Genomic DNA, 72,089 nt, shown 5'->3' on the forward strand with positions numbered 1-72,089 from the left:
GATTTTTACATTGGGCTCAAGGTACCAAACTTTATATTAGATGATCATAGTAGACTTAACAACAATACTAAGTATAAATGTACGTTGCATTGGACTTGAGCAAAATCCAAACTCAAAACTAAAATTTAACACCTAACAGTCCTAACTACTCATAGGGTACTATACCCAAGAACAAATTGATGCAAAATTTCATTATTCCTCGATCTGTTTGTTTCTCTTTGTTTTTCAGCTTGTAATATGTATCAAAATTTTATTCTAGAGAATCATCCAGACTCTATAATAAAAGCATGTAAATGCTATTTTTTACTCTTTATAATACATAAGAAAAGGTTAAGGATATATGATTTTGAACTTAATAGTCGATTATTACTCTTTCTAAAGGTTCATTGTATTAATTCTTACCAGTTTCAAGGTATTTAAAGATTGCATAAGACATTTTACGTGCAAAATGCTTACTAATCATAACTGTGTACAAGCTAAAATCTCAAGTACAAAGATAAGCCTTGATAACTTCTCCGCATTGGCTAGCCATGTTGCGCGCATCGCGCGCGTTGGCCACCCTAGTATAACAAAAGGTGGTAATGTTGAAACCAAATAATTGAGGTCGTATTATTTTGCACCCACCGTTAATAGTTGAGATTATTTTAGGCCAATTTTCCTTATGAAAATCACATTAATAAAATACTTGATATATTTTTTTAGTATAGATTATCGTATATTTAAGGTCAAAGTTTGGTCAAATATGAAATTCATAACAGACGAGATCTTATCAGATTAGATAAGCAAAAATAAGGTGAACCAAAGAAGCCCTTAGTGGTAGAGTGAGTGGTGGTCACCTATTTTAATTTGACCTTTTGTCAATTCACATGCAGTAAATTGGATGTGAAAATCTATGGGGGGGGGGGGTAAGAAAAAGCATAACATGTAGGATATCGTGACAATCGCACGTATACTTCCAATCTTTCATATGATATCAAATCATTTTCGTTAATCCTTCTAATACCTTATTTGTAACCTAATTGGTTCATTAGCAGTCATCTCATCCTATATTCATTTATTTACACACAATCATCAATATTATTGTAACACCCTCGATTTACTAACTGAAAATAAATAAGAATTAAAGGAAAAATAAACAACCTTTAAATAAAATTGCGGAAGCATACTCCTAAATTGGAGGTATTATCGCCACACTCAACAACCTGTCGAGCATTAAGGAAAAATCCCAATAAATACAACCCAATAATCTAGGTGAGCTATTTACAACTTTACAATATAGCATACTAATCGATCAGTTGAGCTCCCTTTAGCTACGATCACTTGATCAAACCTGCTTATACAAATTTGACTGCTCACCATTAAGGACAAATTCCAAAATAGATCGTCGCAGGGCACCATAAGAAAAAGACATGGCCGCAAACACAAGTAGCAAAACAAAATAACACACAAGTCAGCAAAAAGCTGAGTAATCACCACATATCATAATACAAAGAATAATATAATAACTAACATTACTAGATCAATTAAACAATGTAGTTTGAAACTACATTACACATTGTACTTTGAAAATAACCTTTATCAACTCAACCTCGAATAATAATACGAACTTTTACTAAATTAACTTATATGACCCATAAGTGTGCCATGCTCGTTGTTTAATACCTAGCCTTGGACATGGGTAATTCGAATAAAACCAACAAGTATAAAAACTTGAATACTCCCAATAACCAGAAAACACCTTGAACCAGACCACATACGGGCCAATTCCCACTGTAGGGGACCATAGAAAAACAAATAGTATACAACGTTGAGCCTCAGACCAAGAACAAAATAATAATCTCAACCTTTTGATCTCATACATCGATCAAGTAATCTTTCACATGATAATAAATTCTCAATATTGGCACATGTTCCCAAATAACATGACAATTCGATTCATAAACATCTCAACTCTTAGAGAAATAAAACTAATACCCAAATATAATCAACTTACTACCCAAAAATAATACTCTGCATTAATAACTCTAAAACCTCGATAAAACAATACTCCCTATAGAAAACAACATTAAAACCCTAGAAATAATTGTACAATCAATATATACAACAAAAATAATATGATATTCAAATCAAATCAAATCAAATCAAATCAAATCATACACTATCATAATAATTAATCATATATACAAAGAGTACCATTAATAAATCATATCACACATAATAATAATACGAAATATAATACAAACATCTCTAAAATTTAGTTTGATTACGAGACAAAAGTATATAAATTAAGCATACGACTCCAAAGAATTGATATAGTGATTACCTAGGGAGACGATAAACCAAATTTCATGATAGAATAATAGCAATGATTGACATGCTGCTCATCAACAAATAGAAAGCGAGACGATGGTATTACACTCGTAGCATATGCGTGAAAGGCTTTAATGAGATTGGTCTCTTGAACATTGGTTCACAATTGCATACATATAATATAGTCAATGAGTGAAAATATGATCAAAGCTACAAATTGATTGATAATGTAAGTATCAAGGGTAGGTGAAAATTGATCAAAAACATGATTAACAAAGAGCCACAAACAGGCGCACGAACGACCATTATAAAATATATAATTAGGGTTGAAATAAATATTACTAGTTTTGTAAATAAGAGTCCAACTAAATATAAAATAGGGCTTTATAATTGTTTAAAATAAAAGATAGATTTTGAAATATACGAAAACTTTATTTTTAAATTTTATAAAATCACAAAATATTCGGGTATTACAATTCTTTGTAACACCCCAATAATTCTCTCTTTAAACCTGTGAAGACCCTGAACAAAATCCAAGAGAATTACTGGAGTGCTACCGCCACGTGTTCAAACGTTAAGGTTTTATCATAAAATAGCAGTGAAAAAACTAACTCAGTTATAAATAAGTTTCAAAATTAATAACCAAAACCAAATTAAATGATACAAGCTGGAACCATTAAGGCCCTTATTCAAAACCCAACAAAAGTAGTAAATAAATAAATCCAGAGTTTAAACAAATTCAAACTTATGAAAAGAAATAAACTGCGAATACTAACCAACTCTCCACTCAAAATCCAACAACCCTGATGCGAATGCTGCATGTGTAAGAACATGTGGTTAATCTGCTCCCAAATATTACAAGTGTAAAAATTGGATCGTCACAGGGTCATTGAAAGGCGAAGGCCATGACCAAAGCAAAGAAAAACACACACAAAAGCACGCAGTCAGCAAAGCTGAGTACATACAAGCTGCGAAATAAATTAAGAAAATACCTAACATGCTACTAATAATCGAGCATAAGCATCATTAAATACATACTCAACTCATGACTCAATTATCAAATTTATTAAGACCTCACTAATTGATATTAACTGACTCATTTATTTATTTCATTGGATTTAGCAATAGACAAGGTTGTCCAACCCATGTCCCATTTGGAACATCAATAAAAGAAAAAACCCCTGCCTCTTTTCGAAAACATCAATAAACATCCAACGACCACGGGCGCGACTCCGTGACCGTAGTTAGTATGAGATCTCACCTAACTCCTAGTTTAAAAAATAATAATTGAAATAGGAGACTCGTAGATCAGACGACCTCGATAAAAGTACACGGCTAATACCCCATGTACCCCAATCCCTGAGTGTCATTACTCTAGATGTGCACCAATCCAGAGTTTTATTGCTCATCCATCTTGCACTGTATGTGATTGACAAGTTTAGACTTGGTGATGACTCATATACATTACAATACAAACATTCCAAACACAATTCAACCAAACATGACAAATTCCCAATTTAAATTCTTGATTTATTAGTGACAAACAACATTTATTAATTATTCCTTTAATACCTCGGTGTATAAACACCTTGAGTGCATAAGGCACTGCACCCCAAAACCTTAACCTCGTCTTACAAGACTTGAATTTCTCCTTTACTCATCCTGTTTGCATAATCATGAATGAGTAATAATTTAATCCTTACACCAATCACATACCTTTGGCTTTAAGCGCACCTTACATAATTAGAGCACAAATAATACTTGCATTAAAACTAGTGCACATCATTTGAAATTCACAATGTATAACCAAACAATTTAACCCAGTCAATCCTATACATGATACTAAGTTCTCAATCCGTCCTTAAACATGCACCTACAAGGCTACAAGCAAGGTTTCGTAACTTGTACGTACCTTGAGCAAACGAATTGATATGCCACTTTACTAACTAGAAATCACCTTCAACAAACTCCTCTCCTAAACCAAACAATAACATCTCAATCAATACCCAATCAATCAAATTTACAGCAATACTAACTTACTTTTAAAACCTTCAAAATCCAAGTCAAACAACACTTTAAAACCTTCCCTTTAGTTAAAATTAAAGGTTTATATATAGTTCTTTAAATTTTCATCATAAAAACCTTAAAATACACTCTTATACGTGAAATTACAGCAAGTTTAAAGTTTAATAAAAATCTTAAAATTATTTTAAAACCCCTAATAATCTCCCTTTTTAATGGGTGATTAAACCCTCTTTATAAAACATCAAAAGTAATACTTAGAAACTATTTCCAGTACATAAAACTTCAGTAAAACATATATATTTATACTTAATTAACTTTGAACATAATTAATTTTATTAATCAAACTAAAGGATAATATTTTAAGTATAAAAAAACTTCGTTAAAATAAAAAACTGTCTGAAAATCATATTTAGAGGCTGAATTTGGCCACGAGAGGGTGGTGCTGTAGACACCCATTTGTGTCTCCCCAAAACCAAACCCATTGATGAGTACCTTTCACCTCGAATCATAATCGAATGAAACGAAAGTGTGGAAAGGTCTAGTGTTGCGGATAGTTTTTATTTCTTTTCTCTTCTCTCTGTTTTTGAAAACTTATTTTAAGAAAACAGCCACTCCAGTTTGGTTGGTCCATGATATGGGTCCAATAGTAGTGTAGTTGGATGGGGCTTGCAAAGACCTTTCCAACGATATATTATAAGCCCAATTTCGATGAATATTGAGGAAATTATGGCCAATTTACTAAACTAGGCCCGGTTTGAGCTTTATGTACGACCTAATGATCGAGGGGAGGGCCTAATATGATTTATCATTCCTAATGCAATTAGGAATGGTTTTAGTCTTCTAGATTCTTCTAGAATGTTCTTTTCATTCCTAATTCAATTAGCATTGATAAATTGACTTTTGTTGACTTTTCAGAGTTTTAATCAAAATCAAATAGTATTTTCGAAGAAATTATATTATTTTATCCTCCAGTACGGTAAACTTATCGGATTTTCGAAAACGCGTTAAATTTGAGCTTGGCGTCTGACCCCAGGCCTTGGCGCCTGGAATTAGGACTGGCGCCTGGCGCTAGCCATTGGCGCCTAGTGCTAGTGCTGGTGCATGGCGCTAGCTAGCCAGGGTTGGCGCCAGCTCTGTTTTCTGAGCGTCAGACTCTGTTTTGTCTAATTTATCTTTTTGGCTGATTTTCTCTATAAATATCGTATTAAAAACTCCGTTTTCATTACCAATTATCATCATCTACATTCAATAATCTTCTACATCCATCATTCACCAATTCTCCTCATTCGCAAGTTTTCATCAACAATCATTAATTCTTTAGCATTCTCTAAATCATTCATCTCTTTCTTTCAATTCTTTCTTACTTTGCTTTTTACATACAAAATTCCGCATTCGCAAGATCTAGAAACACCTAGCCATATTCGAAGTTGCCTTCGCCCTAGACGTGAAAGGTTTAAATTTATGAGGGTTTGGTCCCAAATCTCTCTTTCAATTATTTAATTTGATTATTGTTTATTATTTTCCTTGAAGTTACTAACGTGTGTATTTTGTTATTAGAAAGATGTACGAGGCATCAAAGTAAGTACTTTAATGGTTTTAATTGATATTATGATGTAGAAATCATGTTTAAATTGTCATTATGATATTCCTAGTATCATGTCTAGGGTAATTTTAATATGATTGTTATGATGCTTTCTATGTTCTTCCTAATATTTATGATTGTTAGTATCATGTTAGGGTTAAAGATTTGATTTTTATGGCTTAGTGACATGCTAGGGTTTGTTATTAATCTTGTTAGTATCATGCCTAGGATATTGCTATTTTTATTATGCTTTAACATGATTATGAATATTATTATTGTTATTATGATTATTATTATTTTAATTATGATTTATGATTGTCATGATTATTGTGATTATGATTATTATTTTTATGATTATTATTATTATAATTTTATTGTCATGATTATAATTATTATTTTTTTATTGATTATCATGTTGCTTGATTATATATTGTTATTGCTTGATCACATCTTTTATGCATGTTTAAAGGGAATTGGTACTTGTAGTCACGCTTGATAAGATATTTAATAATCTTGTTAGGGTTAATATGATTATGATTTCAAGTGATCGTCAATAATAGTTTTATTTGTGCATTAATATTCAACCAACATAGATTAAACAGGTTTAGGGTAAACCTAATGATTGCATGTTAATCAGAAAGCGCACATGAATACGATTAGAATAAAGTAGAGGCCTATTATTAGGGCAGGTTCAATCTCTTTTAGGTTGGATTTGTACCTTCATCCCCGAACCCTTATTTGGTCCATGACCTTATGGAGTTGACGATCTCTTGGATCGTTAAGGGGTGTAACCTTCACCTCGTGAACGGTTTACAAGTTCCTAAAACTTGTTGGTGACTCTTTTGCTCTATCTTCTTCCCTTTTGGACGCCACCATACTTTAGTGTATGATCACAGTGGGGTTCAAGCTAGTGGGATTTTAAAGGCTTGAAATTATTCCCTACAGGTGCACACTACCAAAGGTAGTGATTCTATCTTAAAACGTTGTTTCCACATGGAAAACACTATTTTTTTTTATCAAAATCGGATGAGTTCATAACCTGATCGGGATTAAAACGGGATTAATTAACGAACGAAAATCTAAAAATTAAAACACGAATTTACGTGTTCAAAATAATATGGAATTAAGTTAAAATAATCAGTAGTTATAATCACCAAAATTTAAAACACATCATTACTATAAAATCCCTAAATCAATTGTTCATAAAAACCCTAAAATCATGATTTTCAATAATTAAAAACCCTAGGTTATAAAATTTACAAAATCTGAAAATTATGACATTTATAAAATCTGAAATTATAAAGTTTAATCATCAAAATACAACTTGATACTAATTAAATTACTCTAACATTTTTGTGTGGGAAATTTTTGGGGATTCATGGGGTATTTATAGGAGAGAACGTTGTAGGGTAAATAGAAAGATTGGGCCTCATAAAATTAATGGGCCAAATGAATGAAATGGACTAAGCATTAGTTGTATTAAAATAAATTATAGAATGAAGGTTCATAAAATAATTTGTACCAAAATAATTTTTGACCCAAATTAATAATTTGAATATTTTGAAATTAAATTACGGAAAAATACAAAACAATATTATAAATAAAATTAAATTTCATTTATAACATATTTAAAAATACGAGGGATTACAATTATTCTCATCTATCAATATATACCTAATACATATCTATGAGTGAGGAATTAGGAGATGGAGTGATGGGGTTCAATTCCCCCCATTCCGTGATAGGGTAGGGCCCCTCCCCCGTAGTTTACCGTTAAAAAAAAATTCTATGAGTAACAAGCTTAGCATAATTGCTTATTAGATCAAAATACCCACGCACCATTTAGCTAGTGCAACATATCCATATCCTCGCCCTTGTGGCTCTCTAAACACAAAAAAAAAAACATATCTGATTAGGGGATTTTGCTCCTACCAATCAGAATGCGCCACGTGGGCCAATCAGGACCTGCCAAGTGTCCCCTAGTTGGAACTGTCAGGGCTTGCCACGTGGCACGCGCTTATTCGTCCACCTTGGACCTGTTATGTCACGACATGTGGCATACTCCATGCTTAATGGAGAAACCGGCCACCCAGGCCCAACTTCCGAGGGAAGCCCAATCGGCCCTAGGTTTACCTAAACCTAGGATGGGCACGTTTCCCAAGGTTATAAATACCTCCCTTAATCCTCATTAAGGGGAGGGTCAGGACAGAAACATTACGGAACACACTAATAACCGGCTGATCTCGCTAACTAAGCAGATTACCTACCTTAAACACTCTCACCTAGAGAGACCTTATTACTTTAATTTCCGCATTAATTACTCCTTAATCAGGTACTAACTTGACCGTTGGAGGCGGAGCTCACAGGAGTCTCTGTTATTTTGCAGGTACAGGCGTCCGGTTCCAGTCTCGGAATTGTAACTCTCCCGCAGGACATCAGAAAACCCCGAAACATTTGGCGCCGTCTGTGGGGAGAGTACTTCAGAGATGGCATCCAAGTCTGTACCGACTTATGAAGAGAGGCGTCCCCTAAACGACCCTCAAGTTCAGTCGGACCATGACACCGAAAGTGAATTTGAAGTTGAAACTCATAGAGCTCCAGACGGGACCCTAAGGGCCCGACGTACCCGTCATACCGAAAGGAGGGAACGGGAGCATCTTCAAACAGGAAGCGAGCCAGCAGGCGCACCGCCTGTTCGGCAACAGCAAACTGATGGGTCTGCTCCCATCACAAGGAACGAACTCATGACCTTCATGAGGAACTTCAAGGGAGAGATTCAAGAGCTGATCAACAAGAAGCCGCCTGCTTCAGTCAAGGAGCAGTCGGCCAAGAAACCCTCCACTTCACTGAAGAGGAAGCCAGTTCAAGGGCGAGAGGCGACTCCTCATCCTAAATCTAGGAAGCGGGAGCCACCTGCCCTTGATTTCACAAAATTCCGTTATCCTACAGGAAATAGGAAACCGGTTCGTCATATTCAGGCGGACGGGTCAAAGCAAACATTCACAGATGCTCGGCTACTGCTAGAGCAGAAGAAGAGTGACCGATTGTCAGAGTCGGCTTTTACTTCAAACTTTCAAGACAGTTTGCGAAATGCCTCGATGAGGCATACTCAGTCGTACCATGAGAGTCAGTCAGGCGGCACCTCCCGTCAGTCCGGCTTTCATAGTGCCCAGGCGGTACCAAACTTACCATTTGTGCCGCAACAACAGTATTTTATGCAGCCACCTCCATTTGGTGGACCTACAGCAAAAAACGTCCAACCTATGGACTGGCAGCTACGGTTGCTTAGACTTGGTGAACAGCCGTCGGCCTTCTCCAAGGAAATTACTGACGCCGCTCAGCCGGCCAAAGTAAAAAATGTACTAGTAGGCGCCTATGACGACACTACTAACCCAGAAGACCATCTGATGGCATTCACCAACCTGATGTACCTTCAAGGGTTGGATGATCCCACTTGGTGCAAGTGTTTCCCAGCGACTCTCAAAGGAATCGCACAGCAATGGTTTGGCAACCTGCCGACTGGTTGTGTAAATAGCTTCATGACGCTTGCTTACTTATTTGCCTCCAACTTCGCCATGAACATCCCTGCAAAGAAAACGACCCTTGATTTGGGAACAATTCAGCAGGGCGAGAAGGAGGGGCTTCGTTCTTACATCAGGCGGTTCAACCTGATGAGAATACAGATTCAAGGGTTACCGGATGAGGTAGCTTATACCGACTTTTTTAGAGGTCTCAAAGACGGGTCTACCTTCAAATTTGATTTGGTTCGAAAAAGGGTGGCGACTCTTCAGGAGGCCTTGATTGAAGCAGAAGCCTATATACAGGCGACTGATCTGTGTACGATAAAACAGTCGGACGGGAAAAGGTTCGACAAAAGAGAAGGACGACAGAAACAGTCGTCAAACAAAGATGAGAAAAGAAAAGAGGTCTGGGCGGCTGATTCCTCTAAACAGCCGGCCCAGAAAAAGAAAAAAGAATTCAAACCATACTCCCCAAAGTATGCGTTTAACAAGGATAACCAGTTTATCCTAAAAGAAATCAAGGGACGAATCTCAATTGAGAAGCCGGTCCCCATGAAAGGTTCTGCAAACAACCGGAACCAAGATAAAATCTGTGCTTATCATGATGACGTTGGTCATCACACCAATGACTGCATCAGTCTTATGCGGTACCTAGACCGCCTGGCTGAGCAAGGTGATCTTGACACTTATGTCAAGAAATCTACGGGGAACACTTCCTCAAAAAAGCTGTCGGCCAAAAAGAATCAACAGGCCGACAGCTCCGATACAGATGATGCAGTCGTCTACACCATTGCAGGCGGCTTCTCAGGAGGCGGCCCCACTATTAGGGGCAACAAAGATAATATAAGGCGGTTAGATGTAAATTCCGTTCACCAAGAACGGCCGTCCAAATATACATTTCCTGAGATTGTCATCACTGAAGAGGATCTAGGAGGGGTAAGGGGGCCGCATGATGACCCTCTCGTTATTGAATGTAAAGTGGCCAACCAGAGAGTTGGCCGAATCCTCATAGATACCGGGAGCTCCTCAGATCTCATCAGCAGCAAATGTCTGTCGAAACTGAAATATCAGACTGACTGCATACATCCGGCCTCCCACCCTTTAATAGGGTTTGGAGGAGGAGTCGTCCACCCACTGGGACGAGTAGATTTACCCATTCGCCTGGGCGAAAAAGGGGAAGGACGACACATGGTAGTCCGGTTCCTAGTAGTAGAGGAACTCTCGGCCTACAACATGATTCTGGGTCGACCAACCCTGAATAATTCCAAGGCTGTTATAATCCCGTCGGCTCCCTAAGGGGAGATCAGAGGATGGCCCGAGAGTGCTATCTCTCGGATGTCAAGCCCACTGTTATGGCCACTGGGTCAAGTGGTAAAAAAACAGAACTTGACAATGTCAAGGAGAGTGCGCCTGTTCAAGAAGCAGGCGGCAATAAGAGAAAGACGTCCCTGACAGAGTCCGCAAGAAAAGCAAGAAAATAGCAATCATTGGCAGAGGAGCGGCCGGATGAGTTCCGCCCTCAGCCGGCTGGTGAGCATGCGGACCTGATCTTAGACGACTCACGTCCTGACCGAACAGTCAAAGTTGGGACGACTGCTCTAAGAAACCTTGGTGACGACTTTCACAACCTATTGAAAGAATACAAGGACATCTTTGCATTTGAAGTCCAAGAAATGCCAGGCATTAGTCCTGATCTGGCGGTACATAAACTCGCCGTGGATCCGAAAAAGAAGTCGGTACGGCAAAAGAAGCGGAACCATGGCGAAGAAAGAAGTCAGGCGGCAGCCGCCGAAGTTAAAAAATTACTTGATGCAGGGTTCATTCGGCAATGTTACTTCCCAGACTGGGTTGCAAATGTGGTGCTTGTTAAAAAGCCGAATGGCACCTGGCGAATGTGTGTAGACTACACAGACTTAAACAAGGCGTGCCCCAAAGACAGTTACCCTCTGCCTAAAATTGATAACCTGGTCGACTCAACAGCCGGCCATGCCTTGATGAGTTTCATGGACGCCTATTCTGGTTTCCATCAAATTCCCTTATGGAAGAAAGATCAGGAGAAGACGGCCTTCGTCACTGATCAGGGGTTATACTGTTACACGGTCATGCCGTTTGGTCTTAAGAATGCCCCGGCTACCTTCCAACGAATGATAAACACTGTGTTCTTTGATCAGATTGGGAGAAACGTCGAGGCATATATTGATGATATGATTGTCAAGACTAAACTTCAGAAAGATCATCTGTCGAACCTCCGAGAAACTTTCGCCACACTCAGGCGGCACCATGTCATGCTCAATCCCAAGAAATGTGTATTTGGAGTTGAGTCTGGGAAATTTCTCGGATTCCTTATCAATCCAAGAGGAATAGAAGCGAACCCTGAGAAGGTGCAGGCGGTCATTGACATGCAGTCGCCTCGTACCATCCGAGAGGTTCAGAAGTTAACAGGTTGTCTGGCGGCCTTGGGAAGATTTTTAAGCCGATCAGGCGACAAATGCCTATACTTTTTCCAGGCAATTAAGAAAAAGGCAAGGTTTGAATGGGGGCCGGATGCTGAGGCCGCCTTCCAGAAATTAAAAGTTCACTTGCATTCCTTGCCGAGGCTGGTCAGCCCTTTGCCCAAAGAGGTTCTCTACATGTACCTGGCCGTCTCTGATCATGCGTTAAGCGCTGTTCTCCTTGCTGAAAGGGACGGTTGTCAGCTCCCGGTCTACTTTGTCAGTCACGTACTGAAAAATGCCGAGTTGAGGTATCCCCTAGTGGAGAAATTTGGTCTTGCACTCTTCATGGCTGTTAAAAAATTGAAGCCCTACTTTTTGGCACATACAGTCGTCGTGTATACAGACCAACCTATCAAGCGGCCGCTGACCATCATGGAGTCGTCAGGCCGAATGATCAAATGGGCCATAGAAATACAGAGCCTCGAAGTTACTTTCGAGCCTAGAAAAGCAGTGAAGGGGCAAGCCTTTGCTGACTTTATTGTAGAGATGACTCGTCCTCCTGACTCTCAAGTTCCAGACCAAGTATGGAAGGTATATGTGGACGGAAGCTCTACTTCAAATGGTTGTGGAGCAGGCGTCATATGTCAGTCGCCAGAGGGCGACAGGTTCGAGTATGCTCTACGCTTCAGTTTTCAGGCTTCAAACAATGAGGCAGAATATGAAGCTTTACTAGCCGGGATCCGCATGTCCAAGGCGGCAGGGGCAAGAAAAATAGACGCCTGTTCCGATTCACAATTGATAGTGAGTCAGTACAATGGCGAATACGAAGCAACCCATCCGTCCTTGATCAAGTATTTACAGGCGGTCCGACAAGCAGTCGACTCCCTTGAGGATTTCCATCTGATCCAAGTGCCGAGATCAGAAAACAACCAGGCGGATGCACTGTCAAAATTAGCATCATCCGCCTCCTCTGATACTCCTCGAACTGTTTTTTGGGATGTAATGGAGAAGAGAAGCATCGAGGAAGACCCTATTGGAATCCTAGACAGAAGCTCAACCTGGATGGATTCAATCAGGGCATATCTGACAAACGGTACACTGCCGGATGATCCTAAACAGGCGGCAGCACTGAAAAAACGAGCCACCTGTTTTGAAATGATTAAGGGAGAACTTCACAAGAGGGGGTACCTTCAACCCTTCTTAAAGTGTGTTACTCCAGAAAAGGGACGAGAGATACTAGATGATCTTCACTCTGGTTACTGTGCTTCTCATATAGGCGGTAGGACGCTTGCTCAAAGGGCAAGGCGACAGGGCTACTTTTGGCCTACTTTGGAAGCAGATGCAATGGAGATGGTGAAAAAATGTGACAAGTGCCAAAGGTTTGGCAAACTAATTCACCGTCCGGCTACTGACCTCACTACCATTCACAGCCCACTACCGTTTGCTAAGTGGGGCATGGACATTCTGGGTCCATATACGCCTGCTACAGGCGGAAGGAGGTACATACTTGTTGCCGTCGACTACTTCACTAAATGGGTAGAGGCGGAGGCTGTAAAGGGAATCAAGACGAAAGATGTAATTTCATTCATTTGGAAAAATGTCATCACTCGGTTCGGGGTTCCCATGTCTATGGTTTTTGATAATGGTCCCCAATTTGAGACGCCTGTTCTCAAAAGCTGGTTGGGTGACCAAGGAATTGCAAACTACTTTGCATCTGTCGGCTGTCCACAAGCAAACGACCAGGTAGAAGCCTTTAATAAAATCATCTCAGACGGTCTCAAGAAAAAGATTGAACGAGCAGGCGGCCTATGGGCGGATGAACTACCACATGTTCTCTGGGCCATTAGGACGACTGAAAAAAGGGCGACTGGAGAAACTCCATTCCTCCTAACTTACGGTGCGGAAGCTGTTCTTCCAATAGAACACTACGAGCCGACTCTTCGTGTAATGCTATATGACGAAGAGGCAAACTGGGAAGCCATGCGCCTGGCATTAGACTCACTTCCTGAAAAGAGGGGCAATGCTGTCTTGCGCCATGAGATCTATCGCCTGAGAATGACTAGATCATACAACAAAAAAGTACACAGGCGTCCACTCAAAGTAGGGGACTTTGTACTTAGAAAAATGGAAGCAGTTGGTAGGGCTAATGAGTCTGGCAAACTAACTCCCAACTGGGAAGGACCCTACCGAATCTATGAGGAAGTCAGGGACGGTACCTACCGTCTGGAAACACCAGACGGACAACCGTTGCCTCGAACTTGGAATGTAGATAATCTTAAAAAATATTTCTTTTGAATAATGTAAAGTAAAGAGCTACTTAATAAAAGTTTGCACTTACTATTCAATTTTGTATTACGAGGGGCATGCCGTCTGTACCTTTACAGTCGGCTACTCTCCATTGAGTTTTACACTCTATCTTCAGAGGGGCATGCCGTCTGTACCTTTACAGTCGGCTACTCTCCATTGAGTATTTCACTCACAATAGGGGCATGTCGCCTGGGCATATAGTCGGCTACTCCATAAGAAGATGGCCGACTGGTTCCAAACACATAGCCACCCCCCTAATACTTAGCTAAAAAGATTAGGGCCTGGCCGACCCTGTGCCTAACAGGCGGCTACCCTCCTTTTATTTAGCACCAACGTTCACCAAGAACTTACCAAGGCCATAGGCCGGATGATCAGACTAGGCGCCAAGCCAACTGATCAAATCTACAAAACTAATACGACCTGTCCCAACATCATAGCAGGCGTCCGACGGCATCCCTCCGGATGAAATTCGTCGCAGAGAGCAGCTCCCTTTTGGGTGGAACATTGTTCTATAAACTAATTACACGGCACCTATACGACTGTCCCCAAGGGCAACCACGTAGCCGTTTTTGAGACAAGGATAACTCTATCACTAACCAAACCAGTGGTAGCAGTTGACATCTGAGTCAGATGACCGCCTGTATTACTTGGGATAAATGCAGGGGGTACCTATTGAGTTAATAGCCAACAAACATTGGCGAATCAAGGGGTCTAGCCGGCCTACGCCGCCTGGTACCTCTACTTCTCAAACAAAAGTGACGGGGACTGAGTAACTCCAACGTTAACTCATAGTCACTCCCTCAAATTTGGTATGGAACCTAAAAGGTTTGAGTCGTCCGCCTGTTTTTAACAAACAGGGGCACTCAAACCCCTATTTCCTACTAGGTAACCTATTGAGTTAATAGCCAACAAACGTTGGCGAATCAAGGGGATCAGCCGGCCTCCGCCGCCTGGTACCTCTACTACTCAATCTAGATTGTGACGAAGACTAAGTAACTCCTATGTTAACTTAATAGTCACTCAAACTTAGTATGGAGCCTTAAAGGTATGAGTCGTCCGCCTGTTTTTAACAAACAGGGGCTCTCAACCACTATTCTTGCTAGGTTAACAAATTATGAGTTAAAAGCCAACATTGGCATAAAGGGAAACAACCGGTACCCGCCGCTTGTTATCTCTACTACTCAATTCCTTGGCGACTAGGTAATACTCTATTTACTTGGTCAGACCACTTTCCTACTTGGTTAAAATTACAAAAAGACAGGCACGCCTGCCTAAAAAGGATCCAGACAAAATAGTTCGAATACCGATTGAATAAATGGCCGACTGATCGTCTATCCTGGAAACAGACAACCAGTCGTCCAGGGGCATAGGAGGCGTACTAATTATCCGTACCTGTCTGCAACGTTCGGCCATGTACAACAGTCGGTCTAGTAAACAATTGGATATTAGATATGGAATACTTGGACAAATTTGAAGCAAAACAAAAATTCATTAAAAATAAGCCGGTCATTAAAGACCAGCAAAATATTCAAAGCCCCGGCCCCCTGGCCGGGTAAATACAAAGCAAACGGCACGCGGGCCGTGGAAAGAATACATTAAGCTTAAGAAGGGGGCAGTTCAGTATTAGCAGCTGCCGCCTGGTCAGCACTCTTCTTGCTGGACTCGGCTTCAGCTGCATCCTTTTTTGATGCCTTACCCCCAAGTGGCACAAGCGCCACAACCGGCTCCTCCTCCTCCTCCAACGCTTCTCCCAACGCCTCTTCTTCAGCAGCCGCCAGGATCTCTTGATTATATGTTTCCGAACACTGGCGGTACGTTCTTTCCCAAGAGGCAAAGTCGGCACTGGGGAAGAGGCGGCCCCAGGTCATGCGCTGGATTTGAGCGGAGTCTTCCATCATCTCCCGGACGAGCTCTTTCTTCTCTTGCTCGGCCTTTTCCGAGAGCTCTTGGGTAAGACTCTTCTCTTGGCTCACCAGGCGTTCTTTTACGCTGGCCAAGGATTTCTCCATGGCTTCGTAAGAGTACATTTTTAGGCGAAGAGGTTTCAGCTCGGCCTTAAGATTTGTGATGGTCGCCTCCAGCTCGTCATTCTTCTTTTGGGCCGCCTCTAACTGAGCCCGAACAGCGGCGGTAGCCTGCGCCTGATAATAAAGAATATCAATGGTCAGTACTTCATTTTGGGCAATTTGAAACATTGCCTTATCACAGTCAGAGGCGGCCATAGCTTTTGCAGCCTTTACCTCTTTGTTCTTCCGATCAAGCGGCTTGCGAAGGCCGTTAACTCGGAGCAGGGCCTAAGTACAAAAAAAAAAACAGGCGTCAGTTTCCAAACAAAAAAAGATAACAGGCGTCCTGGAATTCAAATACTCAAAAAGTATACCTCAGCAAGGACCCCTGCAATCCCATCAAGGTCAAGGGTGCCGACACCCCTGACCGCCTCTTTTTCAGATGGAGGAACTGCTTTGATCATGGACTTGGCTACCTCTACCAAGTCAGGCCCCTGAGGGCCGGCTGCATCAAGCGTAAAAAAGCAAGTTAGACCTAGTCAAGAAGGAAGCAAGTGTAAAAGTTTTTACAAGTAATTGTCCATACTTCTAGGCGGCCCCGCCGGGGTTTTAGAAGAAGTGGCCGGCTGCTTCTCAGCCGCCACTGTTTTCCTGGAAGACCCAGGAGAGCTTGCAACAGTCGTCCTCCGGGCCTTGGGTCCGGCTGTTGCGAGGAAGAAGCTCTTGGAGTGCCCGACTGAAAAAAAAAAAAAAAGAGAGTTAGTATATGCATAAGACAACTCCTAAAAGAGGAAGAGTTTCGAAGCCTACCAAGGGTGCCCCCTTGTTGGGGGAGTCGGTACAAGACTGTTGCATGAGAGAGGCCCGCAACATGGCCGCCGCAGTCTTGGATGCTGTTATTTTACTCATGGCGTCAGCTGCAAAAAATAAACAGCAAAGTTAGTAAAAATCCCAAGTAAACAAGGCGTGAAAAAACAGAGTATTTGTCAGGCCGGCTACCTCTAGAGCACCGACTGCTGAGGCCACAGGCGGCCAAAAGGTACTCTTCATAGAGCCACTTGAAGCTCGGGACGCAGTTTAGGGGTACTTGCTCTCGTACCCCTGAAGTAGAGTTCACCCTAGTCTCTACTTTGAAGAGTCCTTTGTCTAGGATCTCTTTTTTAGCCTTTGGGGGAACATGCGGCATGCTGCGGCCGCCTGCGAGAAGAGGCGGATCCCTATTCCACTTGTTAAAGCGTTTGTTCAGCTCTGTGTCTGAACCCTCGATGATAAGGAAGGTGTTCCGCCAATCCTTCCATTTGTTCGCCTTACCTCTCGTCATGAGGTAGCCCCTATGGCTTGTTAATTGATACCAGCCGGTACCTCCCGACTTAGGGGTCCGGCTGAGATAGTTCATGTGGGCGAAAGCCTCAAAGCTTGGCTCCACCCCGTACATTTCGCACCCGGCCACATAGCCGAGTACGTTTACCCAAGAGTTGGGGGCTAACTGCCATAACCCCAAATCATACCCATCTAAAATCCGCTGAACAGCCGGATGTAATGGGAAGCGCAGTCCAGCTTTGATGGCCGCCACATAGCAGCCAAAGCAGCCGTCATCATAGCTGGTACCAGCCGGCCAGACGACAGTGTCTTCTGGATCCGGCACGAACAGTAAAAATCCGGGGCCCATTCTGTGGTTAGCTATAAAGCTCTCCACTTTGTCTTGCATGGCTGCGATCCGGCCCCGGGGTACCGTGCAGTAGTAGGGGGTGTTTTCCTCTCTGTAAGAGGCGGACGGCTCCGCCCAATTGCCCCCCTTCTCAACTGCATGAGAAAGCCTTGCCTCTTGTAGGCGGCTGTTTCTTTCTTCTGAGCCTGGAGAAGCGTGGCCAGAAGAGCTGGACTCGGACTCGTCCTCTGACGAGTCTGAAGAGGACGACTCCTCCCCTCTCCCAGAGGGGCCCGCCTCCTCTCCCTTAGAAGGAGCAGGAGGAAAATTAGACATATCAACGGTGAAATGGGAAGGGACCACCTTGACCCCTCCCTCAGAACTGTCGGCTTGGCAGCCGCCTCGTTTCACTTCTACATCTGGCGCCTGGTCAGATGTTTCACTAATGAGCACCCTTTGGGAGGAGCCGTCCGAGTTTGAGATCATAGCAGTCTTTTTTGTTCTGGCCATCACGTTCTGCATAGACACAGATACAGTCGGACTTTGTATAAAGGGCAAAGATGGGTCCAGAAAAGGGCAGGCGACACTCCTAGTCCTAGATTCAGCCGTCCCCGGTGACCGGCTGATCACTAACTTAGGTCGTGTCGTGTGCTTCCGTGATGCCATTTCAAAAAATAAAAAGAAAATTAAGAGTAAGAGAACTGAGTTACCTGAACGAGTGACGGTTGATGAAGTTTTGGAAATCCGGTGCAGTCGGCTTGTCAGAACAGGCGGTAGGCAGAAAAAGTCCAAAATGTCAGAGCAAGTTCAGGGGTCCGAATGTTCTCAAATAGTTCTCAAAGTGTGAAAATGACTCAAGGCAACTCTCCCTTATATAGGCGAAGTGAGAAGGCGAAGGGTCACTTCCAGAATTCAAAATTTGGGCGGGAAAATCTCTCGTCCATTCGCCGAGTGACACCTGTAGCAGGCCGTCGCCCGTTACAGTGCGACACCTGTCACAGGTAACACGTGACCAATCACGTGCCACCTGTGAGGGGCAAATGATTAGGGGATTTTGCTCCTACCAATCGGAATGCGCCACGAGGGCCAATCAGGACCTGCCAAGTGTCCCCTAGTTGGAACTGTCAGGGCTTGCCACGTGGCACGCGCTTATTCGTCCACCTTGGACCTGTTATGTCACGACATGTGGCATACTCCATGCCTAATGGAGAAACCGGCCACCCAGGCCCAACTTCCGAGGGAAGCCCAATCGGCCCTAGGTTTACCTAAACCTAGGATGGGCACGTTTCCCAAGGTTATAAATACCTCCCTTAATCCTCATTAAGGGGAGGGTCAGGACAGAAACATTACGGAACACACTAATAACCGGCTGATCTCGCTAACTAAGCAGATTACCTACCTTAAACACTCTCACCTAGAGAGACCTTATTACTTTAATTTCCGCATTAATTACTCCTTAATCAGGTACTAACTTGACCGTTGGAGGCGGAGCTCACAGGAGTCTCCGTTATTTTGCAGGTACAGGCGTCCGGTTCCAGTCTCGGAATTGTAACTCTCCCGCAGGACATCAGAAAACCCCGAAACAATATCCATAACAACATCTCCCCTTTTTAACTCTTATTTATAATTTATAATTATTATAATGGTATAAGGAGAAGGATCAAAGAAGGTTGAATATCCCACTCGTCCACTAAGGGTGAGAATTGAACCCTCTTAATTATATAGGCGGAAGGAGGGCCGATATCCAGCCAATAGACCAACCTCAAATTTCAATTTATATGTGTGATATGTTTATGTAATTGCTAGTTTAGTTATATTGTTATATGTGAATTTGTTTATTTCACTTGCTAGTTCAATTCTGTATATGTGAACTTGTTGATTTAGTCTTTAAAAATCCAAACAATAACAAAGGAATTTATATGGAGTTTTAACTTATAAGAAGTATTGTTTTGGAAACAAATCCAAAAAGGTTGGGGCTAGGACTAGGAATCAAGTTCATTCTTTTCTTTTGGCCTAAATCTTTTTAATGAAGTCAATCAATTCACCTTAATAGGCAAAAAAATTCACTAACCAATTGTAAGCAAATGAAGGTGTATATAATGGTGATGTAAAAAAAAATAAATTACCAGTTCAATGTAGTACTAGAATGGTTAATTTGGTTAATTTTTAACTCTTATCTAATTTGGTGGAGTTTAGTAGTTGATTATGTGGCACTTTAATTGTTCCTGGATCAAACCTTCATACGCACTACCCGCCTAAACTCAAACTTTTTATCTAATCATATAAATATCATAATTTAATCTTAAAAGAATCTAAAAGTTTTAAACTTTCAAAAAGAAACGATCTATTAGATATGGACTTGCTAGTCACAAAGAAATTGACCAGTCGATGCGCTGGCCTACAAAGAATGACGAAATGTAAATCCGTGAATAAAAAAATATTAAGAGGAAAGTTTAAGGAGGAATCTCGAAAGAATAATTTCAAGGCATACCTGGTTTAAATAAAGACCGCATAAAAAATGGTATAAAGCGGGAGAAAAATTGTGAGTGAAGAGCCTACCAACTCTTAAGAACCAAGAAATAAAATAACCATATAATAGAGAATTTCGAGTAACTGGGCGTTACGTAAGGCTGAATTCACGTCGAAACGTTTAATATGAACAACTTCAGAAATTTTTAAAAAGGGCAGAAATCGTGAATAACTAATGTGATTAGCGATAGTCATCAGAGCAGACATGTACGAGGTTTAGCTTAAAATATCCATTTGATTGACGTAAAAATATAACAGGCTTTAGTTGAATATGAACCAATTGAGGAGGATGGTCTCACTTTTCTTTACTAAAAGTGCTTATCACTAAACTACCTTTAGAGGAATAAGACTAATCTGGCTTGAGACGAGGCTCGGAGAAAGGTAACTTTGGAGAAAAGAAAAGCGAGACCATACCACTCTTTTAGGCTTAAAGTTTGACAAAAAATCAAACCGAAAATAAAAGGTTGTGTCGGGCCAACAAAGTGTTTTCGCTGTTGGTGAGCACAACCTTGACCGCGTGCCTTTTCCATCTTAACTACTCAGTCACTCATGTAGTCATCCATATTAACTACTGCGACATGACACCAAATTATCTTCAACTAGTTCTAGTAGAGAGTAAGAAAAAACGAAGCGGTTTGGGTGATCTAGTCTAGAACGAGTACTAAACACTGAACAGTGAACACTCAGCACTTCTCCGACGAGAGGTTGCCGGAATTGCTATTGTTTTGGAAACTCCGACACTGCTGCCACTTTAGTTGATCACACCTCTGCAAATTTAGGGTTTTGGCGGATTCATTTTATTTTCAATATGAATATTAATATGAATGTTATGGTAAACTCTTTACCATCATCTTCATCTTCATCTTGTTCGTTTTCGAAATTTCTAATGGCAATGCAATGTTTACAGGAGGAAATTCAATTAAAAACCCTTGAAGAACTCGCGGATTCTCACCCAGATGACCCTTCCCACCAGTTTAATCTTGTAAATTTTATCTCTTTTTTAGGGTTATCATTGCAATTTTTAATTTTGTTCGATTTAAATAACGATAGTTTCGCCGAAATTAGCTTGAATTGCTGATTGTATGGGGCTGGTTTCAGGGGAAATTGATTTGGGAAAGAGGAGAAGAATGGAGAGAAAAAGCTGCAGAGCATTTTCTCAAGGCAGCTAAGTTGAATCCCCAAAATGGGGAAGCATTCAGATTTTTAGGTCATTACTATACTTGTGTTTGTTTCGATACTCAGAGAGCTCTCAAATGCTACCAGCGTGCTGTTACGCTAAATCCCGATGATTCGCAATCCGGGGTTTGTTCTCTTAGTTTTCAATGCCAATTCAATTTATCATTTATGTCTTGATTAACAGTTATGCTTTCTGTTTTGTTACTGCTTTCTAGAGTAGAATTTAAGGTGCATTTTGTTTGGTTTTATAAGGAAGCATTGTGTGATTTACTGGACAAAAGTGGAAAAGAGAGCTTAGAGATTGCTGTGTGCAGGGAGGCGTTCGGGAAGTCACCCCGTGCCTTTTGGGCATTTGCCAGACTAGGTTTGCTGATGGTAAATATATATATATATATATTTTTCGTTATAGTTGTTCCTTTCGCATGAATCCTTGAGGGGAAAAACAATCAAACTTGAAAGAGAAGATTGTGTTTATATTGAAATGCATTGTCCTTATATGTTGGCATATACGTACATATGTTCAGGTGCATCAAAACAAGTGGTCTGAGGCAGTTCAGAGTCTTCAGCATGCCATCAGAGGCTACCCAACCTGTGCCGATCTCTGGGAAGTCTGTATCCCTTTTTATACTTTCCATTGTATCTCCTTTGTGTAAATGCATGCACCTGATGCTTTGTATTTATCTAGCCAAATTGACTTTACTTCTTTTCCTTCAGGCGTTAGGTCTTGCCTATCAACGACTTGGCATGTATACTGCTGCCATTAAGGTACACCCCCTTCCTTCTACTTTTTTTTTTTTTTTTTTTTTGGTATAAATTTAATATTATTGGCTTGTCAAATAAAGTGACTACTGGTTTTAAGTTCATTCTGCTATTTCCTCACATATGACCTCAAATGTTTTCTACCTTTTATAATTAGGCTTTTGTGCCATGCCACCCACAGTCATGTGTATATGTTTAACAGAATTGTTTATCTTCTGCCATTAAGACACAGTATGTCAGCATCTTATTGCAGGGAAACACAAACACACAATTGCTGAAGCTCATTTCATACTCGTAGGGAATGTGGAAACTCAAACTTAAGCAATAAATTAATAAGTTTGATTTTGCTAATTTTGTTAATTTTAAGAAATGTGAGAAACATAGGGTCATTTTGTGGCACTAACTATCCTTGAGTAGTCTTTTTTATGTAAAGAAAACGTTCCACCCTTAGTTTCCCTGTGTCCAATGTAACCTCAGTGGGAGGTTGCATGCTTTCCTAGGCCAGTATATATGTCAGTCCAATTGATTTAAAACGAAAGAGTTGCCTCTGTTTTTGCCTTATTTTAAACTGAGAATTTGAGTAATTCCACCGAGAAGCTACAAACATGTGAAGCCTAGATGCCTAGTGCTTAGAGCCATACGAAATCTCTAGCTTCACGCACTGAATTTTAAAAAAGTAGCAAGAAGAAGGTTGAGATTCCTGTCGAAATGTGTAATTGCCTTGGGAAAGAAGTAATGATGTGATTGACTAAGTGTGACTACTTTTTTAGATGTCATAATTCCTTTGACAAGGAAAAAAGATACTAGTACTAAGTACCACAAAGAGAGTATTCTCCTTAAGAAACTAATGAAAAATATTTCATGCCAATCTCATTGAATATCAACCAAAGCTAAGCCCTGAAAAATACGTGTAGAATCGATTTTTAAATATTTGATTCCTGCTCTACTCTAACGATAGGGACTTTATAAATCTGTGACTCGTGTGAGTAAAAAAAAAAAATGTTGACTTCGGCTTGATCTTGAAAGTTGTTGGTGCTGGACTGCTTGTCCTGCTGCTAGTAAGTGTTGTAATATGTATATATGTTTGCATCTTCAAGTTTTCCTCTTCATACATCTGCTAATGAATTGAATATATGCTTTCTGCAGTCTTACGGGAGAGCAATGGAATTGGAAAATTCAAAAGCCTTTGCTATGATTGAGACTGGAAATATTTTTCTAATGCTTGGTTCGTATCGGAAGGTATGTCTCTGTGTAAAAGCTTTATCTTAAAAGAATTTAATGCATTAGTTCAAATTAAAGGTTGGATGACATTGTGAGTTTTGCTTATGCTATCATTCCAAACGTTCTTACATTGTACTTCAGTCCTTCCAAAACAGTGCGTAAGGATTTGACCATCACCCATCCCTTTCTTTTTTTTTCAAGCATGTCTTTATTACAAATGCAACAGTAATATTGTGTCATTTTGAATATACTTAGTGCATCAAAGAGGTTAAGGTGTCATTTGAAAGAAGATCAATGAAAGACACTAGTTTGTTAGCTTAATTTCACGTCAGCTAAAGAAAAAACTCTTTAACATTTCTACAGAGTTTTGTTGCATGAAAGAAAGTCTTTTAAACTAAATCATAGTAGCCATATTCCGTAGACAAGCCACTGGAAATGTAGAAACTGATGATTTTAGGTTTTTGAGCTCTCAGAACACAAAAATCTGGATGTAGGCATTGATATGCTCTCCAAATTTACTAATTGTCAAATAAAAGTTTCTCAACAACTCATCATTGCAAATTCCTCTAAGGGGCGTTTGGAATGTGAGGGTAAGGGAAATAGATGGTCTGGCTATTTTAGTTGTTTGTTAGGCCAAATTTACTAATTGTCAAGTGTTAGTTAAGCCTGATACTTGATGTTTCTTGATTAATTGCTGCATGTTAGCTCATGAGTTTTTTTTTCTTCGTTTTTAAGTGATATATACACTTGGGGTCTGTATAATTTATATCTTTACTATTTCAGGAAATATATATTTTCCATCTCTCTCTGAACTCTTTTGTGTGTCCTTTCCTTTTAGGGAATTGAGCAATTTCAACATGCTCTGGAGATATGCCCTCAAAGTGCATGTGCACAGTATGGGCTGGCTTCTGGGCTTCTTGCTCTATCACAAGAATGCATTAAGCAGGGTGCATATTCATGGGCAACATCTCTATTGGAGGTTCTTGTCTTTTTTTCATGAATAGGAAGATGCATTGAGATTTTTCTTCTGATAACATAGTTCCCAATTGTTGCAGGAGGCATCTGAAGTTGCAAAAAATAGTGCTGTTTTGACCAGTAATATGTCATGTGTATGGAAGCTACATGCTGATATACAGGTAATTGTTTGAGCTTCATCTTATATATATAAAAAAAAAAAGGCACGAAAAAAAAAAAACACTGTTCTATCCCCTTTTTGGTTGTAATTATATTAGCATACCTATGCAATAATAATATAATCCTGATTTTTTTCTACTCTCAAATTTCATGTGAAGTAAGTTCCCACATAGGGCAGAGGCATTTGTTTGGACAACTGTACTTATTGCGAAAATTTTACAATTTGCAAACTTGGACATGTAACAAGGAGCTTTTTCCTGTTCTGTGTGATATCTTGTGATAATGGAGAGATTTGAAATCACCTATTTTCATAATTATAAGGAGAGGTTGGATTTGTTAAAGTTTGTATGCATGTCTAGTATTTATGTTATCTGTATTGAATCTTTATGAATTGAATCTTCTAGTAGATTCTCTTATCGCAATTCTTTGTTGAATAAGATAATTATGGTGTATCTTTGGGCAAGTGATACTAGTTCTAAGATCAACCGCCCACAATCACTGTTGCTTGCTGTATGACTCCGACCTCAATGCTCTGTCACCATTCCTTTCCTATACCATCACCACGTCTTTTTGATGACCATTCTTGCTCTCTTTTATGTGTTGCCTCTCTCTTCTTTGCCTGATTTTATTTTATTCTAATGATAATTGAAATGCTATGTTGGGTACAATAAAATCCTGTTTTAGTTGTACAATATATTGAAGTACTTTTCAAAGCACATGGCGCACTTAAATATTACAATACATAGTTATTACGTAACCTGGATTGCCATCATGAGAGGGAGGGAATCAAATATGATTCAGTCTTCTACATGTTTAACGCAACTGCAATTAACTTGTGCTGGTTACTAAATGCTTCTTATTTTGTTTTGCCAGCTTACTTATGCAAAATCATTTCCATGGACAGAAGGTGGTAATCTGAAGGGCGAGGAAGCCTTTTCTAGGTCTCTTCTTTCCTGGAAAAAAACACGCCAAATAGCTGCTGTGTCAGCCAAATGTTCCTACCAGCGGGCTTTGCACTTAGCTCCATGGCAAGCAAATATATATATGGATGTTGCTGTGGCTCTTGATCATGTTTGCTCTTTACAGGGGAGTCATGAAACTGATTTGAGCTCCTGGTAAGATTCTCCGTTCTGCTTCCTTTGAACTTATCTTATCCTTGCTTGTTTCAGTTCTCAAGATGTCATTTAATTCTTGACTTCGTCATCAGGAAAATATCTGAGAAGATGCTGTTAGGAAGCTTGCTACTTGAGAGTGACAATCATGAATTTTGGATGGCATTGGGATGCATGTCTGATCATAGGGCATTGAGACAACATGCCTTTATCCGAGGGTTGCATTTGGATGTTTCTCTAGCTTCTGCATGGGCTTATCTCGGCAAGGTATTTCCTCAGGCATACCTAGAAGCATATTTAACACCACTTTTCTACGAAATGCACACACATACCCAATTAAATTTTGGAGAATGGATAGGGAGTTGTGGCTCTATTTCCAGAATATCTAAAAAGAAGGAATTATATGTATAATAGTGCTATTATACATGAACTTCTAACATTACAGGGATATAGCCATTATATTTTTGTAGTAATATGTTTACTTTTTCAATGGCTGTTTGTTCAAAGTAATGTGTCACCAACATCTGAAACCTGAAATGCAGAAAATCTGCTGCAGGTGATAACATAAGTGATACATGAGTGAGCGCCATTAAGGGGTGCAAAAGGTTTTGATTGACTGGATTTCCTTGCATGTAAGAAAGTTATTTTGTGAGTTCTGCTGAATGTAGTAGTTTCTTGTTTCCCACATATCATTAGTACTCTTTTGTTTTCCTCTTACTCTAACAAAGTTATATCTTAAGCAGTCTTTTGAGTCATTAGCCTAATACTCCATGGATGTGTTAATTTATTTCGCTTTCCTTACTTTTTTGAAAAACGACTCCGTTTGATGGACTGTATGTAGTCATTATAGAGCTAAAAGTCAGGTTTTAAATTGTAAAGTTTTAGCTATCCTTTACTTCTATTGCTTTAAAATTTCGTACACATTAATGAGTGTTAATTCATTGATTCTGTACAATAGAAGGAGCCTTGTGCACTGCGTTGGCGGCTGTTTGGATTTCTTTCTTCCCTAATCCCTATGGAAGATGAATGATTTCATAGTCCAAAATGAAGCTAAATAGTTCCGTCCTGCATAATTTTAGTTATTGTATAGGCTTTTGACATTTGAAAATTCAGCACCACGTGGCTCATGCCTATTTTGGATTTGTGCAGTAGGGTTTTGCTTTGGACTTCTCCTCTTGAAACTTCTAACTCTAATGGTCTTTATGACGTTGAGGCTTATGCGTTGGATGTTGCTTTTTATAGCTATACAAAGAAGAAGGTGAAAGCCAATTGGGAAGACAAGCCTTTGACAGGGCTCGAAGTATAGATCCTTCTCTTTCATTGCCATGGGCTGGCATGTCAGCAGATACGCTTATCAGGTACTACCTCCGTGTTTTTTTTCTTTTTTTTCTTTCTTTTTTTTTTTTCCAGTGCATTGGTTTGGCTGGCACTAAGTTTTTAAAAAGTATAGAATAGAGATAGTGGGGTAATAGTTTATAAAAAAAGTTAGGGATGTGAGAGGAGATTTACTAGAAAGGTAAGAGTGGGGACCTTGTGAAGAGAGAGAGATAATAAAAATATACTAAGATAACATGTCCAAAAAAGGTAGTGATGCACTAAAAAAACAGTGGGAGTAGCTCTTTTGGGTTGTGCTTGTTTGTCCGACTTTTATTGATGTTTTTACCTGATTCTTCTTTTATATGATATTACTGAAGGGAAACTGCATCAGATGAGGCTTACGACAGTTGCTTACGAGCCGTTCAAATATTGCCTGTAAGTTTATCAGTTCATACATGCTATCTAAATTACTGGCAACAAATTTTTTTTCCTCTGGAACTTAAAAGAATATTGCAGTAATCTTATTTTTGATAGGTTATTCATTTTATTTTACTTTATAAATATTTTTCCTCCGTCAATAACATTGTGATGTGATGTACCTGAGTGTTGTAGTTATAAATTTCGGTTTTTCCTGCTTCACAGCTTGCTGAGTTTCAGATTGGCCTTGCAAAACTTGCTCTACGTTCAAACAACCTATTATCTTCAGAGGTATGATGAAATTCTAATGGATTCAATTGGGACTGGGTAATTGTGCTGAGTGCTAGGCTGATTGTTTCAGTAATCAAGTTTCACATTTATTTCTCTCATTATTGCCCCAGGTATTTGGATCTATCAGGCAAGCGTTGCAGTGTGCTCCTTGGTATCCTGAGTCTCATAATCTTAATGGGCTAGTTTCTGAGGCACGACATGATTATCAATCTGCTATCGTTTCTTATCAGCTAGCACGTTATGCATGGAAGACTTCTACACTTTCCTTGTCCCATTCTCATTTTGTTGATATATCAATTAATCTGGCTAGGGCACTCTGCAAGGTGTGTGTATATGTTGGCTTTTCCTGTAAAATTTTTCGTGTGCCCGTTTTTCCATTTCTTTTGTTTTAGATGTGAAGAAGCTGCTCTCATATGATAACTGAAAAAGATATAAAACTGGTGATTAGGGATGGCAAATAATAAAATAATGTAAATAAAAATGGGAATATTGGTTAATTCTAATATCGTTCAGAAATGATTTTTCATGAACCAAACATTTGTGGTTTTGGGTGGACCCAGCGGATTTTTTTTAAAAAAGATTATTTTTTATATAACAAATACAAGTATGTTATTCATTAAGAAATTGAAAATTAATTCTATCTACTATTTCATGGTATGGTAATCAATGGAAGGAGAACAAGTACGCGGTATACTAAACTAGGAAACCAAAGAGAAATGATTGATCTTACAATAGTATATCATAAAGAATGCAATGAAAAGAAGAGTATTGGAGTAGAAAAGAAAAGGATTCTTTTGTGGGCATTGAAAGGGAAAAGGAGTAACATGTCATGGGGTAACACTTTTGTGGTGATTTTGTGGTGTCTGGCCAGAACATGCGAGTCTTCTCAGGAACTGCTTTTACTAGTGATTTGTTTTGGGATAGAATAACCATTTAGCAATTCTGGGGGCCAAGGCAGTGGAGACCTTTTTTTTTATTATTTTTTTTTATTTTTATTTTTTTTAGGAAGGCAGTGGAGGCCTTTTAATAGTTACTCAGTTAAGGAAATTCGTCAGTGTTAAATATTTCAACCTATTTATCTTTGGCTGATTTGAGGACAATTTATCCTCTGCTCTTGACCTCTTGTGCTTTCTGCTCATAAGTATATCTTTTTTGGTTATATAAAAAAAGGAGTTGACGTTTTCTTTATATAAAGAAAAAGTAGTGAACTTTTTCATCATAGGTTCATGGGATTTGTGAACTATATTGATTGCTTCAACCCTACTATTCACCACAGCAGGTTGGGGTTGACTGTTATGCTGGTTGTTTCAGTTACAATTTTGTGTTCAAAATCCTAAATTCTCATATTGATTTCAGGACAGATAAAATGTTTCAAGGTCTATTAATTATATATTGTTAATGTGAGACCAAAACAACTTCAAATTTGTTTTGCTGTTAATATGCCTTACCTTATCCTTTTCATTATATTTAATCCTCCTATCGTTACCCTTAGAAGCCTCGAATAGATAAATCATTCGAAAAAGAATCTTTCTAGATTTCTCGTGATTGTGATGCTTTACTTCTGATACTAAGAAATGCTGATATGAGTGTCTGCTAAAACTCTCTTGAAACATGTAATTTTGTTGCAGGCAGAAAATGTACTAGAAGCTGTGCAAGAATTGGAAGATCTGAAGGAAAGAGGTTTGTGTTGTCAAAGCGTCTGCCATCTTGAATTTCCTTTACAGTGTGTTAATATTCTCCTGTTGCTTCTCTCTCAAAGCTGATTCTGAATAATAGTTGAATCTGAAAATTTGCCTGAAATTATTACATCTTCGTTTATTATAGAGAATGTGATTTAGAAAATTATATGTTGTAGAGTCGTTGGGCTTCCCACTTTTACTTGCTGGTGTTTAAATTTTTCGTTCTATATTTTGATAGGTAGCTGGTAGTCTGGTATTTATGTGTGCATTAACTCAGTGGTTTTAATGAGCATTTTAGGTTTTCTTGACGTTGAAGGCCTTCAAGTATATGCTTTATCATTATGGAAACTTGGCAAGAATGATATGTCCCTATCTGCTGCTAAAGATCTTGCTACATGTGTTCCCACCATGAAGCTGTCCACTGCAGTGGCATCTATTTCTTTAATTTGCTGTCTTCTGTACTCCATTTCCGGGGTAGGATCAACTATCAATAACATTTTGCAAATGCCTAGGGAGCTGCTTCAGAGTGCAAAAGTCAGTTTCATCATATCTGCTGTAGATGCTGTTGATCGGAGCTGTCAATTACAGTCTTTAGTCTCAAGTAGCCGCCGTATCCTTTCAACACAGGAAGAGATTATGGAAATGCATTTGCTGATTGCGCTAAGTAAACTAGTATGTTTCTTGTCTAGTGTTGTTTCTCTTGTTTGTATTATGATTTCTTTGTTTAGATTTTGGGATTCTATTACTTAGGCAGTCATTTATGGTGTGAAATTGGTAAACTGATGAATTACACAGATAAGAAATGGAGATGGACATTCTCTCAGTTTACAAAGTGGCATAAACCATCTTAGAAAGGCATTGCATATGTACCCCAATGGAATTTCTATAAGGTACATCACTTAAATAGCTGTAATATTAGATTTATGTAAATTACAGTTCATTCCCTATCTGGGTATATATATATATATATATATTTCTTGCTATTTGCTCCTGGTCTATTTTTACTCAAGTTTTTTCTCAAAATGCTTTCTCTGTTTTCTTATTTATGTAACACTTCTATATACACTATACAATCTCTATTTTTGGCTATTTTTTCGCTAGGGAATCCATAGTTATGTGGGGTCTTATTAGATCCATTTTGATTTATGCTTTCCACTTATATTTTATTCTATTAATTTCTAGTCGTTGATTATTTAAGTTATAATTAGTTGAAGAGATGCATTGACAAGTGTGTAACAAGTAGTGGTTTATCTACATACTCTGTTTAATAATACTTGTGCTTTCTATGCTTCCCTTAAATGGAAATGCCACAATACTTGCTACCTAGTACTACTTTCGAAAAAATTTACACCTTAAAATTACAAAATTGCCTTGATATTAAAAGATAAGGACCAGATTTAGGGGGCTAAAAGGTAATGTTGACTTGCCAAAAGTTGGTCCCTTTCTATCTCATTCTCTATGTAGCAACTATTCTGAAACTGATGATTTATTTTTGACAATGGGCTTGTTTAATATGCAGGCTGTTTTGATAATTTTATTCATCACATTGTAGTAATTTTGAACTTAATCAAGGTGCCATAAGTTATGTTTTGACTTAATGAGAATGGAGCTGCCAGAAAGTTTAAAAATTATATACTTTATGCACCTTATAGAAGAGCCATGGAAAGTTTGTAGAGTGGGCTGAAATGAGAAGACTTTGTCAGTTCATCTTTTGTGAGTTATGTTTGAGAGGATTTAGAGTATGCTTGGTGCTGTCTACAAGATGGCAGCTGTTAAAACAGCTTTAGCAACTGGCCATTTTAAGAGTTAAATAATTAGCTGATGGGCCTATAAGGGTTTAAATGATAGGTGTTTGCATCAACTTTCAGCTGTCCAAAGAAGATCAATGTGAGAATAGATCCTATATGTCATAGTGACAACATAACTAGGCATTTTATGTGGAGCTCTATCAGGAGGCTGCTGTTAGATGCTCAAGACTCATGGGGATATTCCTGTAGATTTGTATCTATGTTGTTCTTGGTGGACTGGTGGTCCTATCTTATGTCTCAATATTTCAGCATCAAAAATTTTCTTGTAATATTGGGGAAGCAATTTTTCTTGTTATAATTTAGATAAATTATTATTGGTTTTTAAACAAATACCAAAAAACAACGAACTTCTTTAATCCCATTTCAACTGTCTGTTTTTAGTTCCAAACAATAATCAAGCCTACATTGGCAATAAGAATGGATGATATCCCTTATCCTTGATCGATTTTCAAAGCATGTGAATCGCCCTATTAGTTTACTCTTATTTCATACTTGCTACTGTTGCAAGTGCGTTTTCTGTTTAAGGCTTCTTCTGCTTCTTTTTTTTTTTTGGGTGATGAGGCTTAGCTGCTTGCAGAAATATGCTCGGATATCTTTTGTTATCCCTTAAACAATGGGAAAACGACCATGTTGTAAGGAGGTGCTGTGCTGTTGTTCCGTTTAACTCAATAAACCAAGACTTCAGATCTGCGCATGAAATTATTGGTGCTGAAGCTGTTGCTTGTCATGCTACTTACAGCTGCAAACCGAAATACTCTCTTTCAACATGTAAATACCAGAATGCGCACGGTGCATCACTAATAGGGTTAATGCAGAGGTATGATGTATGTAATAAGTTTTGAAATGTATAAATATTTATTGTTAAGACTAAGCATTGCAACAAGACCATCTAATTTCTATATTGTATTCATGTCAACTAAAATGAAGCAGAGGAAGTATTAGAATACTGTTTGGTTTAAACTACAGCTGTCTTCTGGAAATACATATATACGAACATTAAATTCTGAATGTAGAAATTAGGTGGTCTTGTTTAATGTTTTGGTGACTAGTTGCGCTCTTCAATATTTATGTTTTGGCCGGGTCCAATCTTATTCAAAATTTTTTGGAATTATATAAGAATCTAGGCCAAAAACAGGTGATGATAGGCTAGTTAAATAGTGTTGTGACAATCATTTCTAAGCATCTTTGCACACTCATACTTTCAATTATTTGATTTACCCTAGCTGAAATATCGTGGCAGCTTGTAGTTTTCCCATTTTATGTTGTGGTTAAGATGTTTCATATACATAAGTTATATCCAGGACATAGTTATATATAATGTAATCAGGATATGGTTCTTGACTTCACTGACGATTAACAGGTCTTTTTGCTAGTGATATTTGTAAATTTTTCAGTCTGTTATATCTATTGGTGCGTACATCAATAGATCTTGCTTATTTGAGCTATAATGTGGTATTCTTATAGTCCATTTACTCTTAATATTTAGTCTATCTTTTCCCAATCCTCTTATAAGTTTATAATTGTTGTGTAGATGGCTTCGTCTTGAACCTTGGAACCATAATGCTAGATACTTTCTAGTACTTAATTTGCTTCAAACAGCATGCCAAGCAAAATGTCCGCAACACCTTTTGAACGTGCTCAAGCGGATGACTTCTGTAGCTGTCACGAGTCAGTTATCTTTGAATAAGACATTTGAAAGATATAAAAGATTTCAGCTGCTTCTGTGTTCCTCTGAGCTCAATTTGCTTGGTGGAGATATGTCAAGCAGTGTTTCTCTTGCAAGGGATGCATCAAACCTTTCGCTTTCTGATGCCAATACCTTTTTTGCCCATTTACAATTATGCCGCGCTCATGCTGCTGAAGATAACCAGACAAGTCTCAATGTAGAGTTTACAAAGTGCTTGAAGCTTAAAACTAATTACCCTATTGGTTGGATTAGTCTTAAGATTATTGAATCTCGTCATAGACCCCAGGATGGTTCCACTTTCTTAGATTCAGGCTTTAGAGATAGTATTAAAGAGATCAAGGAGTCAGAGAATTCATGGTTGGCTGTCTACAAACTGTTTTGTGGTTTAGCTTCTCAATGGGCTCAAGATTTTCTACGTGCAGAGGAGTTCCTTGCTGAAGCTTGTTCACTAGCACCTACTGAGAGCTGCTTCTTCCTGTGCCATGGTAATAAATTGGTTGCATTACTGGCCTTCTAAAGCTTTGTTGTTGTTGTTGTTGTTGTTGTTGTTGTTGTTGTTGTTGCTGTATTAGTCTGTTTGGCTGTGCTCACTTTCTTTCTCAAACTTGGTACATCTGTTAGAAGTTAGAATGAGTATGTGAAAGAATCTTATTCCCTGTTTTCTTGACCTGAATGTTGCTGAATGTAAATTATTCTAGCTTTATGTTTTTTTTAATGAAATTAAATTATATTTGCTGAAATTAAACTATTTTTACTGATTAAATCTTATTTTTTACTAAAATTTAACTTTATATTGATATGAGATAATTTTTACAAATTTGATATTAAATTTGTTTTTTAAAGTTACTTATTAAAGTTCATTTTTATTGTTTAAAACTTATTTTATTGAACTAAACTTATTTTTGTTGAACGAACATATTTTTGCTATATGTATTTTTTTTTTTTTTTTTTTTTGAGGGAAACATATGTATTTAATTATACTGAATCGAAGTTATTATTACTCAATATTATTTGTTTTGAAAAGAGCCTTAATGTTTCCATCTTCAATATTGTTGATAGAGAGAGATAGAGAATATGAGATCTTGAAGATGATGGTTTTAGTTGACAGATAGTAAATATTCTTGAGAAGATAGTACCTTTCTGTTGATAAATCAAATATTAGGATTTTTGAAAGGTCATTAATAAATCTTTAGTAACTATAATTGTTTTTTATATTAAATTTAAAGTTCTTTTTTCGTAAAAAAATTGTGTAATCAAATGTACTCCCTTCGTCCCAAAAAGTCTCATATCACCTTCATCTATTTATTTATTCACTTTTAATTAACCAAACCCCCCTATCAACCCTTGTTTTATTCACTTTAACTCTTCCCCTCTTTTTTTTCTTTTTTCTATATTCATCTTTAATCAACCAAACCTCAATCTTTTTGTTATGTTCACCTTCCTAAAAACTTGTGCAAAGGCCAAATGAGATTTTTTTATGAAAAATGCGGAGGGAATATTTGATAAAAGATTAAATGGAGGTTGTGCAAAAGCTTGCAAACAAAAGAGAAATGCTGGAGTATGATTACAAGCAAATAACATTTAAAAAGGACGGAAGGTACCTGTGAGTCTGTGACTTGAGAATGGACTTTGATGGTGTGAAGGAGAGCGAATCAGCAACCCCTCAACTGTAATAGATTTTTTTTTTAGATGTTCCATTAAAGTTGTCAATTTTGCTTAAATTTCTTGTTGATCCTTATGGTATAGGCTGTTTGTGAAATTACTGGGTATTATATAACGTTTTGCAAATTATAATAACATTTTAGTGCTGTTTTCTGAATTATAGTTGCTTAATTAGTTAATTGGAGGGAAAAAGGGCAGAAGCATCTTGAGGAATGTGATTTAATGGCTTGAACATGTTTTTACTCAAAACATGTTTTCCTAGTGAGTCCCCACCTGTTTTTGTACTATCAAATGACATGAACAGTTTTTTTTTTTTTTTTTTTTTTTTTTTTTTTTTTTTTGGGTTTAAACTTAAGTAGCCAAATTATACATGATCTTGCCTACTATATTTAGTTCTAATCCCAGTTGTAGGATTTTGTACCGGACTTGCTTCTTTTGATAATTAGTTATTAGCACTTTAGCAGTAGTATGCGTCTTATTTTGTTTTTGTTCTGTTAATAATATATACTAACTTATAATTTATAATTTCAAGATTGAGTATCTGTTGTCCAACTATCTGAAATTATTAACTGTATTTAGTCAAAAAAGTAAATAATTAGACATTTTTGTCAAATAAAATTGTTTCTGCATTGTGCTTGATTTCGTTTGTAACTTAGCTTAGAATCAGCATTTCTATCTTTTTCAGCTGCATCTGATCTGTACTTTTGATTTATCTCTACAAGCTGAGGAATTTCTGTGGCTATTTAAGTCAATTGAATTCTCTGTTTTTCTGCATATCTTGTTCTATCTGATTTAATTCTGTGGTCTGTCAAATCATCTCCTTTGTCTCCAGGTGCTATCTGCATGGAGCTTACAAAAATGCAATATGGCTCTCAGTACCTGACAATGGGTATAAGAAGTCTTAAAAAGGCACAAGGGATGTCCTCCATTCAATTGCCATTTGTTTCCCTTTTGTTGGCTCAAGCAGAAGCAAGCCTCGGATCAAAATTGAAGTGGGATAGTAACCTCCAATTGGAATGGTATTCTTGGTCACCAGGTATAATTTGTTAATTTAATTTCTGAGTTGATATGCATGTGTTATTCTATCTTCATAATTGCCCCCCCCCCCCCCCCCCTCACCAAAGTTGAAGGTGTGGGTATGTGGTCTAACCTTCAACCTTGATATTTGGTGGTGAGAAGCTCAATTTATTGAGTTTACACATGATTCCCTTTCCTTTGGGTACACTGTTAAGTGCAAAGTAGATACTTTCACTTTCTGCTTACTGTTATGATCCAGATGTTTGTAGCAGAAGGAATCATCATTGAAGCACGGAAGCTTATATGAAATTAATTTCCTCTTGCCTTGTCTTTTTTCCAGAGACGAGACCTGCTGAACTGTATTTTCAAATGCATCTGCTTGCACTTGGGTCTGGAACCACATCTAGTCAAGATTATGGAGATCCGCTCAACTGGGTTCTTCGAGCTATTCACTTGAATCCTTCTTGCTTGAGGTATTGGAGAGTCCTGCGAAAGCTTGCTGAGTGAAGTCTTGGCACATAAGGGGTTAATTCAAGTATATTAAGAGCCATAATATTGGTAGTTGTATTATTTGTGTTTACTGGCTTCAGTTATACTTGAGCTAGAAGACACAGCCCCATCAAAGTGTACATACTTTTATCAGATTTCTCATCAGGTGTAATAGGTCAGTGTTTTGGTTTTCCTTGTTATCTACTCTTCTAACTTTAACTGTAGTAGTTTATAGTCAATAGTCAGTTATATTAGTTGATAGTTTATTAGTTGATGGCTCACAATGGACTGTATTATCGATTTTAATTGAAGTGAAGGCGATTTCTGCCTAATGTATATGAGTGATTGAGGGGTGATAACTGTATACAATTTCTTATAGTTGATGTTCTGACTTCTGAAGCCTTGATTTTCATATAAATATCGAGCAGTGTTCGTGACTTCATGTCGATAATAAACAAGCCTCCCCACAATTGTATAACTAATCACCAATCAATAATATACAAGACACCTTAAGTTTTAAATAATTTGTACCTCAATATCATCATCATTTCACACCGAAGGATCAAAGACCAATTGGTTGTATTAGATTGTCTTATCATATTATCAAATGCTCATTGATATTGCTTTAAATCTTGTGACTATGTATTTAATACTTTTGGTTTTTTTTTTTTTTTTTTTTTTTTTTAACTAGCCTTTTTTTATTTGCAAGTATATACATGTATTTTCATATATATAAGATTGTTTTTTTTTTTTTTGACGGGTGAAACACGGAGCAAATAGGTAATAGTTTGGGAAATTCTCAATGGTAATCTTAAGGTTTCTATTTTTCTCAATGGTAAACACTAAAAAAACAAATTATCAATGGTAATCTTTAATTAATAAAACTATTCAGTGGTAACATTAGTTAAACATTTTAAGGAAATTTTAACCAAGGTTAATGCTTTACAAGGAAATTGCCTAAAATACCCTTATTGAAAAAAATACAACACCCATTTCTTCCCCGCCACCCCCTGCCCCAGCCCCACCCCTTATCCCGATCGACGCCAGCCGCGACCACCTAGATCCCCTCCCCGGCGCCGGGCTGAACCCCCCTTGCCGTTGCAACCCCTAAACCACCCAATCCCCCTTCTTCACCACCGCCATTTTCAAAACCGTCCTTCCACCTCCTCAACCCCACCTGTATTCACTGAAAATCCCAGAAATACTAAGTTAAAATCCTCCATATTCGATTCAACCCCATTTTCGAACAAAAATCGATGAAAATCCCCTAAAATACCTTGAATCGAGCAAAAAACGACTTAAATTGATGCAAATTGCTTCAAGATTTTCATTGCAGGTTGTCTAACCCTAAGTCGAGATCGACGAGGTTTTTGGGGATTTGTTGGTGGTGTAGTTTGATTTGGGTGAGTTGCAAATCGAGGGTAGAGGGAATCAGGGGAAGGAGATGGTGGCTGGCTGGGAATCGAGTGAGGAAAGGTCAATCGGGAAAGGAGATGGTGGTTGGGCTGGGAATCGAAGGAGGAGCGGGAATCGGGGAAGGAGATGGTGATTGGGCTGGGAATCAAGGGAGGAGAGGGAATCAGGGAAGGAGAGGCTCACTGCGCCGGCGCTAGGAGATGGGAGGGAGGGGGGTCGCCGCCCGTGGCCGCCGCTGGCAGGGGAGGGGGGCTGGCAGTGGATTGTGGTTGGGGTGGCAAGGGTTTTTTTAATTTTTTTTTATTTAATTAATAGGGTTATATTAGTCATTTTGCCTTAAGCTAACTACGGTTAGGCTAATAATTATGAATTAATGTCATTAATGTTACCACTGACTGAGTTTTACTAATTGAAGATTACCATTGATAATTTGTTTTTTTAGTGTTTACCATTGAGAAAAATAAAAACCTTAAGATTACCATTGAGAATTTCCCTAATAGTTTTAGATAGGTGACTATACAATTATATACATGATTGTCTTATCATATATAAGATGGTTGCTAATAGGTAATAGTTTTAGATAGGTGACATAGTGTAATGAATTGCTGTTCCTAGTCTATATAACATTCTAATTAAAAAAAAAACCCAAGTATATATAACGAAGATTTTCTTATTACATTAGTGTTGAGAGAACATTTCCGTAATTTTGGTGTATTTTTTTCTTAAAAAAGCGATGATTAATTAAACGAGTACCCATATATTAAAAAAAAAAAAAAAAAAAGTGCATAGGTTTATTATACTACTTCCGGATCACATTATATGCAACTTTTGGGTATTATTTGTGAGATATAAAAAATTCCAAAGTTGTATATAATACGATCCGGAGGTAGTATTAAAGTAGTTCATTAAAACCTAAACCCAATGTATCGCATACTCTATACTGTTTAGTATACCGTAGAAATCAAATTACTATAATCGATAAAAAGGTGGCTTGCAAAGTTTTAATACTGTACTGTAATTATTTTCTTGCAATTTTTTACTTCATTATTTTGTTGATTAAAGAAGCTAAGCTATGATGAGCTACTCATTTCCCTCCCTCTTGACAAGAAAGAGAACGGGAAAAACAAGAGCTTCATAGCTGTAACATTAAAGATTGATCATAAATATATAGTAACTCCATATATTAAGTCAAAATGAAGTATACATTATACAATGATACTAGTATAAAAAATCAAACAAAGTCACTTAAAAAACATAACAAAGGTTTTATTAATTTACTCTAACTCCCTCCCAAATTTATTTAAGCATATAACCAATTTAATGAAATGAAGAAAACATGATGCAAAATACAAATGCAGATCTTTGCCAAACTTGAGTAATTATGCAATTACTTTTTTTTTTTTTTAATGGAAAATGAGCCATCCATCATGATTTATAGTGTGAACTCTATATAATATAATGGCGTACGAAATTGTCTAACTAAATCACTACAGTACAAGAAAAATAAAAAGTAACAATGCAAGCAAATTAATAACTCAAAAGAAAGAACACTTGCTGAATAAATTTGTGTTGGCCTAATAAAAACATATTTAGAAATCACAATAGAGGATTTATGGAAATTAATGAGTTGGCCTAATAAAGAGGCAAAATCAGCTAGTGTATCTCGAAGGAAACTGACTGAGGAGGTAGAAGCTTTACAAAACAAGAGATAATCTGCAAAAAGTAAATACGATATATTAGGAGCAGAGGGGGCAATTTTAACTTCAATACCCAAAGATTTTTTCTGATTAATAAGCAATAATTTCTTAGTTAAAACTTCCATACAAATAACAAAAAGGGCAGGAGACGACAAAGAGTCTCCTTGTCTTTAACCCTTGGTTGGTTTGAGTAAATTTGTAGTTACATTATTGACAGCAGGAGAGCTCTCTTGGCGATCATAAGCTTTGTGACAATTAATCCAAATGGTATTAAATCCAAATGAAGAAAGAGTAGCCTATAAAAAATTCAACTCTAGGCGATCATAAGCTTTTTCCATATTCAGATTAAGAGCTTTTTTCCCAGGAAGGGGGTGGCTCAGCTCGTAATATGCTCATAATGATGTAACTAAAATTGAGATGTTTGCGATGACTGAGCTGGAGCATAGATAGCATATAACATTAAAAAAAAAAAAAAAAAATCATGTTCAAGATCATGGAGAAGCAAAGATGCAATTCTATGTTGTAAATTAATAACAATGACTAGTAATTGAAGAATTATAACACACCCACATACCACTGCAATGACCCTAAGGGTCGATAATATGTACAGTTTCAGTTCAATCGGCTTCTCTTGGTCCACAGTTTGGATGTGGTTTGGTCTTCTGGGTTGTCCAGGCTCCATGGCTCTTGGTCTGTTGCACGGTCTTTTCAGTATTTTCTTATCTTCGATCCTCCTAAACTAGTTCTTAGTGTGTGGTTTTTTATGTTCATGTATTAGTCTGTTTAGGTTGTTTAGGTTGTAATCCTGTTTTTCTTTAATAGTATCTTTTGTCAAAAAAAAAAAAAAACCCTTAAACAATGACTATTTATAGCAATTATAGGAGAAGTCATTGTTTCTATAGCAATAAAGATATCTGGGTTACTTTGTTTTCTTTGAAAATATCATTTTCGGGGTGTTTGGTTGGAAGGATGGAAATAAGAGGGATAAGAAGGGAGGATAAAGATAGAGGATTGATAGGTGGGACAAGGATAAATAATCTTTATCCCATGTTTGGTAAGTAGGGGAAAGAAAATAGGGATAAGTAATAAATTTATAAAAATACCCTTACTAACTTCTACCCTTCTCCTTACTTTTTCAATTTCATTAAGGGTAATTTAGTCTTTTAAAACTCATTTTAATCCCTTCCCCTTATACCACCCCCCCTAGTTATAGAAAAGGAGGGATAAGTGGGTGATTTAATCCCTATCCCTAACCCCCTTATAATCCCCATCCCTCTAAACAAACACTACATTCCTTCCATCCCTATTTTTTATCCTTGTCCCACTCCTTTTATCCCCCTAAACAAACACCCTCTTTACTTATGGCCTCATATCTCTTAGCTCCCCTTACATTCCAACTTATAATCTTCATATTAAAATCAGTTGTTAAAGAAAAACATTCCATAACTAAGAACATCAGGAAGCAAACAAACTCCAGAATAGGTAAAACCACAGTACATACAGGCAGAGTCTGTAGTAGACAAAGATCATAGTTTCCAAAAGAAACAACATCCATATTAAACAAGTAACAAGATAGGCTTAGGCTTTGGCTGAAGAGAGATGCTGTTGGCACAAGAAGTTCGAAAGGGTTCCTGTACTGTACCAAAGACATCTTATGTCTTGCCAAATCTTGCTCCTTTATGTCTCTTACTCATGTTGAGAGCGAGGGAGGGGAATAGGGTGCCGGTGGCTCACAATCTTGCTCAATTAAGCAAAGATTTTGATGTAATGTGTGTGTGGTTAGAGCTTAGAAGAGCTCCCTGTGAGCATTACGCCTGCTGTACCTTTCTTGTGCTCAAAGTATGAGTTAATAAAATTTGCTCTTCTCCCGTCAAATAAAATCATAAACAAGATTATAATATGAAAGGAACCATAGGAGGAGCAAATGATTAAGGGTCAATCATCACTTATAGCTAGCAACAAAAACAGAAATGGGATACGTAGGCAATGTTAATGCAAAACCATAGTCCAAGGTTCTACCAGGAATACAAGTCAGAAAACGGCACATTGAGCCAGCAACAATGAAGATCTAGCAGATGAAAAGTATCTTCCAAAACTACTCGGTTTCAAAAAAAAAAAAAAAAAAAAAAAACAATATAGCAAACTTGAGCAGACTGTTCACATCATATTGAACATTAATTCAAAACTGCCATCTCAGTGAGTAGACAGAAACCTCACTCCATAGAGTTTTCACATCATCTCCTTCAGAAATCTCACCCTTCGACATTATATCCTTCAGCTCCATCAACTTTTGACAGATGCTTCTTCTCCCTTTTCTCCTTTTGTTTTTTCTCCCTAAAACCCAAAAAAATAATGGTGTGGGATCAAGATCATGAACTATATATATATATATAATTAATTAGACGATAGGTACAAACAAATTCACTAAGGCCACCATTAGTAACAACACTAATCAATACTAGAAAGTAAACCAAAACAAGAAAGAAAGACAATACCTCTCCTTATCATTACTATCAAGTGGCTGGACTTCTTTCACTGGCAACACATAATCTAGCTTCCTTCTGACAGAACTTCTGTTGCAAAAAAAAAAAAAAAAAAAAAAAAAAAAAAAAAAAAAAAAAGACTAAGAATCTGTTTAGGGTTTAAAATAGACATTAATTAATAAAAGAACTCACGAACAGTCAATAAGCATTTCAGGTCAGGTACATTAAAATAGACATTACCCTTGATTAGTGATTACTTTCATGAACAATCATTTATGCATGAACAAATATTAAACTGACATGAATATAATGTTATTGCTATTAAAATAGGAATATTATGACATTTCTACTTTTATATCTAAATAGATAAATGGAATAAAAATAGTTATGAATTAATGTCAGGTATATCAAAATAGATATGAATAAAATTCACAATATAAACCCCACTTGTTTGGTGTTAAAAGGAACTTGTTACAAGGCCTTACCCTTCATTAGGGTCACCATCATCATTATCAGCTGCTATAATTGGCAGAGTGCTCTCCAGTTTCTGCTTTCTTCCTTCCTCACTAAACACAACACACAAAAACAAAATGAGACAGTACCAAAATGAAAAGCTTATACTATACCAATTCAAGAAATCAACTTATTTTGGATGAAGAAATAAATTGAAACAAGTTCACAAGGCCTTACCTTCCATTGTCATTTGCATCAATATCTTCAACAGTTAGCAAATGCTTGTTTCCTTGTTTGCATTTCCGTTTCTTCTCACTAGAATTCACAAGGAAAATAAAATGAGACAATCAAAGTAAACTAATATAAATTGGCAAATAAACAAGGCATTACCTTGCATTGTTTTGTCCTTCAAGGAAAATAAAATTACGTATTTACAAAATTTAACTTATTTGGTATGAAGATTAGACTAGACAAAACAAATCATTAAGTGTTATATATTTTCCTATATTCCTAACATTAAGGCCTTACCCTTCAACAATATCTCCTTCAGCTCCATCAACTTCTGGCAGTTGCTTTTTCTCCCTTTTCTTCTTTCTTTTTTTTCCGCTAAAAAGCAAAGATAATAATAATAAGATGCAGGGATGATAATTGCAAAGGATGATGATCAGAAACTAATATATACTCTAGACAGCAAGTGCAAACAAATTCACATGCCATTTTCACCCGAAATTATGCAGTATATTGTATTTAAGATCAAAAGTTATCAAACTGAGCATAGGTTTTTAAGTTTAAAAGACAATCGAGTCACATAAAATAAAATTCCTATAAGCTAGATAGACAAGAAGGAAGGCATATACTAACAACTTAGCTTCATTTTTTTATAAAATAATAAACCTGTCCAAGAAACTTACGAAAAACAAATTGGTTTCACTAATCTAGCTATGGTGCCAAAGGATTACAAATGAGTGGGTTACGTTGTTGCGTTTAGAATAAAGAGAAATAAACTTCATCAATTGAAAGCTTCATCATGGACAGTTCGACAGGAATAAAATTGACTTCAAACTTTACAGATTTACAGAATTTAACTTATTTGGTACGAAGATTAAATAAAACAAATAATTAAGGCCTAACCCATCAACATGTTCTCTTTCAGCTCCATCAACTTCTGGCAGTTGTTTTTTTCTCCCTTTTCTTCTTTCTCTTTTTTTCACTAAAAAGCAAAGATAATAAGATGCAGGGATAATAATTGCAGAGGACGATGATCAGAAGGAAGTATATACTTTAGACAACAGGTACAAATTCACATGCCATTTTCACCCAAAATTATAAAACTGAGCATAGGTGTTGACTTTAAAAGACGATTAAGCCACATAAAATAAAATTCCTATATGCTCGATAGACAAGAAGCAAGGCATATGCTCAGTTTTATAATTGGTTTCACTAATCTAGCTTCTTTTCCAAAGAACCAATTTCACATAAAGCAATTCACATGCCAATATGCTCGATACACAAGAACCAATTTTCCATAGAAGCTTATGAAAAACAAGTTGGTTTCACTAATCTAGCTATGGTGCCAAAGGATCACACATGAGTGGGTTGTTGCATTTAGATCAAACAACAAAAAAAAAAGTAAGGCCATTTGTCAGGTATATGCCTTCAATAATATCTTTGTGTTCATTTGCTTCTCTGTTGTTTCAAATTCAAAACTGGCTAGAATATAATGTGTTATACTAAATTCAATTAAATATCTAGTTCAAGAGATGAACAAAAACAAGAAAGCAAGAACAAGGAAAGACAATACCTCTCCTTTTCAATCCTATCAGCTGGCTGGACTTCTTTCTCCGGCAACACATAATCCAACTTTCTTCTTACAGAACTTCTAATGCAAATAAAGGTGGTGAAAAATGTGATAGACAATAAAAGACGAGAAAATAAAAATCATGACTACATGCATCAATTTTTGTTACCACGATTTTCCAAGGCACAGTTCATTCACATTGAACCAATATGCTTTTCAGGATTACGCCTTTATTACATTTATGGAATGAATGGTCCAAATATGACATCAACATTCAATATATTACACAATATATTAAAATAGAGATACATTCCATTCAGATTTAAATTATAATATACTAATAGGCGAATAGAAATGTGAATTATATTAAGACATGAATATAATTCACATTGACGGTTGATATTGAAATAGAAATGCATATTGACAGTGAAACTCACATTATAAAAATTCGAGAAACCCAACTTAGAAAGGCATTAAGATAGACATGAATATAAATTCCATTTTAAATTCAGATCTAAATAAATAAATGGAATTAAAGAAAACATGAATAAAACAGATTTCATGAACAGTCAATATGCAATTTCATGTCAGGTGTATTCTAATTTAGAATAGACATTAGCCTTCATTAGTATATTCATGATCAATCATAATTCACATGAATATAACATCATTTCTATTTTAATACATCTAAATTAACATAATTATTGTCAATTCTATATAATATATTAAAATAGACAATACCCTTCATTTGATGAATAAAATGTCATGAGAAAAAATGAGACAACCAAGTAATAAGAATTAAGATACCAGAATGATAGTCTTACAAGTATAGGAAAACATATTTCATTGATGGTTAAAACATGAATAGAACTACACTATACTAATTCAAAAAATCAATTTTGGGATTAAAATATGAATTGCAACGAGTTAATAACAAGGCCTTACCTTTCATTGTTTTCGCATTCAATTTCATCAGTGATTGGCAGCTGCTTGTTTGAATTTTTCCATTTTCTTTTTTCAGAACTAGAATTCAAAAGAAAAAAATTAAGATAATCAAACAATAAGTATACATGTATAAATTAATAAGGTGAAATATGTTAAAAAGGTTATACCCTTCATGATTGTCTCCATGATCAATTTCAGGAACAATAGGCAGACACTTGTTCTCCCCCTTTTTTGTACTTTCGTTCTTGCTGAAAAATCACAAGGATACTAATTAAGGGTACCATCATTCGCAACACTGAAAAATTAAGATAATAAGCACATATATTCAACAAAATTAAGAGGAGATTTTGTCCTAAAAATATTTCATGCTACAATTTTTCCAACATACCCTGATTGTTTCTCTTCTTGTAATATATGTTGATTTACTAGCACTTTTTCAATTGCATGCTTAACAATTGCTGCACTTTGAGCTTCAAGTAGATGTTCAAGGCTAACTGGTATTTGGTACAAAGAATCAGCTAAACCCGGAAGCAATATTTTGATACTGAAACTTGTACCACCTTTTTCCTTGACTGCATCACCCACAAAATCAGCGGTACCTAAAAGAGATAATCAATTGAATTAGAGAAGTTTGAATAGCTACCTTCACATCTACCGGACACAAACATATATCTTTGAGAATGAATCATATAATTTCGATCTGCATAATTTTCCTAATGTTATCAGGTTTATTAGGTTTCCATGCCAATGCTATAATATCAAAGCTATAATAATAAAATAAATTATATATTTTTCGTATTTTAATTTTTACAGTTTATAACTAAATAGAACAGAATATTATACGATCAACCTTTAAGATTTCATAAATGAAAATGCAACAATATTCCTACAAAGCATTAAATTTTACGTATTCTTAGTTACATTCTTATCACATAACAACTTATAAAAGTAATGGATTTTACCAAGACCCGGAATCTTGATACTTAGCATAGATTCTTTTTGGTGGATGCCTCTTCCTCCAATATCCATGCTACAAAAAAATTAACATTCATAGTAAAACAACGAATTAATAAGATATACTCATAACAATTAAAGTGATAAATAGGGAAAGAGAAACATACATAGGAGGGGCAACAAGATTCGTAGGTGAAGGAATATAATTGTAGAAATATCCAGCAAGGTGAACACCCCTCGGACCAGTAAGGGAGAAAACTATGTCTTGAGGTCCATGAAAATCCAACTTCAAAACGGCCATATCACACTGACTTACTCTCAACGAGCAAATTAGTATATCATCTTGGCCATCATAATTAACAAAAACCAAACTTCGCATTTTGATGTCCTCCGGTTTTTTGTACTCTAAAGTAGCCTACAAATTTTTCAACAAAGAATTTAAATTATTTTTAACTTTTATTCAAGAAAAAAAAACCCTCTTACAAATCATTTACCTTCCACAAACAAAGTAATAAAGACTATTTATGCTTAAAAAGAGGGGAAAAAAAAATCTTAATAATTTTAATGGAAATTGCTTAATTTAAATAGTGAAACATTCTCCCCTAATATCGATAGTATAAAACTTGTTGATTAAGACAATAATGCTAAGTACTAGAAAATATGTATATATCTGGAAAGAAATGTAGAATGAGTGTCTCAGACTAGCATAAGTAATGAAAAGGGAGCCATATTAGACCAGTACTCCAACCATAATAATCTTGTTTTTTAGAAACAAACAAATAACTGACCTCTAAATAAGATTATGTATAAGACATCTATGAACATGGATTCATAGCTTTAGATTTGCCTCAGATGTGATTCAGGTATGATCATGGAAAAATATGAAATTTATATCTTTATTTGACAAACAATCAAAATGTAAACCAGAATATCTCTAATCCTTCAATATTGGAATGCCCTCCTCTTTGGTTTTTAAAGTGGCTGACTATTGTCTAACATCACAATTTAACGACAAAGTGCACAGTGTACATCATAGACTCATCAGATAGATTTTATGTAATCTTCTATGCTGTCAATACACAAACATTACCGATGACCCCCTGTAGATAACTACGGAGTATATAGCAATGTGTACAGAAAATTGTCATTGACTCTCTACAGATGACTATATGGCAAGAACAAAGTCAGAACATCATAAAGGCCAAACCATCAACCTCATATACGCAAAGGAAATGTCCCAGATTATTTGCTATGGAGTATTGTGTAATCTTAGGCATAAAAATTGCATGATTTTGCTTCAGGATTTTGTTCATGAAGCCACAAATTCAGCTCCAGATGCATCTAATGCTCATGCCCTCCACCCTCATCACATTACACCCAAAAATAAAAAATTAAAATTACTACTTTACACCCAACAATTATCAAACCACAGATATAATCCCCATTTCTCCTAGAATAAAGATACTTTTTAGGAACAATGAGCCTGACGCTCATCAATCTGGACATGCTTTGCCCTCACATTATCGATCATCAACAAAAACATATTTTTACATAATGCACCAAATGCAATATGCGCTGAATTTACCAGATTACAGTCACCATTAACAAAACGGTCAAAATCCCATCTCACATAATGCACCAAATACAAACATCCATATCAATTTCAACATCAACTAACTTACAAAAATTTAATCCGAAAAATCACCCAAAAAAACAAATGTATCTTGCTTTAGCAAAACCCCGGCTCACATAATACATGAATTACAAAACACCCACATCAAATTATCACAAAAAAATTAACCAAAACAACAAATGTACCTTTGTTTAGCAAAATCATGTCTCACATAATGCATAATTACGGAACACCCACATCAAATTATGCATTTATACCAACAAATTCATAAAAATTAACCAAAAAAGCAAATGTACCTTGGTTTAGCAGAATCTTATCTCACATAATGCATAATTACAGAACACCCACATGAAACTGTGCACTTATACCAACGAATTCATAAAAATGAGTATGTGGAATCATAAGAAGAAATATATAAATACTCTATACAATCTTGAACCAGAACCAAGACTAAAACTTTAAAGTTGATTAAAAAAAAAGGGCAAAAGGCCAAAAATAGCAACAAAATTTGAACAAAATGCAATGTATCAAACAATTATTTATACTGACAGGAGGGATTTATAAAAGAAAACAGCACAGAAATGTAGGACTTGTAACTGAACTAATAATGATCATTGATGGAGATGACAAAACGACATTCAAATTTTAAAATAATCCTCCAAATTTGAGCGAGGTACAGAGATTGACATTGTTTTAGTAGTCTCATACATAACTTACAAATATTATGCCAATTCAACAAAAAAATTCAAGCGAAGAAATAAAGAAGCAAGTAAATGAAGATTGAAAATAAAACCTGGGAGATATGAAGACTCTTGAATGAGTTGCAAGGTAAACTCACGGTAACGGGTTTTCCCGGCATAACCTTGATCCCTACATTATGTATGGAAATTATTCATTAATTAAATTAATATTTAAAAAAAAAAAAAAAAAAAAAAAAAAGAGTGAAACAAGGTTGCATTGGTTAATGGTTACCGCAGAACGTCGAAGGAGAAGAAGAGTGATGAAGATGATCTTGTGATGAAATCTCATGTGAAGAAGAGTAAAAGGAGTGATGATTCATTATCAAAGTTGAAGTTAAAATTGCAAAAGTTTATATTTTTAGAGAGTGTATAGGTGAATACGGAGTACAAGGGAAAAAAAAAAGGGAAGGATATGAAAGAGCGAAAGGTTACAGACAGGTTACTTGTAGTGTGACAACTCGCCTCCCAATGCTCTCCTCAATTTAATCATCGCCTTTTCACCCTCCTTTCATTACTACGCCATATTGTCTTTTCATCTTCTTCCTTTACCATTAATTTGTACATCTAATGTAATGTAATAATTAAATATTTATATGTAAGGATATTTAAGTAATTATTATAAAAAAAAAATAAAAAAAATAATTGTTTTATTTACATCCAAAAAAATCAATTACAGAGTATAAGGTATACTTTTATTTATATTTTATTTTATATAGACTAATTGTTAAGAAGGAAAATGCATTAATAACAATGCTATGTAAAATAATAATAGTAATTGTTCATACATACTCCGTATTACATTATTAGGGTGTTATACACACAAATATCAATATATAGATACTCCTTCAAACTTTATCATCATAAATAAATAAATATATAAAGTACAAGAACTACGGTATACATCAAGATTAAAATAAAAGATAATTTTTTTCAACAAACAGGAAAAATGAGCCAAAATATTCGAGAAATGGTCATATTTCTTATATTATAGCTAGGGGTGGGCAAAATGTCTAAATACCTAGAAGGCTAGAATTAAAATTGATATTTCGGCAGAATTGATCCGGTACGGTGCTCAATTTTAAATCAACCTATGTTTGTTCAAATAAGGTCATATTGTCTAATTTATTCATTTTTGCTTTCATTTTTTATACAATATTCGACTCTAGTTTGGAGTTTCCTTAGGTAGTTGTAACCATTTAATTTTCCTACTAACCTTCATATTGTCAATCGTTACAAATTCATCTCCCATTGTTAATTTGATGTCACCATGTGCCTTTATTTGAATTATGGTGGCCAAATAAGGTTTTAAACAACCTTTTATGACCCTAGGATGAATACCATACCATCACTTTAGTTTCGGTCAACGTCGGATTCTAATGTTTTCAAAATTTATCTGTTTTTTTTTTTTGAATTATTTATCCGATTTTAGTTTAATTGAAACAAAGGGTTTAAGGGCATGTTCACATTTACTGAATTGAGCTAGACTGAACTGATTGGAGCTGAACGAAACTGAACTGAGTTGAAATGAATATTTTATGAGAGAATGAAGTTAGGAGCTAAACTGAACTGGACTTTACTAGAGATGAGCTGAATTGAATTGAACTGAAATTAAGCTGAAGTGAAAAGATCTTAAGTCCTTTTTGCAAACTCCATGAGATCGACTCACATAACTTTAGTTTCAACAACGAATTCTATAACTTAGAAAAAAAAAGATCCAATTTTGTGTAATTTATAGCTATCAAATTGGGAAAATTTATGGCTTTTCTGATATCACAATGGACAGGGTTCAAATTAATTCCAGTGACCTCATAAAATTTTGGGAGGTCGATTAAATGGTTAAAATCGTCAAATATACTTTTTAATCAAATTTAGCTCTCCACCAAAAAAAAAAATCAATTTAGCTTTTTTTTAACACAAATTGAAGATAATTATATTAAGAGGCTAAGGCCTTGATATAATTACATCAAGCATCTCATACATTTTACATAAAAAGAGGATGCTTGCCAAAATAATGCCTAAACTATAGGCTAAATCGTTGTTCCTGCTCTACAAAACCCCCCTATAATAGTTAACCATACATTGCACTAACCCAAAAGTAAATTCCATCCACCCCAAAAGTTATATTCATCCATAACCAAGATAGCAGAAAACTACATGGACAGAGCTGTCGAAACCCCTAATGCAGGAGCAACAGAAGCATTTCGTGCAGAAGCAACATGGAGAAGATCAACTTCATAGATTGAACGCACGCATTCTGGAACAAGATAATGAGTTTTGTAACCCACTGCCATCTCCTTGTCAAATGCAGCTAGCTTATGAGCTAGCTCATTTTTCTCTCTAGGAACATGGGTGATGATCACTTATTCAAATTTTCCCATAACTACAGCCACATCACAAACTGCAGCCGCAAGTTCATGGTGAGGGTTAGGACCTGTTGTCGGCAACATAGTCCTTAATGACTGAGCATCTGTTTCAACCTCAACCTTCTTTATCCTTAGATCATTAGCAATTGAAAGTCCATCATTAAGAGCATACAATTCTGCTGCGAGAGGAGAGACAGCTGAATATTTGCAGGAGAAACCCACATACCAAGTCCCATCAGATCGTCTAAGAACACCCCCTCCCGAGGAGATTGCTGAATTCATCCATGCTCCATATGTATTAATCTTGATATACCCTTCCTTTGGAGCTTCCCACTTCAAACTTGAAGAGCTTCCAACCACTGCTTTACCTTTGTTCTTCCTATCCTCCACCTGTGAAATATGAAAAGTGAATTGGAAATCCACAAGAAATTTAGTAAACAAAGGAAATGAGCTGATTGTCTTATTTTCAAAGACCATATCATTTCTTTGCAACCAAAAAAGCAGTGACAAAAATTATCCTCCATTTCTTGTCTAACCCCAAATTATAATTCAACCAAACCTTCCAATTTTCATTTTTGAAAAGTTTAAAATCAAAATTCTTTGGTTGATACACTCTTGCAAAGATATCATTCCATAGTATTGAAGAAGTAAAACAGTCACGAAAAAGATGAATGTGTGTCTCATTATATGAGTTACATCTTGAGCAAACTGGGGAAATTAGAGGCATATAAGAAGAAATAGTATCAGCCACTGGCAAAATAACATGCGCACAATTCCAAGCAAGCATTCTATACTTAAAGGGAGCTTGCATTTTCCACAATGACTTCCATGAATGAATATTTTGGGAAACAGAACAAGAATCCTTAAGCAAAAAATGATATGCTGATTTATTTGTAAAAATTCCACTTTTGCTAAGATCCCAAGTAATAAAATCTTCCAAATCATGAATTTTAGAGAAGGAAGTAGCCTTAATTTTAGGAATAATATCAGGTGGCAAAAGATGTTCAATGTCATTTAAATACCAACTTCCATTTCTGATTATATGAGCAACACTCCAATGACCTTTTGAGTTAGGAACTTCTACATTCATGATAGTATACAAAGGAGCATTACCCACCCAATGATGAAACTATAGAGAAGTTGATTTCCCGTTCCCAATTCCAACCCTTAAACCCGAGGCTAACAACTCCCTCCCTTTTAAAATATCTTTCCAAATTTGAGACTGAGAAGAATTAGCATGACAATTAAAAAGCGCACTATGTTTTAAATATTTTTCATTCAAAATCCTAACCCATAATTTTGATGGATTAGTTAACATAGTCCATCCTAATTTAGCCATAAAGGCAATATTCCACAACTTAAGTCTTCGAATGCATAATCCTCCTATTTCCATTGGCTTAGTGACATGATTCCACCCTAACTTTGTGGTATATTTTGTCCTATCAACCTTGTTCCATAAAAATTTCCTACAATGCCTTTCTATATCATTTCAAATTAAAGCAGGTAAAAGACTTGTTTGCATCAGATACACTGGAAACGAAGATAAGACAGATTTAACAAGGGTGCATCTCCCTGCTAAATTAAGCAACTTAGATTGCCATCCCTTAATTCGATCAAAAGTTTTATCAAGAAGGCCAAAGTAGTCACTCTTTTTTAGCTTATTAGGGTTAATCTGAACACCAAGATATTTACCAAAAGAAGTAGAAACTGAAAAATTAAATTCTTGTGTTTTTGGGAAAAATTACAGAAGATTTGCCTTGATTTACCCTAAGACCACGGGCCGTTATTTTAATCCAAATAATATTTTTTTTTTTAATTTGAACCATGATACATAGTGTCATACCCCACATTTACTTCATTTTACAACGTACATTAGGTCTTGAAATATAAAAAATGGGTCAATTTTGTATTTACAATTTCTTACCTTTTAAAACTATATGCAATTTTTTTCAATGGATTAGTAAGGTTCATTTCAGAATACTCTATCTAAATATGAAGTGTTGTTTTCCTAATACAAGTACACTACGCACTATATAGTAGCGGAGTCATAATTTTAACAATTTTAGGGCACTGTCTATCGAGAAATCCTCTTATCAAGTCCCAAAAATCAGTTTATATTATTCCATTTATATTTATTGTATGCTAGTTAATAATCATAATGCAGACATCACATTTTATTATCCTAAGCTTACAAATTTTGCTAGTTGCCTTAATGAAGCTCCAATTTGTAATTTTTCTATTTTATTTTTGTAAAATAAATTTACTCATAAATTTCACAGTTTAACTCTAATATTTTAAGGGGGGGAAAAAGCTCTAATATTTTTAGAAGGATTTTTTGAACATTAAATTTTCATATATATTTGAAGAGGTTTATGATCTTTTGTATTTTTCATCATCCAATGAGAAATTAGAAATAAATACGTTGAATTAGGATAAACATATTTAATTTTATTTTGGCCCCCTTGATGTATAGTTTCTGGTTCCGCCACTGAGTTAGCTCAGCCCCTAGTACTATACATAATTTAGGGGTTTAAAAAATATAAAGATGATCTTATAGTTGCTCTGAAATTTCTAGGATAATTTTTTTAATTTTTATTTATTATTATTATTATTATTCATGAGATTATATTGAATTATTTATTGTTATATATATATATATATATATATTGAATATAAACATGACAGTATGACACTTGAGTTTAACCTTGTAAATCCAATTGCCATTTTTTGCTTTTGTGTCTATTGAATTGTTTAATTTTTATAACAATTGCAAAATTCATTTTTCATTAGCTAAAAGCTAGAGTACAATTTTTCATTAGCTAAAAGCTAGAGTATAATATAAAAGGAGCCATAGGAGGAGCAAATAATTAAGGGTCAATCATCACTTATAGCAAGCACCAAAAACAGAAATGGGATACGTAGGCAATGTTAATACAAAACCATAGTCCAAGGTTCTACCAGGAATACAAGTCAGAGCAGAAAACTGCACATTTAGCCACCAAAAATGAAGATCTAGCAGATGCAAAGTATCTTCCAAAACTACTCGGTTTCAAATAAAAAAAAAAAAAACAATATAGCAAACTTGAGCAGACTGTGTTCACATCATATTGAACATTAATTCAAAACTGCCATCTCAGTGAGTAGACAGAAACCTCACTCCATAGAATTTTCACATCATCTCCTTCAGAAATCTCACCCTTCCACATTATATCCTTCAGCTCCATCAACTTTTGACAGATGCTTCTTCTCCCTTTTCTTCCTTTGTTTTTTCTCCCTAAAACCCAAAAAAATAATGGTGCGGGATCAAGATCATGAACTATATATATATATATAATTAATTAGACGATAGGTACAAACAAATTCACCAAGGCCACCATTAATAACAACACTAATCAATACAAGAAAGAAAGACAATACCTCTCCTTATCATTACAATCAAGTGGCTGGACTTCTTTTACTGGCAACACATAATCTAGCTTCCTTCTGACAGAACTTCTGTTGCCAAAAAAAAAAAAAACAAGGAAAGACTAAGAATCTGTTACTACATCAATATTTGTTACCACAATTTTCTAAGTTACAATTCGTTTACACTAAAACCAATATGTTTTTCATATAGTTTATATATATGCCTCTAAATCAAATTCAAGGAACAAATTTAAATCTGTAGTCCAATTGTCCAAATATGAGATCAATTGTCAATATTAAAATAGAAATGCATTCCATTTAGGTTTGAGTTATAATATAGATGAATAAAAATGTGTACTATACTAAGACATGAAAATGTATCACATTGATGGTTGACATTAAAATAGAAATGCATATTGACAGTGAAACTCACATTAAATTTGAGAACCCTCATTTTAAAGGACATTTAAATAGGCATGAATATATTTTCCATTTAATATATTTATCTAAATTCAAATCTAATAAATAAATGAAATTAAAATAGGCATGAATAACATAGAACTCACGAACAGTCAATAAGCTTTCAGGTCAGATATATTAAAATAGACATTACCATTGATTACTTTCATGAACAATCATTTATGCATGAAGAAACATTAAACTGACATGAATATAATGTTATTGCTATTAAAATAGGAATATTATGTCATTTCTACTTTTATATCTAAAAATAGATAAATGGAGTTAAAATAGACATGAATAAAATTCACATATAAACCCTACTTGTTTGGTGTTAAAAGGAACTTGTTACAAGGCCTTACCCTTCATTTGGGTCACTATCATTATCAGCAGCAATAATTGGCAGAGTGTTCTCCACTTTCTGATTTCTTCCTTCCTCACTAAACACACACACAAAAACAAAATGAGACACTACCAAAATGATAAGCTTATATACTATACCAATTCAAGTAATCAACTTATTTTGGATGAAGAAATAAATTGAAACAAGTTCACAATGCAAGGCCTTACCTTCCATTGTCATTTGCATCAATATCTTCAACAGTTAGCAAATGCTTGTTTCCTTGTTTGCATTTCCGTTTCTTCTCACTAGAATTCACAAGGAAAATAAAATGAGACAATCAAAGTATACTATTATAAATTGGCAAATAAACAAGGCATTACCTTGCATTGTTTTGTCCTTCAATCTCGTCAGCAATTAGCAAATAATGCTTGTTCGCCCCCTTCCACTCTCTTCTTTCATTCTCACTAAATACACACAAAAATGAGGCAAACGAAGATTGCAAATTAAGGCTTACTAGATAGAATTAGACACAGGCAACAAAACATTTACTCAAAATCCATCTTCATTGAAACCAATAAAGAAAAGGAATCGAAAAAGAAGAAAAAAGAAACAGTTATATGTAACATTGTATCTAGAACACCCACTTGGATGGAATATGAACAAACTAACATAATTATTTTAACTTTTACATAATGTTAGAAGTTATAGACAAGAATTCTAATTAGGAAATTTTATTCGAAACAAAAGAGAAACGTTGTCCTTTTATTATTTGACTTGATATGCTATTCATAATATGTAGCATAACACTTAAAAGAATAAATAAGGAAAGAGGAACATACATTGGAGGGGCAACAAAATTAAGTAGTGAAGTTGTACGGTTATAGAAATGTCCAACTAGATGAACTCCCCTTTGACCTTTAAGGGAGAAGACCATTTCACAAGGTCCGGTAAATTCCAATTCTAAGGTCGCCATAAGAGTGCGGTATACTCCCAAGGAGCAAATTAAAATTTTATTTTTACCATCACATTTTACAGAGACCAATGATCGATATCTGCTGTACATATTTTCCGAACTTGAGGACTCTGCCGTAGCCTACAAATTATTTGATAAAAATCGGATTATAAACTATGATGAAATAATCTACAAAGAAAGAAGCAAGAAAAAAAGTAGAGAAAACAAAAGAAAACCTGAGAAATGTGAAGACAATTGAACGAATTATTTGGTAACCTCACAGTAACAGGTTGTTTTGGCAAAACCTTGATCCCTACATCAATGGAAATTACAGATTATTTTTTTTATTATTTATTTAACAAAAACAATGAAACGATAAAAAAATGTAAAGTTTGTAAAGGGCTTGAAAAACTTGCAACTAATACATACTTTACATATGAAACTTTAAGGCATGAAATTTTCTTAAGATATATAACGTTTACATATCAGACAAAGGGTTTTTTATTTAAGGCATGAAACAATCAAACTTTACATATCAAACAATCAAATTAAAAAATGTAAAGTTATATGTTGAGGCATGAAATAATCTTAAGATAATACATCAAATTAAGACAAAAATAATAATATCCTATAATCAAGGTAACTACCCAAAAATACTTATTTAAAATATAATTTCAACTAATATATAATGCTCACAATGAAAATTCCATAAATTAATTTAATTAAACCAAAACCCCAAACTACCATTTCACAAAACAACCAAAATGGGACAACAAGGTCAACATCTATCATCACAAGTTATACCTAATAAACCCTAACATGCTAATAAGTCAATTTAGAGCACAATCATGATATAACACAACAAGAAATTCCTTTAAACTTTGAGCATCTATAACCAGTTCATTAAACCCCTAAAACCATGTTTAAACCTAATGAAATCTATCATCACAAAAATACCACACAACAACTACCATATCAATCCCAAAAATATAAGATAAGCATATCAAATTATATCTTTACAATAAAAAAAAAAAAAAGGAAAAAACAAGCTTACCCCAGAAAGTCCTCTCCGAAGAAGATTGTTGGTCGTCCAACATTTCTGTGATGATCACATATTCATATTTGATAATTGAGATTGAAAAGAAGAAGAAAGATTTTGTTTTCTTTTTGAACGGAAGAAGAAGAAAGCTTTTATAAGGTAAAACAGTGATATAGGTGATGACTAGGTGAGTGGGGGAATAGGGAAGGAGAGTTGTGCGTTTCCCAAAGGGTTTTTTTTTTAAGGAAATCATTATCATAGAATATTCTTTTTTAATTTTCTGTCTTTTCAATTTCTTCTTCAAATATAAAAAAAGAAATGTACATATATTTTTTATATGTGCACATTTTAATACTTGTTACATGACTTAAATCTACTTGTATTGTTAAGTTCACTTAATTAGTTGCAACCCTCTAATTTTCCATTAATTTAACGTGCCTTTAATTATTTAATTTTTTTTTCTTTTTTTTGGTGAATTAACTATCAAATTTTTTTTATAAGGCTAAAATGAAATTATACCATGCATGCGAGTACTATGGTAGAAAGTTACTTACAAGTATTATATAATGTTACAACTAACATATGAAGTAATATTTTTGTAAAAGAAAAAAAAAAATTACAACTAATTTAAAAGCCTAAATTAAAACGCGTCGTGGTTCATCCTATATTTATATTCTAAAAATAATTACACCATATTCATTTTTGAAGTAATTAATAAGTGTTCCTTATATAGTTATCTCCTATTTCAAATTTATAACACCATAATTATCAAACCTCTATCATTAGAACCTGTGATTTTCTTAAGATCCTTGTTTATATATTTTAGTTCCTTTAAGCTATTTTTTTAAAAAAAAGTTTAGTGGATTATATAATCAAATTAGAACAAAATTTTAAAAGTCCAAAGTGATTACATATTCAGTTGTGTAAATTCCTTTGCGTAAGTATTAATCTAATTTGTAGTAAAAATAAAATTGTAGCGTACAAGTGAATATGTGATACGGAGTAAAATACATACAGTACGTACTATGCCACTTTGATTGTAAAATGCACATTAATGAGCAAATTAAAATGCATGTCATGTCATGAGTCATGACTTCCTCGGGGATTGAAGGTGAATGAGGTTAATAATTAATTAATTAATTAATTAATTAATTAATGAGAGATTGAGAGGAGATGAAGAAAGAGGGATATCAATAATACTCCATGCGATCATATTTCAAGAATCAATGCAACCACTTTAATTTACAACACCCTAATTATTAATGTTTGATTTTTTTAAATAATGGTTTTTTTTTTTTTTTTTTTTTTTTTTTTTGTATTTATAAGCCTAAAGTTTGTTAAATATTTAGATAAAATTCCTAATATTAAAAGACACTCCGTAATATATAATATTTAATTAATTTAAACTTAAAAATCTTATTCGCCAATTTTGCTTAAATGACATTTAAATTATTTAAATCTAAAAGAGATTAATAATCTCTTCTTTAATTGGCTACTACTAAGATTTATAATCCTACATGGCGCGCTGAGAAAATTAGATCCTACGTGGCTCTCTAAAAACTCGGGAAAAAACTCCCCTTTATATATATATACTAGTTTTGTGCCCGTGCGATGCCCGGGTTGTTTATTGAATTTTAAGATAAATTTTTAATCTATATGCCAAACTTTTAAACATATCATTGATACAAAATTAGTTAGGAATTGATGTGTTTTTGTGATGATTTAAACTATATAATAGGCATGTAATGACTAATAATAATAACATTGGTGAAAAACATTTTTTGACCCGTAACCTAAAATAATGACCCCGTCCGAAATAACTTGTGACCCGACCCGATTGACAGGTCTACACATAGTAATAAAATTATATTAGATTGTAAAGTATATTGTTTTAATTGATAATGATTAGGGGATTTTTATCCACCAATCACCGTCTGACAAGTGGACCAACCAGGTTCCGCCACGTGTCCTTCACGTAGGCCAATAGGAGCCTGCCACGTGTCAATAACAGATACGTCCTCTACGGACCAATCGAGGCACGCCACGTGTCCACCCATGCCAAATGGGAAAACCGGCCAACAAGGCCCAATCCTGTCTAGAGGCCCGGTCAGCCCTAGGTTTACCCTAAACCTAGAGAGTGGCACGCTTCTCAAGACTATAAATACTTAATTAATCCTCATTAAAGGGAAAAAAGAAAAACATCAAGCAATTGAGAGAGCAATTGATCAAGCAATTAATCTCACCTGAAGAACAGAGAAGAACAGAAACATTACGGAACACTAATAACCGGCTAATCTCGCTAACAAAGCAGATTACCAACATTAAACACTCTCACCTAGAGAGGTCTTATTACTTTAATTTCCGTATTAATTACTCCTTAATCAGGTACTAACTTGACCGTTGGAGGCGGAGCTCTCAGGAGTCTCCGTTATTTTGCAGGTACAGGCGTCCGGTTCCAGTCTCGGAATTGCAACTCTCCCGCAGGACATCAGAAAACCCCGAAACATTTGGCGCCGTCTGTGGGGAGAGTACTTCAGAGATGGCATCCAAGTCTGTACCGACTCCTGAAGAGAGGCGTCCCCTAAACGACCCTCAAGTTCAGTCGGACCATGACACCGAAAGTGAATTTGAAGTTGAAACTCATACAGCTCCAGACGGGACCCTAAGGGCCCGACGTACCCGTCATACCGAAAGGAGGGAACGGGAGCATCTTCAAACAGGAAGCGAGCCAGCAGGCGCACCGCCTGCTCGGCAACAGCCGACTGATGGGTCTGCTCCCATCACAAGGAACGAACTCATGACCTTCATGAGGGACTTCAAGGGAGAGATCCAAGAGTTGACCAACAAGAAGCCGCCTGCTTCAGTCAAGGAGCAGTCGGCCAAGAAGCCTTCCTCTTCACAGAAGAGGAAGCCAGTTCAAGGGCGAGAGGCGACTCCTCATCCTAAATCTAGGAAGCGGGAGCCACCTGCCCTTGATTTCACAAAATTCCGTTATCCTACAGGAAATAGGAAACCGGTTCGTCATATTCAGGCGGACGGGTCAAAGCAAACGTTCACAGATGCTCGGCTACTGCTAGAGCAGAAGAAGAGTGACCGATTGTCAGAGTCGGCTTCTACTTCAAATTTTCAAGACAGTTTGCGAAATGCCTCGATGAGGCATACTCAGTCGTACCATGAGAGTCAGTCAGGCGGCACCTCCCGTCAGTCCGGCTTTCATAGTGCCCAGGCGGTACCAAACTTACCATTTGTGCCGCAACAACCGTATTTTATGCAGCCACCTCCATTTGGTGGACCTGCAGCAAAAAACGTCCAACCTATGGACTGGCAGCTACGGTTGCTTAGACTTGGTGAACTGCCGTCGGCCTTCTCCAAGGAAATTACTGAAGCCGCTCAGCCGGCCAAAGTAAAAAATGTACTAGTAGGCGCCTATGACGGCACTACTAACCCAGAAGACCATCTGATGGCATTCACCAACCTGATGTACCTTCAAGGGTTGGATGATCCCACTTGGTGCAAGTGTTTCCCAGCGACTCTCAAGGGAATCGCACAGCAATGGTTCAGCAACCTGCTGACTGGTTGTGTAAACAGCTTCAGGACGCTTGCTTACTTATTTGCCTCCAACTTCGCCATGAACATCCCTGCGAAGAAAACGACCCTTGATTTGGGAACAATTCAGCAGGGCGAGAAGGAGGGGCTTCGTTCTTACATCAGGCGGTTCAACCTGATGAGAATACAGATTCAAGGGTTACCGGATGAGGTAGCTTATACTGACTTTTTTAGAGGTCTCAAAGACGGGTCTACCTTCAAATTTGATTTGGTTCGAAAAAGGGTGGCGACTCTTCAAGAGGCCTTGATTGAAGCAGAAGCCTATATACAGGCGACTGATCTGTGTACAATAAAACAGTCGGATGGGAAAAGGTTCGACAAAAGAGAAGGACGACAGAAACAGTCGTCTAACAAAGATGAGAAAAGAAAAGAGGTCTGGGCGGCTGATTCCTCTAAACAGCCGGCCCAGAAAAAGAAAAAAGAATTCAAACCATACTCCCCAAAGTATGTGTTTAACAAGGATAACCAGTTTATCCTAAAAGAAATAAAGGGACGGTTCTCAATTGAGAAGCCGGTCCCCATGAAGGGTTCTGCAAACAACCGGAACCAAGATAAAATCTGTGCTTATCATGATGACGTTGGTCATCACACCAATGACTGCATCAGTCTCATGCGGTACCTAGACCGCTTGGCTGAGCAAGGTGATCTTGACACTTATGTCAAGAAATCTACGGGGAACACTTCCTCAAAAAAGCAGTCGGCCAAAAAGAATCAACAGGCCGACAGTTCCGATACAGATGATGCAGTCGTCAACACCATTGCAGGCGGCTTCTCAGGAGGCGGCCCCACTATTAGGGGCAACAAAGATAATATAAGGCGGTTAGATGTAAATTCCGTTCACCAAGAACGGCCGTCCAAATATACATTTCCTGAGATTGTCATCACTGAAGAGGATCTAGGAGGGGTAAGGGGGCCGCATGACGACCCTCTCGTTATTGAATGTAAAGTGGCCAACCAGAGAGTTGGCCGAATCCTCATAGATACCGGGAGCTCCTCAGATCTCATCAGCAGCAAATGTCTGTCAAAACTGAAATATCAGACGGACTGTATACATCCGGCCTCCCACCCTTTAATAGGGTTTGGAGGAGGAGTCGTCCACCCACTGGGACGAGTAGATTTACCCATTCGCCTGGGCGAAAAAGGGGAAGGACGACACATGGTAGTCCGGTTCCTAGTAGTAGAGGAACTCTCGGCCTACAACATGATTCTGGGTCGACCAACCCTGAATAATTCCAAGGCTGTTATAATCCCGTCTCTTATGCTGCTCAAGTTTGAGAGGGATAATGGAACAGTCGGCTCCCTAAGGGGAGATCAGAGGATGGCCCGAGAGTGCTATCTCTCGGATGTCAAGCCCACTGTTATGGCCACTGGGTCAAGTGGAGAAAAAACAGACCTTGACAATGTCAAGGAGAGTGCGCCTGTTCAAGAAACAGGCGACAAAAAGAGAAAGGCGTCCCAGACAGAGTCCGCAAGAAAAGCAAGAAAATAGCAATCATTGGCAGAGGAGCGGCCGGATGAGTTCCGCCCTCAGCCGGCTGGTGAGCATGCGGACCTGATCTTAGATGACTCACTTCCTGACCGAACAGTCAAAGTTGGGACGACTGCTCTGAGAAACCTTGGTGACGACTTTCACAACCTATTGAAAGAATACAAGGACATCTTTGCATTTGAAGTCCATGAAATGCCAGGCATTAGTCCTGATCTAGCAGTACATAAACTCGCTGTGGATCCGAAAAAGAAGCCGGTACGGCAAAAGAAGCGGAACCATGGCGAAGAAAGAAGTCAGGCGGCAGCCGCCGAAGTTAAAAAATTACTTGATGCAGGGTTCATTCGGCAATGTTACTTCCCAGACTGGGTTGCAAATGTGGTACTTGTTAAAAAGCCGAATGGCACCTGGCGAATGTGTGTAGACTACACAGACTTAAACAAGGCGTGCCCCAAAGACAGTTACCCTCTGCCTAAAATTGACAACCTGGTCGACTCAACAGCCGGCCATGCCTTGATGAGTTTCATGGACGCCTATTCTGGTTTCCATCAAATTCCCTTATGGAAGAAAGATCAGGAGAAGACGGCCTTCGTCACTGATCAGGGGTTATACTGTTACACGGTCATGCCGTTTGGTCTTAAGAATGCCCCGGCTACCTTCCAACGAATGATAAACACTGTGTTCTTTGATCAGATTGGGAGAAACGTCGAGGCATATATTGATGATATGATTGTCAAGACTAAACTTCAGAAAGATCATCTGACGGACCTCCGAGAAACTTTCGCCACACTCAGGCGGCACCATGTCATGCTCAATCCCAAGAAATGTGTATTTGGAGTTGAGTCTGGGAAATTTCTCGGATTCCTTATCAATCAGAGAGGAATAGAAGCGAACCCTGAGAAGGTGCAGGCGGTCATCGACATGCAGTCGCCTCGTACCATCCGAGAGGTTCAGAAGTTAACAGGTTGTCTGGCGGCCTTGGGAAGATTTCTAAGCCGATCAGGCGACAAATGCCTATACTTTTTCCAGGCAATTAAGAAAAAGGCAAGGTTTGAATGGGGGCCGGATGCTGAGGCCGCCTTCCAGAAATTAAAAGTTCACTTGCATTCCTTGCCGAGGCTGGTCAGCCCTTTGCCCAAAGAGTATCTCTACATGTACCTGGCCGTCTCTGATCATGCGTTAAGCGCTGTTCTCCTTGCTGAAAGGGACGGCTGTCAGCACCCGGTTTACTTTGTCAGCCACGTACTGAAAAATGCCGAGTTGAGGTATCCCCTAGTGGAGAAATTTGGTCTTGCACTCTTCATGGCTGTTAAAAAATTGAAGCCCTACATTTTGGCACATGCAGTCGTTGTGTATACAGACCAACCAATCAAGCGGCCCCTTACCATCATGGAGTCGTCAGGACGAATGATCAAATGGGCCATAGAAATACAGAGCCTCGAAGTTACTTTCGAGCCTAGAAAAGCAGTGAAGGGGCAAGCCTTTGCTGACTTTATTGTAGAGATGACTCGTCCTCCTGACTCTCAAGTTCCAAACCAAGTATGGAAGGTATATGTGGACGGAAGCTCTACTTCAAATGGTTGTGGAGCAGGCGTCGTATGTCAATCTCCAGAGGGCGACAGGTTCGAGTATGCTCTACGCTTCAGTTTTCAGGCTTCAACCAATGAGGCAGAATATGAAGCTTTACTAGCCGGGATCCGCATGTGCAAGGCGGCAGGGGCAAGAAAAATAGACGCCTGTTCTGATTCACAATTGATAGTGAGTCAGTACAATGGCGAATACGAAGCAACCCATCCGGCCATGATCAAGTATTTACAGGCGGTCCGACAAGCAGTCGGCTCCCTTGAGGATTTCCATCTGATCCAAGTGCCGAGATCAGAAAACAACCAGGCGGATGCACTGTCAAAATTAGCATCATCCGCCTCCTCCGATACTCCTCGAACTGTTTTTTGGGAAGTAATGGAGAAGAGAAGCATCGAGGAAAACCCTATTGGAATCCTAGACAGAAGCTCAACCTGGATGGATTCAATCAGGGCATATCTGACAAACGGTACACTGCCGGATGATCCTCAACAGGCGGCAGCACTGAAAAAACGAGCCTCCTGTTTTGAAATGATACAGGGAGAACTTCACAAGAGGGGGTACCTTCAACCCTTCTTAAAGTGTGTTACTCCTGAAAAGGGACGAGAGATACTAGATGATCTTCACTCTGGTTACTGTGCTTCTCATATAGGTGGTAGGATGCTTGCTCAAAGGGCAAGGCGGCAGGGCTACTTTTGGCCTACTTTGGAAGCAGATGCAATGGAGATGGTGAAAAAATGTGACAAGTGCCAAAGGTTTGGCAAATTAATTCACCGTCCGGCTACTGACCTTACTACCATTCACAGCCCACTACCGTTTGCTAAGTGGGGCATGGACATTCTGGGTCCATATACGCCTGCTACAGGCGGCATAAGGTATATACTTGTTGCCGTTGACTACTTCACTAAATGGGTAGAGGCGGAGGCTGTAAAGGGAATCAAGACGAAAGATGTAATTTCATTCATTTGGAAAAACGTCATCACTCGGTTCGGGGTTCCCATGTCTATGGTTTTTGATAATGGTCCCCAATTTGAGACGCCTGTTCTCAAAAGCTGGTTGGGAGACCAAGGAATTGCACACTACTTTGCATCTGTCGGCCGTCCACAAGCAAACGGCCAGGTAGAAGCCTTTAATAAAATCATCTCAGACGGTCTCAAGAAAAAGATTGAACGAGCAGGCGGCCTATGGGCGGATGAACTACCACATGTTCTCTGGGCCATTAGGACGACTGAAAAAGGGGCGACTGGAGAAACTCCATTCCTCCTAACTTATGGTGCGGAAGCTGTTCTTCCAATAGAACACTACGAGCCGACTCTTCGAGTAATGCTATATGACGAAGAGGCAAACTGGGAAGCCATGCGCCTGGCATTAGACTCACTTCCTGAAAAGAGGGGCAATGCTGTTTTGCGCCATGAGATCTATCGCCTGAGAATGACTAGATCATACAACAAAAAAGTACACAGGCGTCCACTCAAAGTAGGGGACTTTGTACTTAGAAAAATGGAAGCAGTTGGTAGGGCTAATGAGTCTGGCAAACTAACTCCCAACTGGGAAGGACCCTACCGAATCTATGAGGAAGTCAGGGACGGTACCTACCGTCTAGAAACACCAGACGGACAACCGTTGCCTCGAACTTGGAATGTAGATAACCTTAAAAAATATTTCTTCTGAATGATGTAAAGTAAAGAGCTACTCAATAAAGTTTGCACTTACTATTCAATTTTGTATTACGAGGGGCATGCCGTCTGTACCTTTACAGTCGGCTACTCTCCATTGAGTTTTTTCACTCTATCTTCAGAGGGGCATGCCGTCTGTACCTTTACAGTCGGCTACTCTCCATTGAGTTTTTCACTCTATCTTCAGAGGGGCATGCCGTCTGTTCCTTTACAGTCGGCTACTCTCCATTGAGTATTTTACTCACAATACTTAGCTAAAAAGATTAGGGCCTGGCCGACCCTGTGCCTAACAGGCGGCTACCCTTCTTTTACTTAGCACCTACGTTCACCAAGAACTTACCAAGGCCACCGGCCGAATGATCAGACCAGGCGCCAAGCCACCTGATCAAATCTACAAAACTAATACGACCTGTCCCAACATCATAGCAGGCGTCCGACGGCATCCCTCCGGATGAAATTCGTCGCAGAGAGCAGCTCCCTTTTGGGTGGAACATTGTTCTATAAACTAATTACACGGCACCTATACGACTGTCCCCAAGGGCAACCACGTAGCCGTTTTTGAGACAAGGATAACTCTATCACTAACCAAACCAGTGGTAGCAGTTGACATCTGAGTCAGATGACCGCCTGTATTACTTGGGATAAATGCAGGGGGTACCTATTGAGTTAATAGCCAACAAACATTGGCGAATCAAGGGGTCTAGCCGGCCTACGCCGCCTGGTACCTCTACTTCTCAAACAAAAGTGACGGCGACTGAGTAACTCCAACGTTAACTCATAGTCACTCCTTCAAATTTGGTATGGAACCTAAAAGGTTTGAGTCGTCCGCCTGTTTTAAACAAACAAGGGCACTCAAACCCCTATTCCTACTAGGTAACCTATTGAGTTAATAGCCAACAAACATTGGCAAATCAAGAGGATCAGCCGGCCTCCGCCGCCTGGTACCTCTACTATTCAATCTAGAGTGTGACGAAGACTAAGTAACTCCTATGTTAACTTAATAGTCACTCAAACTTAGTATGGAGCCTAAAAGGTATGAGTCGTCCGCCTGTTTTTAACAAACAGGGACTCTCAACCACTACTCTTGCTAGGTTAACAAATTACGAGTTAAAAGCCAACATTGGCAATAAAGGGAAACAACCGGTACCTGCCGCTTGTTATCCTACTTTTTTAATTCCTTGGCGACTAGGTAATACTATTTACTTGGTCAGACCGATTGAATAAATAGTTCGAATACCGATTGAATAAATGGCCGACTGATCGTCTATCCTGGAAACAGACAACCAGTCGTCCAGGGGCATAGGCGGCGTACTTACTATTTGTACCTGTCTGCAACGTTCGGCCATGTACAACAGTCGGTCTAGTGAACAATGGGATATTAGATATGGAATACTTAGACAAATTTGAATCAAAACAAAAATTTGATTAAAAATAAGCCGGTCATTAAAGACCAGCAAAATATTCAAAGCCCCGGCCCCCTGGCCGGGTAAATACAAAGCAAACGGCACGCAGGCCGTGGAAAAAATACATTAAGCTTAAGAAGGGGGCAGTTCAGTATTAGCAGCTGCCGCCTGGTCAGCACTCTTCTTGCTGGACTCGGCTTCAGCTGCATCCTCTTTTGATGCCTTACCCCAAGTGGCACAAGCGCCACAACCGGCTCTTCCTCCTCCTCCAACGCATCTCCCAACGCCTCTTCTTCAGCAGCCGCCAGGATCTCTTGATTATATGTTTCCGAACACTGGCGGTACGTTCTTTCCCATGAGGCAAAGTCGGCATTGGGGAACAGGCGGCCCCAGGTCATGCGCTGGATTTGAGCGGAGTCTTCCACCATCTCCCGGACGAGCTCTTTCTTCTCTTGCTCGGCCTTTTCCGAGAGCTCTTGGGTAAGACTCTTCTCTTGGCTCACCAGGCGTTCTTTTACGTTGGCCAAAGATTTCTCCATGGCTTCGTAAGAGTGCATTTTTTGGCGAAGAGGTTTCAGCTCGGCCTTAAGATTTGTGACGGTCGCCTCCAGCTCGTCATTCTTCTTCTGGGCCGCCTCTAACTGAGCCCGAACAGCGGCGGTAGCCTGCGCCTGATAATAAAGAATATCAATGGTCAGTACTTCATTTTGGGCAATTTGAAACATTGCCTTATCACAGTTGGAGGCGGCCATAGCTTTTGCAGCCTTTACCTCTTTGTTTTTCCGATCAATCGGCTTGCGAAGGCTGTTAACTCGGAGCAGGGCCTAAGTACAAAAAAAACAGGCGTCAGTTTCCAAACAAAAAAGATAACAGGCGTCCTGGAACTCAAATACTCAAAAATATGCTAAGTATACCTCAGCAAGGATAGGCGACGTACTTACTATTTGTACCTGTCTGCAACGTTCGGCCATGTACAACAGTCGGTCTAGTGAACAATGGGATATTAGATATGGAATACTTAGACAAATTTTAATCAAAACAAAAATTTGATTAAAAATAAGCCGGTCATTAAAGACCAGCAAAATATTCAAAGCCCCGGCCCCTGGCCGGGTAAATACAAAGCAAACGGCACGCAGGCCGTGGAAAAAATACATTAAGCTTAAGAAGGGGGCAGTTCAGTATTAGCAGCTGCCGCCTGGTCAGCACTCTTCTTGCTGGACTCGGCTTCAGCTGCATCCTCTTTTGATGCCTTACCCCCAAGTGGCACAAGCGCCACAACCGGCTCTTCCTCCTCCTCCAACGCATCTCCCAACGCCTCTTCTTCAGCAGCCGCCAGGATCTCTTGATTATATGTTTCCGAACACTGGCGGTACGTTCTTTCCCATGAGGCAAAGTCGGCATTGGGGAACAGGCGGCCCCAGGTCATGCGCTGGATTTGAGCGGAGTCTTCCACCATCTCCCGGACGAGCTCTTTCTTCTCTTGCTCGGCCTTTTCCGAGAGCTCTTGGGTAAGACTCTTCTCTTGGCTCACCAGGCGTTCTTTTACGTTGGCCAAAGATTTCTCCATGGCTTCGTAAGAGTGCATTTTTTGGCGAAGAGGTTTCAGCTCGGCCTTAAGATTTGTGACGGTCGCCTCCAGCTCGTCATTCTTCTTCTGGGCCGCCTCTAACTGAGCCCGAACAGCGGCGGTAGCCTGCGCCTGATAATAAAGAATATCAATGGTCAGTACTTCATTTTGGGCAATTTGAAACATTGCCTTATCACAGTTGGAGGCGGCCATAGCTTTTGCAGCCTTTACCTCTTTGTTTTTCCGATCAATCGGCTTGCGAAGGCTGTTAACTCGGAGCAGGGCCTAAGTACAAAAAAAAACAGGCGTCAGTTTCCAAACAAAAAAGATAACAGGCGTCCTGGAACTCAAATACTCAAAAATATGCTAAGTATACCTCAGCAAGGATAGGCGGCGTACTTACTATTTGTACCTGTCTGCAACGTTCGGCCATGTACAACAGTCGGTCTAGTGAACAATGGGATATTAGATATGGAATACTTAGACAAATTTGAATCAAAACAAAAATTTGATTAAAAATAAGCCGGTCATTAAAGACCAGCAAAATATTCAAAGCCCCGGCCCCCTGGCCGGGTAAATACAAAGCAAACGGCACGCAGGCCGTGGAAAAAATACATTAAGCTTAAGAAGGGGGCAGTTCAGTATTAGCAGCTGCCGCCTGGTCAGCACTCTTCTTGCTGGACTCGGCTTCAGCTGCATCCTCTTTTGATGCCTTACCCCCAAGTGGCACAAGCGCCACAACCGGCTCTTCCTCCTCCTCCAACGCATCTCCCAACGCCTCTTCTTCAGCAGCCGCCAGGATCTCTTGATTATATGTTTCCGAACACTGGCGGTACGTTCTTTCCCATGAGGCAAAGTCGGCATTGGGGAACAGGCGGCCCCAGGTCATGCGCTGGATTTGAGCGGAGTCTTCCACCATCTCCCGGACGAGCTCTTTCTTCTCTTGCTCGGCCTTTTCCGAGAGCTCTTGGGTAAGACTCTTCTCTTGGCTCACCAGGCGTTCTTTTACGTTGGCCAAAGATTTCTCCATGGCTTCGTAAGAGTGCATTTTTTGGCGAAGAGGTTTCAGCTCGGCCTTAAGATTTGTGACGGTCGCCTCCAGCTCTTCATTCTTCTTCTAGGCCGCCTCTAACTGAGCCCGAACAGCGGCGGTAGCCTGCGCCTGATAATAAAGAATATCAATGGTCAGTACTTCATTTTGGGCAATTTGAAACATTGCCTTATCACAGTTGGAGGCGGCCATAGCTTTTGCAGCCTTTACCTCTTTGTTTTTCCGATCAATCGGCTTGCGAAGGCTGTTAACTCGGAGCAGGGCCTAAGTACAAAAAAAAACAGGCGTCAGTTTCCAAACAAAAAAGATAACAGGCGTCCTGGAACTCAAATACTCAAAAATATGCTAAGTATACCTCAGCAAGGATAGGCGGCGTACTTACTATTTGTACCTGTCTGCAACGTTCGGCCATGTACAACAGTCGGTCTAGTGAACAATGGGATATTAGATATGGAATACTTAGACAAATTTGAATCAAAACAAAAATTTGATTAAAAATAAGCCGGTCATTAAAGACCAGCAAAATATTCAAAGCCCCGGCCCCCTGGCCGGGTAAATACAAAGCAAACGGCACGCAGGCCGTGGAAAAAATACATTAAGCTTAAGAAGGGGGCAGTTCAGTATTAGCAGCTGCCGCCTGGTCAGCACTCTTCTTGCTGGACTCGGCTTCAGCTGCATCCTCTTTTGATGCCTTACCCCCAAGTGGCACAAGCGCCACAACCGGCTCTTCCTCCTCCTCCAACGCATCTCCCAACGCCTCTTCTTCAGCAGCCGCCAGGATCTCTTGATTATATGTTTCCGAACACTGGCGGTACGTTCTTTCCCATGAGGCAAAGTCGGCATTGGGGAACAGGCGGCCCCAGGTCATGCGCTGGATTTGAGCGGAGTCTTCCACCATCTCCCGGACGAGCTCTTTCTTCTCTTGCTCGGCCTTTTCCGAGAGCTCTTGGGTAAGACTCTTCTCTTGGCTCACCAGGCGTTCTTTTACGTTGGCCAAAGATTTCTCCATGGCTTCGTAAGAGTGCATTTTTTGGCGAAGAGGTTTCAGCTCGGCCTTAAGATTTGTGACGGTCGCCTCCAGCTCGTCATTCTTCTTCTGGGCCGCCTCTAACTGAGCCCGAACAGCGGCGGTAGCCTGCGCCTGATAATAAAGAATATCAATGGTCAGTACTTCATTTTGGGCAATTTGAAACATTGCCTTATCACAGTTGGAGGCGACCATAGCTTTTGCAGCCTTTACCTCTTTGTTTTTCCGATCAATCGGCTTGCGAAGGCTGTTAACTCGGAGCAGGGCCTAAGTACAAAAAAAAAACAGGCGTCAGTTTCCAAACAAAAAAGATAACAGGCGTCCTGGAACTCAAATACTCAAAAATATGCTAAGTATACCTCAGCAAGGATAGGCGACGTACTTACTATTTGTACCTGTCTGCAACGTTCGGCCATGTACAACAGTCGGTCTAGTGAACAATGGGATATTAGATATGGAATACTTAGACAAATTTGAATCAAAACAAAAATTTGATTAAAAATAAGCCGGTCATTAAAGACCAGCAAAATATTCAAAGCCCCGGCCCCCTGGCCGGGTAAATACAAAGCAAACGGCACGCAGGCCGTGGAAAAAATACATTAAGCTTAAGAAGGGGGCAGTTCAGTATTAGCAGTTGTCGCCTGGTCAGCACTCTTCTTGCTGGACTCGGCTTCAGCTGCATCCTCTTTTGATGCCTTACCCCCAAGTGGCACAAGCGCCACAACCGGCTCTTCCTCCTCCTCCAACGCATCTCCCAACGCCTCTTCTTCAGCAGCCGCCAGGATCTCTTGATTATATGTTTCCGAACACTGGCGGTACGTTCTTTCCCATGAGGCAAAGTCGGCATTGGGGAACAGGCGGCCCCAGGTCATGCGCTGGATTTGAGCGGAGTCTTCCACCATCTCCCGGACGAGCTCTTTCTTCTCTTGCTCGGCCTTTTCCGAGAGCTCTTGGGTAAGACTCTTCTCTTGGCTCACCAGGCGTTCTTTTACGTTGGCCAGAGATTTCTCCATGGCTTCGTAAGAGTGCATTTTTTGGCGAAGAGGTTTCAGCTCGGCCTTAAGATTTGTGACGGTCGCCTCCAGCTCGTCATTCTTCTTCTGGGCCGCCTCTAACTGAGCCCGAACAGCGGCGGTAGCCTGCGCCTGATAATAAAGAATATCAATGGTCAGTACTTCATTTTGGGCAATTTGAAACATTGCCTTATCACAGTTGGAGGCGGCCATAGCTTTTGCAGCCTTTACCTCTTTGTTTTTTCCGATCAATCGGCTTGCGAAGGCTGTTAACTCGGAGCAGGGCCTAAGTACAAAAAAAAACAGGCGTCAGTTTCCAAACAAAAAAGATAACAGGCGTCCTGGAACTCAAATACTCAAAAATATGCTAAGTATACCTCAGCAAGGATAGGCGGCGTACTTACTATTTGTACCTGTCTGCAACGTTCGGCCATGTACAACAGTCGGTCTAGTGAACAATGGGATATTAGATATGGAATACTTAGACAAATTTGAATCAAAACAAAAATTTGATTAAAAATAAGCCGGTCATTAAAGACCAGCAAAATATTCAAAGCCCCGGCCCCCTGGCCGGGTAAATACAAAGCAAACGGCACGCAGGCAGTGGAAAAAATACATTAAGCTTAAGAAGGGGGCAGTTCAATATTAGCAGCTGCCGCCTGGTCGGCACTCTTCTTGCTGGACTCGGCTTCAGCTGCATCCTCTTTTGATGCCTTACCCCCAAGTGGCACAAGCGCCACAACCGGCTCTTCCTCCTCCTCCAACGCATCTCCCAACGCCTCTTCTTCAGCAGCCGCCAGGATCTCTTGATTATATGTTTCCGAACACTGGCGGTACGTTCTTTCCCATGAGGCAAAGTCGGCATTG

General features: G+C 38.1%; 3 protein-coding genes across 5 annotated transcripts; 1 reads left to right on the forward strand and 2 right to left on the reverse strand.

Annotated features, from left to right (window-relative positions):
• Positions 1-20,876: 20,876 nt before the first annotated feature.
• LOC110685563 (tetratricopeptide repeat protein SKI3-like) lies at positions 20,877-36,550 on the forward strand. Of its 2 annotated transcripts, XM_021862111.1 has the most exons (22): positions 20,877-21,195; positions 21,271-21,345; positions 21,462-21,665; positions 21,792-21,914; positions 22,064-22,147; positions 22,254-22,304; positions 23,445-23,537; positions 24,358-24,498; positions 24,575-24,655; positions 25,527-25,768; positions 25,861-26,032; positions 27,008-27,123; positions 27,460-27,517; positions 27,725-27,790; positions 27,901-28,113; positions 29,419-29,470; positions 29,768-30,141; positions 30,265-30,359; positions 31,855-32,094; positions 32,809-33,449; positions 35,459-35,662; positions 35,984-36,550. In XM_021862111.1, exons 1-22 carry the CDS (start codon positions 21,172-21,174, stop codon positions 36,148-36,150), a joined length of 3,516 nt encoding a protein of 1,171 aa, XP_021717803.1. In that variant the 5' UTR covers positions 20,877-21,171; the 3' UTR covers positions 36,151-36,550. The 2 variants fall into 2 exon arrangements, with proteins under 2 accessions (XP_021717803.1, XP_021717804.1); XM_021862112.1 differs by lacking the exons at positions 20,877-21,195; positions 21,271-21,345; positions 21,462-21,665 and having other exon boundaries at positions 21,812-21,903.
• A 4,440-nt stretch (positions 36,551-40,990) lies between these two features.
• On the reverse strand, positions 40,991-48,761 carry LOC110685564. 2 transcript variants are annotated; one of them, XM_021862115.1, is made up of 13 exons: positions 48,484-48,761; positions 48,305-48,381; positions 46,046-46,293; positions 45,887-45,954; positions 45,313-45,523; positions 45,092-45,172; positions 44,925-45,002; positions 43,983-44,057; positions 42,710-42,787; positions 42,419-42,496; positions 42,214-42,294; positions 41,741-41,818; positions 40,991-41,579 (listed from the first exon to the last, which is right to left on the reverse strand). In XM_021862115.1, the coding sequence occupies exons 1-13, from the start codon at positions 48,569-48,571 to the stop codon at positions 41,498-41,500; spliced, it is 1,323 nt and encodes a 440-aa protein (XP_021717807.1). In that variant the 5' UTR covers positions 48,572-48,761; the 3' UTR covers positions 40,991-41,497. The 2 variants fall into 2 exon arrangements, with proteins under 2 accessions (XP_021717807.1, XP_021717805.1); XM_021862113.1 differs by having other exon boundaries at positions 40,992-41,579; positions 43,983-44,060.
• A 4,587-nt stretch (positions 48,762-53,348) lies between these two features.
• Positions 53,349-57,469, reverse strand: LOC110685496 (FK506-binding protein 4-like). Its single transcript, XM_021862026.1, has 6 exons — positions 55,661-57,469; positions 55,202-55,285; positions 55,049-55,126; positions 54,841-54,918; positions 54,032-54,109; positions 53,349-53,888 (listed from the first exon to the last, which is right to left on the reverse strand). The coding sequence occupies exons 1-6, from the start codon at positions 55,882-55,884 to the stop codon at positions 53,807-53,809; spliced, it is 624 nt and encodes a 207-aa protein (XP_021717718.1). The 5' UTR covers positions 55,885-57,469; the 3' UTR covers positions 53,349-53,806.
• Positions 57,470-72,089: the final 14,620 nt, after the last annotated feature.

Source organism: Chenopodium quinoa, unplaced genomic scaffold (assembly GCF_001683475.1).
Source record: "Chenopodium quinoa cultivar QQ74 unplaced genomic scaffold, ASM168347v1, whole genome shotgun sequence".
NCBI classification, from domain to species: Eukaryota; Viridiplantae; Streptophyta; class Magnoliopsida; order Caryophyllales; family Amaranthaceae; genus Chenopodium; species Chenopodium quinoa.

Excerpts from the sequence above, each read along its gene's own strand:
- LOC110685496 (XM_021862026.1), bottom strand. The coding sequence starts at position 55,884 with ATGTACAGCAGATATCGATCATTGGTCTCTGTAAAATGTGATGGTAAA. Across the intron at positions 55,127-55,201 it reads GAAGGACAAAACAATGCAAG|TGAGAAGAAACGGAAATGCA; the intron begins GTAATGCCTTGT and ends TGTGAATTCTAG. Across the intron at positions 54,919-55,048 it reads GATGCAAATGACAATGGAAG|TGAGGAAGGAAGAAATCAGA; the intron begins GTAAGGCCTTGC and ends GTGTGTGTTTAG.
- LOC110685564 (XM_021862113.1), bottom strand. The coding sequence starts at position 48,571 with ATGAATCATCACTCCTTTTACTCTTCTTCACATGAGATTTCATCACAA. Across the intron at positions 45,003-45,091 it reads CATGGAGACAATCATGAAGG|TTCTGAAAAAAGAAAATGGA; the intron begins GTATAACCTTTT and ends TTTGAATTCTAG. Across the intron at positions 42,788-43,982 it reads GATAGGATTGAAAAGGAGAG|CGGAAAAAAAAGAAAGAAGA; the intron begins GTATTGTCTTTC and ends TTTGCTTTTTAG.
- LOC110685563 (XM_021862111.1), top strand. The coding sequence starts at position 21,172 with ATGAATATTAATATGAATGTTATG. Across the intron at positions 21,666-21,791 it reads CCGATGATTCGCAATCCGGG|GAAGCATTGTGTGATTTACT; the intron begins GTTTGTTCTCTT and ends TGGTTTTATAAG. Across the intron at positions 22,305-23,444 it reads TGTATACTGCTGCCATTAAG|TCTTACGGGAGAGCAATGGA; the intron begins GTACACCCCCTT and ends TGCTTTCTGCAG.